Source organism: Salmo salar, unplaced genomic scaffold (assembly GCF_905237065.1).
Source record: "Salmo salar unplaced genomic scaffold, Ssal_v3.1, whole genome shotgun sequence".
Classification (NCBI taxonomy): Eukaryota; Metazoa; Chordata; class Actinopteri; order Salmoniformes; family Salmonidae; genus Salmo; species Salmo salar.
In genome coordinates this window covers 690,239-742,500 of record NW_025550944.1, presented here as the reverse complement: position 1 = coordinate 742,500, position 52,262 = coordinate 690,239, and the positions used below count along the sequence as shown (strand labels likewise).

The 52,262-nt window shown below is 44.4% G+C and overlaps 4 protein-coding genes across 5 annotated transcripts; 3 read left to right on the top strand and 1 right to left on the bottom strand.

The window, feature by feature from the left end:
• The first annotated feature begins 24,512 nt into the window (after window positions 1–24,512).
• Window positions 24,513–28,546, top strand: LOC106577331 (uncharacterized). The gene is made up of 4 exons (XM_045714156.1): window positions 24,513–24,969; window positions 25,490–25,677; window positions 27,334–27,394; window positions 27,634–28,546. The coding sequence occupies exons 1-4, from the start codon at window positions 24,779–24,781 to the stop codon at window positions 27,842–27,844; spliced, it is 651 nt and encodes a 216-aa protein (XP_045570112.1). The 5' UTR covers window positions 24,513–24,778; the 3' UTR covers window positions 27,845–28,546.
• LOC106577292 (protein FAM161A) lies at window positions 27,641–30,580 on the top strand. Of its 2 annotated transcripts, XM_045714154.1 has the most exons (3): window positions 27,641–27,929; window positions 28,130–29,052; window positions 29,104–30,580. In XM_045714154.1, the coding sequence occupies exons 1-2, from the start codon at window positions 27,894–27,896 to the stop codon at window positions 29,033–29,035; spliced, it is 942 nt and encodes a 313-aa protein (XP_045570110.1). In that variant the 5' UTR covers window positions 27,641–27,893; the 3' UTR covers window positions 29,036–29,052; window positions 29,104–30,580. The 2 variants fall into 2 exon arrangements, with proteins under 2 accessions (XP_045570110.1, XP_045570109.1); XM_045714153.1 differs by having other exon boundaries at window positions 28,130–30,580.
• LOC106577293 (probable basic-leucine zipper transcription factor R) lies at window positions 30,035–31,873 on the bottom strand. The gene is made up of 2 exons (XM_045714155.1): window positions 31,601–31,873; window positions 30,035–31,479 (listed from the first exon to the last, which is right to left on the bottom strand). Exons 1-2 carry the CDS (start codon window positions 31,791–31,793, stop codon window positions 30,731–30,733), a joined length of 942 nt encoding a protein of 313 aa, XP_045570111.1. The 5' UTR covers window positions 31,794–31,873; the 3' UTR covers window positions 30,035–30,730.
• Window positions 31,874–34,189: 2,316 nt separating this feature from the next.
• Window positions 34,190–42,259, top strand: LOC106577334 (uncharacterized). Its single transcript, XM_045714160.1, has 4 exons — window positions 34,190–34,484; window positions 35,374–36,095; window positions 39,627–40,038; window positions 41,087–42,259. Exons 2-4 carry the CDS (start codon window positions 35,793–35,795, stop codon window positions 41,128–41,130), a joined length of 759 nt encoding a protein of 252 aa, XP_045570116.1. The 5' UTR covers window positions 34,190–34,484; window positions 35,374–35,792; the 3' UTR covers window positions 41,131–42,259.
• Window positions 42,260–52,262: the final 10,003 nt, after the last annotated feature.

The window sequence follows — 52,262 nt, the reverse complement described above, 5'->3', positions numbered from 1 at the left end:
AAATGTTTTTTTACAACAAAATAAATAAATATCTGGTCGTATTGAGCCCGTTCTGGGTCCCGGTCCGGCCCGCGATCTGCTTATTGAGTAAGTCTAGAGCAGGCCTGGGCAACTCCAGTCCTCAGGGGGGGGTAACTCCAGTCCTCAGGGGGGGGTAACTCCAGTCCTCAGGGGGTAACTCCAGTCCTCAGCTGGGGGTAACTCCAGTCCTCAGGGGGGGCAACTCCAGTCCTCAGGGGGGGGCAACTCCAGTCCTCAGGGGGGGCAACTCCAGTCCTCAGGGGGGGGCAACTCCAGTCCTCAGGGGGGGGCAACTCCAGTCCTCAGGGGGGGGGCAACTCCAGTCCTCAGGGGGGGCAACTCCAGTCCTCAGGGGGGATAACTCCAGTCCTCGGGGGGGTAACTCCAGTCCTTGGGGAGGGGGCGGTAACTCCAGTCCTCAGGGGGGAGGGTAACTCCAGTCCTTGGGGGAGGGGTAACTCCAGTCCTCGGGGGAGGGGTAACTCCAGTCCTCGGGGGGGGCAACTCCAGTCCTCGGGGGGGCAACTCCAGTCCTCGGGGGGCAACTCCAGTCCTCGGGGGGTAACTCCAGTCCTCAGGGGGGGTAACTCCAGTCCTCAGGGGGGGTAACTCCAGTCCTCAGGGGGGTAACTCCAGTCCTTGGGGAGGGGGCGGTAACTCCAGTCCTCAGGGGGGAGGGTAACTCCAGTCCTTGGGGGAGGGGTAACTCCAGTCCTTGGGGGAGGGGTAACTCCAGTCCTCGGGGGGGGGGTAACTCCAGTCCTCAGGGGGGGTAACTCCAGTCCTCAGGGGGGTAACTCCAGTCCTCAGGGTGGGCAACTCCAGTCCTCGGGGGGGGCAACTCCAGTCCTCGGGGGGGCAACTCCAGTCCTCGGGGGCAACTCCAGTCCTCGGGGGGCAACTCCAGTCCTCAGGGGAGGGTAACTCCAGTCCTCAGGGGGGGTAACTCCAGTCCTCAGGGGGGGTAACTCCAGTCCTCAGGGGGGGTAACTCCAGTCCTCAGGGGTGGGTAACTCCAGTCCTCGGGGGGTAACTCCAGTCCTCGGGGGGTAACTCCAGTCCTCGGGGGTAACTCCAGTCCTCGGGGGGGGGTAACTCCAGTCCTCAGGGGGGTAACTCCAGTCCTCAGGGGGTGTAACACCAGTCCTCAGGGGCCTGATTGTCACACTTTCCCTCCATCCTAGTAAACACACCTGATTTAAACTAATTGCATTCTAAACTGATCATGATTAGTTGACGATTGGAGTCAGGTGTGTTAGCTGGGACTGGGGCAAAACTGTGACACCAATCAGGACACCTGAGGACTGGAGTTTCCCAGGCCTGCTTTAGAGCAACAAGAGAAAGGGTAAGTGAGAGAAGCCATCAGTACTGTCATCTCCACATCTGTTACAGGAACTGTGTGCAGTTCAGTTAACCAGTCTCAATTCAAAGAGCAGTAGTCAGAAACGGATGTGGTTTAAGTACAGTCAACTAATGAGTTCACATTGGATGAGTGCAAATGTGGCCGACTAGACTGTTATCCTGTTGAATCTAAACCCATGCAGGACAGTCCCAAGCCATTGTTATCCTGTTGAATCTAAACCCATGCAGGACAGTCCCAAGCCATTGTTATCCTGTTGAATCTAAACCCATGCAGGACATTCCCAAGCCATTGTTATCCTGTTGAATCTAAACCCATGCAGGACAGTCCCAAGCCATTGTTATCCTGTTGAATCTAAACCCATGCAGGACAGTCCCAAGCTATTGCACATATCAGGAGTCAGCCGTATACATGAATAACGTATAAACATATATTTTTACACAATCTAAATGTAGCCTTGAATTTCAGTCGATTTTGCTGTAATGCAGGTGTGTGTTTGCATGCCTTTGTGTGTCCATCTGTGTATCCGCATGTGATATGTGTGTGATTAAGATTACCATCTGCTGAGTGAGAGAGGGCTGGTACTGAGATCTGATGGCATGATTACACACAAGCAGACAGGCAGACGGACAGACATGTGTCTGTCTCTGTCTGTCTGCCTGTCTGCTTGCCTGTCTGCCCATCTGTCCGTCTGTCTGTCTGACTACCTTCCCGTCTTTCTCTTTGTCCGTTGATCTTTCCGTCTGTCTGCCTGTCTGTCTACCTTCCCTTCTGTTTCTTCGTCCGTCTGTCCGTCTGTCTGTCTGCCTTTGCCGTCTGTAAGGCTGCGTTTACACAGGAATCTCAATTCTATATTTTTTCCCCACTAATTGGTCTTTTGACCAATCAGATCAGCCTCTTTTGCCAATAACTGGGCAACAGATCAAAGCTGGGCTGCCTGTGTAAACGCAGCCTGAGCTTCTAAGAAGAGAGGTATTGATCTGAGAAGAGTTGCATGTCGTGTTCTATTTTGTGCTCTGTAAAACACTGCTAGAGTTCTCAGTCAATGACACTTCTCTACCAGAGAAAAACAAGCAAGCTCATTCACGTTCAGGCTGGAGGAGCTGTACATGTATTTTCCCCTTGTGACATTCAGACTGCAGACTGCCTGTTAGTTGTTTACTGTAGTCTGTGTTTGGCTAAAGGCTGTTCCTGTACTAGACTACAGTAGTCTATAGGGCACCAGGCAGGAGCGCCACAAACAAAGACAACCTTTCTGACTCCAGATTTGTGTGTTGTTGTGTGTGTGTGTGTGTGTATTTAGGCGTGTGTGTGTGTGAACTTGCGTGCGTACATGCGTGTGTGCGTCCGTGTGCGTGTGTGGCTAGTAGTGTCCCATGCTAAGGCCAACAAGTTCTCACAGTCTCACTACAGAATTAGGCGTTTTTGCACTTTTCTACAAACTTCAAATATCGAGGTTTCTCCAAACGTCAAATTTCGAAGTCGAGAGTTAAGGTTTTGGATACTGTCCAAACACACGACCATCTGACCCGGGGTCATGGAATTACTCCCATCCACCAGCCCGTCTACAATGCCCTAGCAAAACCCAAACATACTTGATGGCAATAACGCTCACTGTTGCCCCCTAGTGGCTGGTTCTGAAGGCATTTCCCCATGTTCTCAGGACATGGACAGACGTCCAATTTCGATGTCAATCTTGAGCGATCAGCCTGGCTTTGGCACACAGGCTTTATTTAGCCTATAATACAATCAGCCTCTCATTTCCACCCGGGCTTCGTCATGGAGCTTGTTTGAGGGAGTTATCAAGTCTGGCTTGTTGATGAGCTACAGGCTGGAATATCCGTATATAACAAACAAACATGTATTACTGGGCTCCCGAGTGGCGCAGCAGTCTAAGGCACTGTATCTCACTACAAACCCTGGTTCAATTCCAGACTGTATCACAACCAGCCCTGATTGGGAGTCCCATAGGGCGCCGCACAATTGGCCCAGCATCGTCCGGGTTAGGGTTTGGCCAGGGGAAGGCCGTCATTGTGAACAAGGATTTGTTCTTAACTGATTTGCCTAGTTCAATAAAAATTTAATTAAAAAATGACTTCCCCAGGAGGGGAGACACCTTGATCACCTAGGAGATTCAGCCAGGGTGAGGCTCGGCCATTACACTCCAATTCCCCAAATGTGGGAATCTAGACCGCATCATTTGTGGTGAAGGGTGGTAGGTAGCCTAGCTGTCAGTTAGAGTATGGTGCCAGTAGTGAAACGTTGCTAGTTCGAATAGCCTAGCAGACAAATGGAAAATATCTATGTGCCCTTGAGCAAGGCACTTAACCCTAATTATTATGTACTATGTATTTTTAAGCACGTGACCAACTGATGGGACGATCTGAACAGATTGTAACGTATAGAAGTAGTGGTAGATAGTGCTGGGAGAGCATGTGGTGAGTCTGTTATACCGTAGGGTCCCATTATGCAACATTTTGCACACATACAGGTGTTAACCACTTCTCCAAACTGTAGTAGGTTTAACTATACAGCCTGCCAGCTGCAACCATCCATCAATCAATCGAATGTATTTATAGAGCCCTTTTTTATAACAGCCGTTGTCACAAAGTGCTTATACAGAAACCCAGCCTAAAACCCCAGAGAGCAAGCAATGCAGTTGTAGAAGCACGGTGGCTAGGAAAAACTCCCTGGAAATCAGAAACCTAGGAAGAAACCTAGAGAGGAACCAGGCTCTGAGGGGTGACCAGTCCTCTCCTGGCTGTACTGGGTAGAGAGGAACCAGGCTCTGAGGGGTGACCAGTCCTCTCCTGGCTGTACTGGGTAGAGAGGAACCAGGCTCTGAGGGGTGACCAGTCCTCTCCTGGCTGTACTGGGTAGAGGAGGAACCAGGCTCTGAGGGGTGACCAGTCCTCTCCTGGCTGTACTGGGTAGAGAAGAACCAGGCTCTGAGGGGTGGCCAGTCCTCTCCTAGCTGTACTGGGTAGAGAGGAACCAGGCTCTGAGGGGTGACCAGTCCTCTCCTGGCTGTACTGGGTAGAGAGGAACCAGGCTGTGAGGGGTGACCAGTCCTCTCCTGGCTGTACTGGGTAGAGAGGAACCAGGCTCTGAGGGGTGACCAGTCCTCTCCTGGCTGTACTGGGTAGAGAGGAACCAGGCTCTGAGGGGTGACCAGTCCTCTCCTGGCTGTACTGGGTAGAGAGGAACCAGGCTCTGAGGGGTGACCAGTCCTCTCCTGGCTGTACTGGGTAGAGAGGAACCAGGCTCTGAGGGGTGGCCAGTCCTCTCCTGGCTGTACTGGGTAGAGAGGAACCAGGCTCTGAGGGGTGGCCAGTCCTCTTCTGACTGTGCCGGAGATTATAAGAGTATATGGCCATTAAGGCCAGATCGTTCTTCAAGATGTTAAAACGTTCATAGAAGACCAACGGGGTCAAATAATAATCCCAGTGGTTGTAGATGGTGTAAGAGGTCAGCACCTCGAGAGTTAATGTCAGTTGGCTTTACATAGAAGAGCATATCTACTTAACACCTGCCCCTCTCTCTGAATCACTCTCTGTGTGTCTGTGTGTGTGTGTGTGTGTGTGTGTGTGTTTGAAGGGGGTTTCCTCTTCTTGAGAAACAGAAACAAACCTCTTACCTAACGTTTACACACACACACACACACCTAGATTCCCAGAAGTGGAGGCCAAGCTGGAGATGACTGTTTGTTGTGTCCGACCCCGATTTACAGTTTTTTTGTCACCTTGGCTCTTTTTTCATATGTAAGTGGTGTACACTGAGTGGACAAAACAATAGGAACACCTTCCTAATATTGAGCGGCACCACCTTTTCCCTCAGAACAGCCTCAACATGGACCAGCATCCCTGTGGAACGCCTTTGATAAAACTCTAAACTGAGAAAACTGTTTTTAGTGAAATACACTGAGAACCATGAGAACCATGAGAACACTGAGAACCATGAGAACACTGAGAACAATGAGAACCATGAGAAATCAATCCACCACATAATGCTCATTGTTTAGTCATTTTACCATTTAATCCAAAAGTAAACAACACAAGATACCATTTTAAAAATTTATATTTTTGAAGTCCTGGATAGAATGAATAATAAAGCCATGTGCCATTTTTCAGGTTTACTGCAACAACAAAAAAGTTTGTATCCAATGTAAAGTTTGGCACACGTTGAGAAAAATGTCATTTCATCAATTTCAGTATCCTTATACACTACATACTGTATGTATAACAAATCATCAGATGTAAGCATTTCACTGTAAGGTCTACACCTGTTGTTTTCGGCGCAAGTGACAAGTAGAATTTGATTTGAGATATAGAGGTATTGTGGCGCGTAATGTAAAGCAGAAGCCTACAGTAAACATGTATTGGTGTAGCCTGGTACACGTCTGCTATTTCTGCAGCATGCAACATTACGCAACGTCTACTTTTCCATGTGACTTGTGACTGTAACTGCCACAGTATCGTCACCTTAAAGCACCAGCTTTCAGTGTATCACTGAAATTCAGATCATGAGTGGAATAAAGTGTAATTGACAACGTATTTTAGCAGTGCAGTGTACTCTGCATCATCATTTCAAACGGTAGCACGCACTGTAGAGTGGCTATTTCCTCTTCTGTCCTATTGAAGCACACTGGCTGATGAACGAGGATGTAGTATTTACAGCCACATCCATGTACTATCTGGTTTTACCTTCCAACCTAAATGTATGTCAATAGATGCGTTTATGACTTGGAAATATAGCATTTAAATTCAAATCAAATAGTTTTTGTCACATTTTGTCACTTACGAGCCCTTAACCAACAATGCAGTTTTAAGAAAAATACCTAAAAAAAATTAAAAATAAAATAAGCAATTAATTAGAGAGCAGCAGTAAAATAACAATAGCGAGGCTATATACATTCTGTACCGGTACAGAGTCAATGTGCAGGGGGCACCGGTTAGTCGAGGTAATTGAGGTAATATACACTGCTCAAAAAAATAAAGGGAACACTTAAACAACACAATGTAACTCCAAGTCAATCACACTTCTGTGAAATCAAACTGTCCACTTAGGAAGCAACACTGATTGACAATACATTTCACATGCTGTTGTGCAAATGGAATAGACAACAGGTGGAAATTATAGGCAATTAGCAAGACACCCCCAATAAAGGAGTGGTTCTGCAGGTGGGGACCACAGACCACTTCTCAGTTCCTATGCTTCCTGGCTGATGTTTTGGTCACTTTTGAATGCTGGCAGTGCTTTCACTCTAGTGGTAGCATGAGACGGAGTCTACAACCCACACAAGTGGCTCAGGTAGTGCAGCTCATCCAGGATGGCACATCAATGCGAGCTGTGGCAAGAAGGTTTGCTGTGTCTGTCAGCGTAGTGTCCAGAGCATGGAGGCGCTACCAGTAGACAGGCCAGTACATCAGGAGACGTGGAGGAGGCTGTAGGAGGGCAACAACCCAGCAGCAGGACCGCTACCTCCGCCTTTGCGCAAGGAGGAGCAGGAGAAGCACTGCCAGAGCCCTGCAAAATGACCTCCAGCAGGCCACAAATGTGCATGTGTCTGCTCAAACGGTCAGAAACAGACTCCATGAGGGTGGTATGAGGGCCCGACGTCCACAGGTGGGGGTTGTGCTTACAGCCCAACACCGTGGAGGACGTTTGGCATTTGCCAGAGAACACCAAGATTGGCAAATTCGCCACTGGCGCCCTGTGCTCTTCACAGATGAAAGCAGGTTCACACTGAGCACGTGACAGACGTGACAGAGTCTGGAGACGCCGTGGAGAACGTTCTGCTGCTTGCAACATCCTTCAGAATGACCGGTTTGGCGGTGGGTCAGTCATGGTGTGGAGTGGCATTTCTTTGGGGGGCCGCACAGCCCTCCATGTGCTCGCCAGAGGTAGCCTGACTGCCATTAGGTACCGAGATGAGATCCTCAGACCCTTGTGAGACCATATGCTGGTGCGGTTGGCCCTGGGTTCCTCCTAATGCAAGACAATGCTAGACCTCATGTGGCTGGAGTGTGTCAGCAGTTCCTGCAAGAGGAAGGCATTGATGCTATGGACTGGCACGCCCGTTCCCCAGACCTGAATCCAATTGAGCACATCTGGGACATCATGTCTCACTCCATCCACCAACGCCACGTTGCACCACAGACTGTCCAGGAGTTGGCGGATGCTTTAGTCCAGGTCTGGGAGGAGATCCCTCAGGAGACCATCCGCCACCTCATCAGGAGCATGCCCAGGCATTGTAGGGAGGTCATACAGGCACGTGAAGGCCGCACACACTACTGAGCCTCATTTTGACTTGTTTTAAGGACATTACATCAAAGTTGGATCAGCCTGTTGTGTGGTTTTCCACTTTAATTTTGAGTGTGACGCCAAATCCAGACCTCCATGGGTTGATAAATTGGATTTCCATTGATTATTTTTGTGTGATTTTGTTGTCAACACATTCAACTATGTAAAGAAAAAAAGGATTTAATAAGATTATTTCTTTCATTCAGATCTAGGATGTGTTGTTTAAGTGTTCCTTTTATTTTTTTGAGCAGTATATATATAGTTCAAATCAAATCAAATTTATTTATATAGCCCTTCTTACATCAGCTGATATATCAAAGTGCTGTACAGAAACCCAGCCTAAAACCCCAAACAGCAAGCAATGCAGGTGTAGAAGCACGGTTGTGGCCAAATGTTTTGAGAATGACACAAATATTAATTTTCACAAAGTTTGCTGCTTCAGTGTCTTTAGATATTTTTGTCAGATGTTACTATGGAATACTGAAGTATAATTGCAAGCATTTCATAAGTGTCAAAGGCTTTTATTGCCAAATACATGAAGTTGATGCAAAGAGTCAATATTTGCAGTGTTGACCCTTCTTTTTCAAGACCTCTGCAATCAACCCTGGCATGCTGTCAATTAACTTCTGGGCCACATCCTGACTGATGGCAGCCCATTCTTGCATAATCAATGCTTGGAGTTTGTCAGAATTTGTGGGTTTTTGTTTGTCCACCCGCCTCTTGAGGATTGACCCCAAGTTCTCAATGTGATTAAGGTCTGGGGAGTTTCCTGGCCATGGACCCAAAATATCAATGTTTTGTTCCCCGAGCCACTTAGTTATCACTTTTGCCTTATGGCACGGTGCTCCATCATGCTGGAAAAGGCATTCTTCGTCACCAAATTGTTCCTGGATGGTTGGGAGAAGTTGCTCTCGGAGGATGTGTTGGTACCATTCTTTATTCATGGCTGTGTTCTTAGGTAAAATTGTGAGTGAGCCCACTCCCTTGGCTGAGAAGCAACCCCACACATGAATGGTCTCAGGATGCTTTACTGTTGAGAGAACAGTCTTTGACTGGGGTGGCTGGTGTCTTTGACAATATTTAGGGCCTTTCTCTGACACAGCCTGGTATAGAGGTCCTGGATGGCAGGCAGCTTAGCCCCAGTGATGTACTGGGCCGTACGCACTACCCTCTGTAGTGACCTGTGGTCGGAGGCCGAGCAATTGCCGTACCAGGCAGTGATGCAACCAGTCAGGATGCTCTCGATGTTGCAGCTGTAGAACCTTTTGAGGATCTCAGGACCCATGCCAAATCTTTTTATTTTCCTGAGGGGGAATAGGCTTTGTCGTGCCCTCTTCACGACTGTCTTGGTGTGTTTGGACAATTCTAGTTTGTTGTTGATGTGGACACCAAGGAACTTGAAGCTCTCAACCTGCTCCACTACAGCCCTGTCAATAAGAATGGGGGCATGCTCGGTCCTCCTTTTCCTGTAGTCCACAATCATCTCCTTAGTCTTGGTTACGTTGAGGAATAGGTTGTTATTCTGCCACCACCCAGCCAGGTCTCTGACCTCCTCCCTATAGGCTGTCTCATCATTGTCAGTGATCAGGGAGTACACTGTTGTGTCGTCTGCAAACTTAATGATGGTGTTGGAGTCGTGCCTCACCACGCAGTCGTGGGTGAACAGGGAGTACAGGAGGGGACTGAGCACGCACCTCTGGGGAGCTCCAGTGTTGAGGATCAGTATGGCAGATGTGTTGCTACCTATCCTCACCACCTGGGTGTTGGCCCGTCCGGAAGTCCAGGATCCAGTTGCAAAGGGAGGTGTTTAGTCCCAGGATCTTTAGCTTAGGGATGAGCTTTGAGGGTACTATGGTGTTGAACGCTGAGCTGTAGTCAATGAATAGTATTCTCACGTAAGTGTTCCTTTTGTCCAGGTGGGAAAGGGCAGTGTGGAGTGCAATAGAGATTGCATCATCTGTGGATCTGTTTGAGCGGTATTCAAATTGGAGTAGGGTTTCTGGGATAATGGTGTTGATGTGAGCCATTACCAACCTTTCAAAGCACTTCATGGCCACAGATGTAAGTGCTACGTAGTCATTTAGACAGGTTGCCTTTGTGTTCTTGGGCACAGGGACTATGGTGGTCTGCTTGAAACATGTTGGTATTACAGACATGTTGAAAATGTCAGTGAAGACACCCACATCCTGGTAATTCGTCTGGCCCCGCAGCCTTGTGTATGTTGACCTGTTTAAAGGTCTTACTCACGTCTGCTACGGAGAGCGTGATCACACAGTCATCCGGAACATCTGATGATCTCATGCATGCCTCAGTGTTGCTTGCCTCGAAGCGAGCATAGAAGTGATTTAGCTCGTCTTGTACGCTCGTGTCGCTGGGCAGCTCACGGCTGTGCTTCCCTTTGTAGTCTGTAATAGTTTGCAAGCCCTGCCACATAAGACGAGCGTCGGAGCCGGTGTAGTATGGTGTTCATACTCCCTGTTCACCCATGACTGCGTGGCCATGCACGCCTCCAACTCAGTCATCAAGTTTGCAGACGACACTACAGTGTTAGGCTTGATTACCAACAATGATGAGATGGCCTAAAGGGAGGAGGTGAGGACCTCACACTCAACGTCAACAAAACAAAGGAGATGATCATGGACTTCAGGAAACAGCAGAGGGAGCACCCCCCCATCCACGTCGACGGGACAGTAGTGGAGAAGGTGGAAAGTTTTAAGTTCCTCGGAGTACACATCACGGACAAACTGAAATGGTCCACCCACACAGACAGCGTGGTGAAGAAGGCGCAACAGCGCCTCTTCAACCTCAGGAGGCTGAAGAAATTTGGCTTGTCACCAAAAACACTCACAAACTTTTACAGATGCACAATCGAGAGCATCCTATCGGGCTGTATCACCGCCTGGTTTCGGCAACTGCTTCGCCCACAACCGCAGGGCTTTCCAGAGGGTAGTGAGGTCTGCACAACGCATCACCGGGGGCAAACTACCTGCCCTCCAGGACACCTACACCACCCGATGTCACAGGAAGGCCAAAAAGATCATCAAGGACAACAACCACCCGAGCCACTGCCTGTTCACCCCGCTATCATCCAGAAGGCGAGGTCAGTACAGGTGCATCAAAGCTGGGATCGAGAGACTGAAAAACAGCTTCTATCTCAAGGCCATCAGACTGTTAAACAGCCATCACTAACATTGAGTGGCGGCTGCCAACATACTGACTCAAATCTCTAGCCACTTTAATAATAAAAATTGGATGTAATAAATGTATCACTAGTCACTTTAAACTATGCCACTTGATATGTTTACATACCCTACATTGCTCATCTCATATGTATACACTGTACTCGATACCATTGATGAAACTGTCTATCACTCTGTCATACAGTACAGACTGTGTACTGTCTATCACTCTGTCATACAGTACACACTTAAATCTTTTGTTGTTCTACGCTACCTGGCTAAAATGCTTGATTGTTAGCATAACTTCCTTCATGGGCAACGTTAGCTAGTTAACATTAGCCTTCTACATCTAGCTACATATCGAACTTCCATCCTCTCAGTCCATGGGCACAATGTATGAATTTATGGTTGGATCAGTATCGCCATTATATAATCACTGGCCAATACAGAGAATTAAGTAAAATCACAAGTCAAAATCGCTATCTCCATCCATAGCTAATTTAGGAAAGGGCCAATTTTAACTAGCTAGCCACCGGAGGACAACAACAACACAACAAGAGGCAACAATTCAAGTTGTTTCTGGCAATTTTGTATTGCTCTTGATGCGATGTGATAGGCATGAAGCCAAATCCAAATTGGCTACTCTTGACACTTTTTTTTTATCAAGGGAGGCCAAATGCTCGCTGGCTTCCCTTGCATTCAATGAGCTTTATGTATTGTGCTACAGGTGGCAACAGTGTCATACTCTTTATGACCAGACAGCATCAGATAGATGGCCTACACATACAGAGACAGAGGGGCGCTGTTTTGCTCACTAGGATGCTGTATCCGGGGAGATACATTCAGCCTCTTGTAAAGTGAAGGAAAATTATAAACACAGAGAGATGAAAGATAACTTACTTATTTTTATTTTTGAATGACACCTGGCTTCCCTTGGTATCCATGAATACACGCCACTGGGCACACTCGCTATATAACGCAATATTTTTTTGTGAGAATCCCTTTTAACTTTTTATTCGATACACAGGAATTTAACAGCATAAGTTATTTTAATGTGCACTATGTCATCACGCACAGCCTTTTATCCACATGTCAATTTAATGGAAAATGCGCATATTGTTTTTATGCAGATTTTTTTCGAATATTCGCATTGAAAATCTGTCGCTAATTAGATGGAAACCTAGCTACTGTCACCATTCATTCATCCCAGCCAAATCTCAGGAGGAACTTTTAGAAACAGACACTGACCCCTACTGATGTGTGAATACCTTTTATTTCTAATTCACACTATAGGCCAAACTGAAATGTACTGGGCTGACTTTAATATTTTCTTTCATATATGTTCCATTTAGAATACGCTTCTAACAAAAGCTTTATATAGTCATTAATAAATGTTCTACATTTTATGTATGGGTGGTCCCAAGAATTGCACCCAATATCTTGGTTTTGGAAGCACCATGCTCTACCAACTGAGTCACAGAGCTGTTTACACATGGTCCTTTTTAGCAAGGTTCCAGCCACTGTGTTGGATAACTCAACCTGGTCTCAGAGCATTACGTATTATTCTGTATGGAAATCCAGTGCGCTCCGTTTAGTATGATATGTTACGTTTTGTATGTATTCATTTGTGGACGTCCATTACCCATTTTAAATTATATGCTATGAATTGCAATTCGAACTATATGTTACGAATTTGTAAAACGTACAATATGTTACGAATTTGCTAAACGTATGATATGCTACGAATGTAAGCGAGGTGGCTAATGTAAGGGTTAAGCTGGGCTAGGGGTTAAGTTTAGGAGTTAGGTTAAAGAGTTATGGTTAGGGTTAGTTAAGTAGTTGCAAAGTAGTAAGTAGTTGAAAAGTTGCTAATTAGGTAAAATGCTAAAGTTGTCTGTGATGAGATTCGAACTCGCAACCCTTGGGTTGCTAGACATTCACAATATACACCCACCCAAACTTTTTTTTATTATACATACACCCACCCTCCCTCTGTCTTTTTTGACCATACCAAACGTAACATATCATACTAAATGGAGTGTGTCATATTTTCAGATTTATGTACAGAATAATACGAAATGCTCTGAGACCAGGCTGGCTGACTATGCAGCTTGGTTTGAGTCAGCTTGGTTCATCTCAGTAGTGTGAAAATCCCTCTTTAGTCACTGGTCGACTGTGTCATCGACTGACAGACTGCTATAACATGTGATGTGGTCGGCTGATGGGTATAATACCTATCCAGGTGTAGTAAGATCTGGCATGCGTCAGAAAGGCATCAGCAGAGGAACGTGCCCTCTCTCTCCTCTTTCTATATAACTCCAGGCTCCATACCAAAACCCACTTCCTGCTGAAACTACACTGAACAAAAATATAAACTCAACATGTAAAGTGTTGGTCCCATGTTTCATGAGTTGAAATAACAGATCCTAGAAATGTTCCATAGGCATAAAAGGCGTATTTCTCTTCAACTTTGTGTACAAATGAGTTTACATCCTTGTTAGTGAGCATTTCTTCTGTGTCAAGACTATCCATCCACATGACAGGTGTGGCATATCAAGAAGCTGATTAAACGGCATGATCATTACACAGGTGCACCTTGTGCTGGGGGACAATAAAATGCCACTCTAAAATGAGCAGTTTTGTCACACAACACACAGCCACAGATGTCTCAAGTTATGAGGGAGCATGCAATTGCCATGCTGACTGCAGGAATGTCCTCCAGAGCTGTTGCCAGAGAATTTAATGTTAATTTCTCTACCATAAGCCACCTCCAACGTTGACAGGCCTCACAACCGCAGACCATGTGTATGGGGGACAACAGCTGCATATCTGTATTCCCAGTCATTTGAAATCCATTGATTAGTGTCTAATGAATTTTTCTCAATTGACTGATTCCCTCATATGAACTGAAATTGGTGCATGATGTGTTGATATTTCTGTTCAGTTAGTTCACTGAGAGTGAAGCAGCTATAGAAGGGGAGAGTTTGGGGCACACACACAGGAGTACTAGTGATCACAGAGCTTTAGTCTAAGAGTATGATTTATCCTCCTTGTATGTACCATCACATAAAGTCATCATTCAGCCTTATCTTTCTTATGATGATTGATCTTGTTAGCAAGTCTCCTCGTGGAGTCTGCTACATTGTCTGCCAGGTAGTGGAGTGCATGGTGAATGGCACCACCATGTGGCTATTTCTGACTTTACAACCACATCCATTTTTGAATAGCAGAGGCAGATAATACAGAGGCCAGTCAGTATGAGTCTGTCTGGTGGAGCAACGTTTCCACCAGGAGTAGCAAATTAAACTGGTGTAACTCCTCCATTTCCTTCTCTCTCTCTCTCTCTCTCTCTCTCTCTCTCTCTTTTGACATATTCCATAAAGCTACGAGACTGGACCCAGATGGACAGAGATGTTGCTGTAAAGAGATTAGTTGTGACACCCATCCGCCTGGTTTACATCCATCAGACTAGTTGAATTACTGTGACTGAGCTGAGTAGCCTTGGCAGGCCCTGTTAACTGAGTAGCCTTGGCAGGCCCTGGTAACTGAGTAGCCTTGGCAGGCCCTGTTAACTGAGTAGCCTTGGCAGGCCCTGGTAGCTGAGTAGCCTTGGCAGGCCCTGGTAACTGAGTAGCCTTGGCAGGCCCTGTTAACTGAGTAGCCTTGGCAGGTCCTGGTAGCTGAGTAGCCTTGGCAGGTCCTGTTAACTGAGTAGCCTTGGCAGGTCCTGTTAGCTGAGTAGCCTTGGCAGGTCCTGGTAACTGAGTAGCCTTCGCAGGTCCTGGTAACTGAGTAGCCTTGGCAGGTCCTGTTAACTGAGTAGCCTTCGCAGGTCCTGTTAACTGAGTAGCCTTGGCAGGCCCTGGTAACTGAGTAGCCTTGGCAGGCCCTGGTAACTGAGTAGTCCCCGGTAACTGAGTAACCTTGGCATGTCCTGGTAACTGAGTAGTCCCTGGTAACTGAGTAGCCTTGGCAGGTCCTGGTAACTGAGTAGCCTTGGCAGGCCCTGGTAACTGAGTAGCCTTGGCAGGTCCTAGTAACTGAGTAGCCTTGGCAGGCCCTGGTAACTGAGTAGGTCTTGGTAGGTCCTGGTAACTGAGTAGGTCCTGGTAACTGAGTAGACCCTGGTAGGTCCTGGTAACTGAGTAGCCTTGGCAGGCCCTGGTAACTGAGTAACCTTGGAAGGTCCTGGTAACTGAGTAGCCTTGGCAGGTCCTAGTAACTGAGTAGCCTTGGCAGGCCCTGGTAACTGAGTAGTCCCCAGTAACTGAGTAGCCTTGGCAGGTCCTGGTAACTGAGTAGGTCCTGGTAGGTCCTGGTAACTGAGTAGGTCCTGGTAACTGAGTAGCCTTGGCAGGTCCTGGTAACTGAGTAGGTCCTGGTAGGTCCTGGTAACTGAGTAGGTCCTGGTAACTGAGTAGCCTTGGAAGGTCCTGGTAACTGAGTAGGTCCTGGTAGGTCCTGGTAACTGAGTAGCCTTGGCAGGCCCTGGTAACTGAGTAACCTCGGAAGGTCCTGGTAACTGAGTAGGTCCTGGTAACTGAGTAGCCTTGGCAGGTCCTGGTAACTGAGTAGCCTTGGCAGGTCCTGGTAACTGAGTAGGTCCTGGTAACTGAGTAGCCCCTGGTAGGTCCTGGTAACTGAGTAGACCCTGGTAGGTCCTGGTAACTGAGTAGGTCCTGGTAGGTCCTGGTAACTGAGTAGGTCCTGGTAACTGAGTAGCCCCTGGTAGGTCCTGGTAACTGAGTAGCCTTGGCAGGCCCTGGTAACTGAGTAACCTTGGAAGGTCCTGGTAACTGAGTAACCTTGGCAGGTCCTAGTAACTGAGTAGCCTTGGCAGGCCCTGGTAACTGAGTAGTCCCCAGTAACTGAGTAGCCTTGGCAGGTCCTGGTAACTGAGTAGGTCCTGGTAGGTCCTGGTAACTGAGTAGGTCCTGGTAACTGAGTAGACCCTGGTAGGTCCTGGTAACTGAGTAGCCTTGGCAGGCCCTGGTAACTGAGTAACCTTGGAAGGTCCTGGTAACTGAGTAGCCTTGGCAGGTCCTGGTAACTGAGTAGGTCCTGGTAACTGAGTAGGTCCTGGTAACTGAGTAGCCACTGGTAGGTCCTGGTAACTGAGTAGCCTTGGCAGGCCCTGGTAACTGAGTAACCTTGGAAGGTCCTGGTAACTGAGTAGCCTTGGCAGGTCCTGGTAACTGAGTAGGTCCTGGTAGGTCCTGGTAACTGAGTAGCCCCTGGTAGGTCCTGGTAACTGAGTAGCCTTGGCAGGCCCTGGTAACTGAGTAACCTTGGAAGGTCCTGGTAACTGAGTAGCCTTGGCAGGTCCTGGTAACTGAGTAGCCTTGGCAGGTCCTGGTAGCTGAGTAGCCTTGGCAGGTCCTGGTAGCTGAGTAGCCTTGGCAGGTCCTGGTAGCTGAGTAGCCTTGGCAGGCCCTGGTAGCTGAGTAGCCTTGGCAGGCCCTGGTACACTCTTATAAAATAGGGTTCCAAAAGTGTGCTTCGCCTGTCTGCATAGGATAACTCTTTCTGGTTCCAGGTGGAACCCTTTTGGGTTCCATGTAGAACCCTCTGTGGAAAGGGTTGTACCTGGAAACAAAAATACTTATTGAAAGGGTTCTCATATGGGGACAGCCGAAGAACACTTTTGGTGTCTAGATAGCATCTTTCCTTCTGTGTAGCTCAGTAGCCCCTGGCACTGTCATCAAATCAAAGTTTATTTGTCACGTGCGCCGAATACAACAAGTGTGGAGCTTACAGTGAAATGCTTACTTACAGGCTCTAACCAGCAGCGCAAAAAAGTTGTTAGGTGAACAATAGGGAAGTAAAGAAATAAAAACAACAGTAAAAAGACAGTGAAAAATAACAGTAGCGAGGCTACATACAGACACCGGTTAGTCAGGCTGATTGAGGTAGTATGTACATGTAGATATGGTTAAAGTGACTATGCATATATGATGAACAGAGAGTAGCAGTAGGGGTGAATCAACATACACATAACCTATCCATTCTGCAGGGTTTTGTTCCAGCCCTAAATTGGACTTATGCTTCATGACTGTCTTTACTGCCACAACAACAGAACGGAAGGTGTGTCTATATTCTGCCTAGTTGACACCTATCAGCCTGGGGTAATTAGTGTACGGGGAGTAGGCCCTGGCAGCCTTCATGTCGTCTGTGGACAATCAACACACAGGAGGAGAACTATACATCAGGTTGCCAACAGTGATGGAGGCTAGTGGAGGGTAAACTGGAGCGGCCTCAGGAAAACTCAGGTCAACTCAGACAAAGCCAAGTCAACTCAGGAAAAGTCAACTCAGGTAAAGTCAGGTCAACTCAGGTAAAGTCAGGTCAACTCAGGTAAAGTCAGGTCAACTCAGGTAAAGTCAGGTCAACTCAGGTAAAGTCAGGTCAACTCAGATAAAGTCAGGTCAACTCAGGTAAAGTCAGGTCAACTTTTTATATCACTACATCCCATGCAGGGTTTTGTTCAAGACATACCCTAAAGAATTCTACTAAATCTGCCCGCTAGGACATTGATTGGCTGAATCAGTTGTGTTTGTGTTGGGTAGCTCTGGAATTTCAATTTGGAATTCAAATTGGTCTGTGTCTGACATGACACCTTAGTCCCTATATAGTGCACTACTTTTGACCCAAAGCCATACATAGGTGGAATAGGGTGCCATTTCAGAGGCAATCTTGGACTTTTGCTTCCTGACTTACTGTTTGCCACGGCAACAGAGCAGAAGGTGTGACTGCATACTGCCTCCCTCCTAAACCAGATCCAATCAGATCAACACTTCAACTGTAATTAACTGTGTTTGTTAATCTGCAAATCTGATTGGAAACGTTGACTGTCTGGACACATACAGGCTGGATATCTCACTGGGAATCATGTCTGTAGGCCTTATAGTGCGGTTAAGTCCTGACTCGGCCATATGGAGAACAGCTGGTGAATTACATTCAATCTGTGTGTTCTGTGTCACTCCTGCCACGGTAAAATCATGATTCCTGCATGCAGGCTTTAAGACTGAGGATCATCCCGTTGTGTGTGTGTTACTTCTGTGACTCCAGTCAGTGTGCCATTCCTTTGTGAGATCAGCAGCACACTACATAGTGATGTAACCCGGTGGTACGAGACATGCTTTTGGAATAAAATAACTGACATTGAATAATATACGACGACAACAACAGCAGGACAAGTAACAGGCTTGGACAGGAGGAACACAGAGATGGCTGTGCTTTACCGTTCACCTTCACTGCAGAGCAGCGAGCTGCTGGCGCTGTACGGACGAGAAGCGGACCCTTACAGGGGAAGAGACCGGGGCCATGGCTATGAGGTGAGGAGACAACAAGTTGAAACTTGTGGGGAATACTACAAAGCAGGTTGAATGAGTTAGCCAGCTAACTATTCAGAACTACATACAGAGAAAGCCCTCTGTAATTACTGGGACATCGCAGCATGGTTTCTTCTTTTGGCTCCATACTCCAACAGTTTGGATTTGAAATCAAACAATTACCATGTTAAAGTGCAGGCTGTCAGCTTTTTTGGCATTTTCATCCATATCAGGTGAACCATTACAGCACTTTTTGTACATAGCCCCCCCCACACACACACACACATTTTAGGGGAGAAAAGTACTTGGACAAATTCACTTATATGTGTATTAAAGTAGTAAAAAGTTGGGACCAAAAAGTTTAAAGTATTTGGTCCCATATTCCTAGCACCCAACGTCTACATCAAGTTTTTGGCTCTACAAACTTGTTGGATGCATTTACTGTTTGTTTTGGTTGTGTTTCAGATTATTTTGTGCCAATATAAATGAACGGTAAATAATGTATTGCGTAATTTTGGAGTCACTTTTATTGTAAATAAGAATATAATATGTTTCTAAACACTTCTACATTGATGTGGATGCTACAATGATTACGGATCATCCTGAATGAATCGTGAATAATGATGAGAGAGAAAGTTACAGACGCACACATATCATACCCCCAAGACATGCTAGCCTCTCACCATTACAATAACAGGGGAGGTTAGCATTTTATATCATACCCCCAAGACATGCTAACCTCTCACCATCACAATAACAGGGGAGGTTAGCATTTTTGGGGGGGTATGATGTATACAGTATCAGTCAAAAGTTTGGACACACCTACTCATTCCAGGGTTTTTCTTAATTTTTACTGTTTTCTACAATGTAGAATAAAATGGAAGACATCAAAACTTTGAAATAACACATATGGAATCATGTAGTAACCAAAAAAAGTTTAAAACAAATCATAATATATTTTATATTTGAGATTCTTCAAAGTAGCCACCCTTTGCCTTGATGACAGCTTTGCACATGCTTGGCATTCTCTCAACCAGCTTCATGAGGTAGTCACCTGGAATGCATTTCAATTAACAGGTGTGCCTTCTTAAAAGTTAATTTGTGGAACTTATTTCCTTCTTATTGCATTTGACCCAATCAGTTGTGTTGTGACAAGGTATACAGAAGATAGACCTAAAAGACCAAGTCCATATTATGGCAAGAACAGCTCAAATAAGCAGAGAGAAACAACAGTCCATCATTACCTTAAGACATGAAGGTCAGTCAATACGGAAAATTTCAAGAACTTCAAGTGTAGTCGCAAAAACCATCAAGCGCTATGATGAAGCTGTCTCTCATGAGGACCAGATTTGAGATTTCTGGTTCCAACTGCCGTGTCGTTGTGAGATACTGGGTAGGGGAATGGATGATCTCCGCATGTGTGGTTCCCACCGTGAAGCATGGAGTAGGAGGTGTGATGGTGCTTTGCTGGTGATACTGTCAGTGTTTCATGAGCTGAAATAAAAGATACCAGAAATGTTCCATACGCATGACAAGCTGATTTCTCTCAAATTTTGTGCATACATTTGTTTACATCCTTGTTAGTGAGCACGTTTTCTTACAGGTGTGGCATATATAGAAGCTGATTAAACAGCATGATCATTACACAGGTGCACCTTGTGCTGGGGGCCACTTTAAAAGGCCACTTTAAAATGTGCAGTTTCGTCACACAACACAATGCCACAGATGTCTCAAGTTTTGAAGGAGCATGTAATTGGCATGCTGGCAGCAGGAATGTCCACCAGAGCTTTTGCCAGAGAACTGAATGTTCAATTGAATGTTTCTTCTTTTATTAAAACACTCACTCCCTGAACTTGCTTCCTGACTTTCAGCGCACTCGTTACAGCTGGAGAAGTGTGCTCTTCACGGTGGGGTTATGGTATGGGCAGGAATAAGCTACGGACAACTAACACAATAGCATTTTATTGATAGCAAATTGAACGCACAGAGATACTGTGATGAGATCCTGAGGCCCATTGTCATTCCATTCATCCGCAGCATCACCTCATGTTTCAGCATGATAATGCAGAGCCCCTTGTCTTAAGGAAATGTACACAATTCCTGGAAGCTGAAAATGCACCAGTTCTTCCATGGCCTACATACTCACCAGACATGCCCCCCATTGAGCATGTTTGGGATGCTCTGGATTGACGTGTACGACAGCGTGTTCCGGTTTCCCGCAAATATCCAGCAACTTCGCACAGCTATTGAAGAGGAGTGGGACGACATTCCACAGGCCACAATCGACAGCCTGATCAACTCTATGTGAAGGAGATGTGTCACGCTGCTTTAGGCAAACGATGGTCACACCAGATACTGACTGGTTTTCTGATCCACGCCCCTACCTTTTTTTTTAAGGTGTCTGTGATCAACAGATACATATCTGTATTCCCAGTCATGTGAAATCCATAGATTACGCCCTAGTGAATTTATTTAAATTGACTGATTTCCTTATATGAACTGTAACTCAGTAAAATCTGTGAAATTGTTTCATGTTACGAATATATATTTTTGTTCATTGTATATATATTTTTGAATAAATGCTTGAAATGGTCAAATTGACTCAACAACCAAAAACACATATTTAGGTTTAGCTTTCTTATTGAATCAGAAAATCTATCGTTTCTGGATGTTCATCAAAGTTAGCTATTTTTCCTAAACAAATTGTTAGCGGATGTTTATTCGTGTTAAATCTTCAATGTAATGGGTGTTAATTCATGTTAAATCTTCACTGTAGTGGGTATTAATTCATGTTAAATCTTCACTGTAATGGGTGTTAATTCATGTTAAATATTCACTGTAGTGGCTATTTATTAATGACTTAGGAGTCTAATACAGAACTAAACTCAGCAAAAAAAGAAACGTCCTCTCACTGTCAACTGCATTTATTTTCAGCAAACTTAACATGTGTAAATATTTGTATGAACATAAGATTCAACAACTGAGACATAAACTGAACCAGTTCCACAGACATGTGACTAACAGAAATGGAATAATGTGTCCCTGAACAAAGGGGGGGTCAAAATCAAAAGTAACAGACAGTATCTGGTGTGGCCACCAGCTGCATTAAGTACTGCAGTGCATCTCCTCCTCATGGACTGCACCAGATTTGCCAGTTCTTGCTGTGATATGTTACCCCACTCTTCCACCAAGGCACCTGCAAGTTCCCGGACATTTCTGGGGGGAGTGGCCCTAGCCCTCACCCTCCAATCCAACAGGTCCCAGACGTGCTCAATGGGATTGAGATCCGGGCTCTTCGCTGGCCATGGCAGAACACTGACATTCCTGTCTTGCAGGAAATCACGCACAGAACGAGCAGTATGGCTGGTGGCATTGCCATGCTGGAGGGTCATGTCAGGATGAGCCTGCAGGAAGGGTACCACATGAGGGAGGAGGATGTCTTCCCTGTAACACACAGCGTTGAGATTGCCTGCAATGACAAGCTCAGTCCGATGATGCTGTGACACACCGCCCCAGACCATGACGGACCCTCCACCTCCAAATCGATCCTGCTCCAGAGTACAGGCCTCGGTGTAACGCTCATTCCTTCGACGATAAACGCAAATCCGACCATCACCCCTGGTGAGACAAAACCGCGACTCGTCAGTGTAGAGCCCTTTTTGCCAGTCCTGTCTGGTCCAGCCACGGTGGGTTTGTGCCCATAGGCGACATTGTTGCTGGTGATGTCTGGTGAGGACCTGCCTTACAACAGGCCTACAAGCCCTCAGTCCAGCCTCTCTCAGCCTATTGTGGACAGTCTGAGCACTGATGGAGGGATTGTGTGTTCCTGGTGTAACTTGGGCAGTTGTTGCCATCCTGTACTTGTGTGACGTTCGGTGTGATGTTCGGATGTACCGATCCTGTGCAGGTGTTGTTACATGTAGTCTGCCACTGCGAGGACGATCAGCTGTCCGTCCTGTCTCCCTGTAGCGCTGTCTTAGGCATCTCACAGTACGGACATTGCAATTTATTGCCCTGGCCACATCTGCAGTCCTCATGCCTCCTAAGGCACATTCACTCAGATGAGCAGGGACCCTGGGAATATTTCTTTTGGTGTTTTTCAGAGTCAGTAGAAAGGCCTCTTTAGTGTCCTAAGTTTTCATAACTGTGACCTTAATTGCCTACCGTCTGTAAGCTGTTAGTGTCTTAACGACCGTTCCACAGGTGCATGTTCATTAATTGTTTATGGTTCATTGAACAAGCAGGGGAAACAGTGTTTAACCTGTTGAGGACAGACGTTCCGGTAGCGGAACCCCGTTCCGCCTGTGGAACCCTAGGCAACAGCCAATGGCATCGCACGGCGCGAAATACAAAACCAACTAAAATACCACAATTCAATTTTCTCAAACAATCAACTATTTTACACCATTTTAAAGATAAGACTCTCGTTAATCTAACCACACTGTCCGATTTCAAAAAGGCTTTACAGCGAAAGCAAAACATTAGATTATGTTAGGAGAGTACATATACACAAATAATCACACAGCCATTTTCCAAGCAAGCATATATGTCACATAAACCCAAACCACAGCTAAATGCAGCACTAACCTTTGATGATCTTCATCAGATGACACTCCTAGGACATTATGTTATACAATACATGCATGTTTTGTTCAATCAAGTTCATATTTATATCAAAAACCAGCTTTTTACATTAGCATGTCATGTTCAGAACTAGCATACCCACCGAAAACTTCCGGTGAATTTATTAAATTACTCATGATAAACGTTGACAAAATACATAACAATTATTTTAAGAATTATAGATACAGAACTCCTTTATGCAATCGCTATGTCCGATTTTAAAATAGCTTTTCGGCGAAAGTACATTTTGCAATATTCTGAGTACATAGCTCGGCCATCACGGCTAGCTATTTTGACATCCGCCAACTTCGGGGTCACCTAAACTCAGAATTACTATTAGAAAAATTTGATTACCTTTGCTGTTCTTCGTCAGAATGCACTCCCAGGACTTCTACTTCAACAACAAATGGATTCCAAATAATCCATAGCTATATCCAAATACCTCTGTTTTGTTTGTCACTATCCGAAGGGTAACGCGCGAGGGCATTTCGTGACAAAAAAATGCAAAATATTCCATTACCATACTTAGAAGCATGTCAAACGCTGTTTAAAATCAATTTTTATGCTATTTTTCTCGTAAAATAGCGATAATATTCCAACCGGGCAACGTTGTATTCATTCAAAGAGAGAAAGAAAGACATGGCGAGTTCTCGTGAATGCGCATCTCCAGTCACACTGTCCCCAGGCTGACCACTTACAAACTCTGCTCCTATACTTTGCCCAGAGACAGCAGACATCCCATTCCACTTTCTGGCGGCTTTAGAGAGCCAATGGAAGCCTTAGAAAGTGTCACGTTACAGCACAGATGCTGTAATGTCAATAGAGATGCAACAGAAGGACAACAAATTGTCAGACAGGGCACTTCCTGCATGGAATCTTCTCAGGTTTTGGCCTGCCATATGAGTTCTGTTATACTCACAGACACCATTCAAACAGTTTTAGAAACTTTAGTGTTGTCTATCCAAATCTACTAATTATATGCATATTCTAGTTTCTGGGCAGGAGTAGTAACCAGATTAAATTGGGTACGTTTTTTATCAGGCTGTGAAAATACTGCCCCCTATCCCAAAGAAGTTAAACCCTTTACAATGAAGATTTGTGAAGTTATTTGGATTTTTACGAATTATCTTTGAAAGACAAGGTCCTGAAAAAGGGAAGTTTTTTTTGTTGCTGAGTTTTTAGGTCTCATTGTGTGTTTATTAATGTTAAATCTTCACTGTAGTGGGTGTTTATTAATGACTAAGGAGTCTAATACAGAACTATAAGGTCTTATTGTGTGTGTACTGTACATAATATTCTGAACAAATCTTTCAGGAGTATGATGATGTGGATTCAGAGGGCAGCGAGGAGGGGAGAGATGACATGCGGAGCTCTCTCTCTCTGGAGGAAGGATACGGGGTGGAGAGAGGGGAGCGCTCAGCCCTGGGACGCGTCTACTTCTCCAACCAGGTAGCATAGAATAGACACTGCTCCATGCTCTTTGCACCCGTTTCCTTTTTACTATAAATTCATGACCATTCCTTTACTGTTTCTACTGTTCCTCTGTATATGCGTAGGCTTTGCCTGTTAACAACTGATGTTGAAACTAAATTGCTGTGATGGGACAGTAGTGCCTGGTTCACACTATCATGTCAACCCAAACTTTAATGCTCTGGCTTGGCAATTTTTATCTTTACCTGATCCTTTCTAGCACGGTTCCAGCTACTATGGTTTGGCTTGGTTTGGTTATTTTGGCTTGGTTTGGCTTGGTTTGGTTTGGTTTGGTAGTGTGAAAAGGGTCAAAAGATTGTCTGAATCAAAAGGTTGGGATTCTATCCAATCAGTGTGCGCTTTGACATAGAAGGTCATTTCAGATTGAGCCAACAAATGCAGAGTTTACCATGAATGTGGTGTCCGGGACCGTGGGGACATTGTCTTTAAAAGGTGCATAACCAGGCGAACGGATTCAATCCTGGTCCTAAATGTGGGTGTTCCTCTTCCCCCACCAGGACTACTACCAGAGGCTGGAGCAGCTGCAGAGAACCCATCTGAGGAACATGGCTGAGCTGGAGAAGATGTATATCTGTAAAAGGTCAAAGGTCAACAAGAAGGACGATGAGGAGCACAAGTGTTTGGAGAGAGAGGGCAGAGACATACAGGATCTCCAGCCCAGGTCTGATATCATGGCTTTTAGTACTGTACCTTTTGAAATGGAATTTAGTTTTTAGTTAAGTAGTTGTAGGCTATGTAACCTTGTGCTACCTTTTTACAAGACAGGGGAAAATGAAGTGTTTATTATACTGAACCAAAATATAAATGCAACATGTAATGTGTTGATTCCATGTTTCATGAGCTGAGGGCTATGCCTTCCCAGGCCCACCCATGGCTGTGCCCCTGCCCAGTCATGTGAAATCCATAGATTAGCGCCTAATGAATTTATTTCACTTGACTGATTTCCTTATATGAACTGTTATTCAGTAAAATCTTTGAAATTGTTGCATTTATATTTTTGTCCAGAGTAGTATTTGGGGGGAACAAAAACATCAGTGTTTGTTTTGTTGTGCTTTTGAAAACGGTATTTTAGTGTTTCACATCATAAGGAGGGCTTTAACCGTGATGCGCTTGATACTTTTTCCATGGTAGCAACAATGAAAGCTCATCTTAAATGGTACTCAATCTCTCCTATCTCTCAGTGTCGCGTCGGAAAGCCAGAGCTCTGGCTCTATGCCAGTGAGGCGACTGCAGAGAATCCTTTCAGACGAGGAGCTTAATAACTTCCACGAGGAGACGTCCAGTGACGTGTCTGACCAATCAGGAGACGGTGTTGGTGGAGACGGAGGAGAGGAGGATAACCATTATGAACTGCTGCTGGAAGAGAGAGGTCAGTGGGAAAAAAGAGCCATAAACAGCATGTCATAAATATGTCCCCTGCTGTAACATAATATGCTAATCTTCTCCTACCGTTGTCAATATTTTTGTAAATAATTCAGCAAAACGTTCACTAAATGGAAATACAGTAAGTTTCTGACTTTATTGTGAAATCCTGGTCACGTTTAAAAAATAAATGTATGTACTGTGTATAAACAGTGCCTTCAGAAAGCATTCAAATCCCTTGACTCATTCCATATTTTGCTGTGTTACAGCCTGAATTCAAAATTGATTAAATAAAAAAAATCTTCACCCATCTACACACAATACCCCATAATGACAAAGTGAAAACATGTTTTTATAATATTTTCTTTTTACATTTATTGGAAATTAAATACAGAAATACAGTATCTCATTTAAATAAGTATTCACACCCCTGAGTCAATACATGTTAGAATCCCCTTTGCCAGCGGTCACACCTGTAAGTCTCTAAGAACTTTGCACACCTGGATTGTATAATGTCTTCTTGGTAAGCAACTCCAGTGTAGATTTGGTGTTGTGTTTTCGGTTATTGTCCTGCTGAAAGGTGAATTCATCTCCCAGTGTCTGGTGGAAAGCAGACTGAACCAGGTTTTCCACTAGGATTTTCCTGCGCTTATCTTCCTGTGCTTATTTCATTTATTTTTTTTTATCCTGAAAAACTTCCAATCCTTAATGATTACAAGCATACCCATAACATAATGCAGTCACCACTAGGCTTGAAAATATGGAGCAAAAAATATATGTGTTGTATTTGCCCCAAACATAAGACTTGTTGCAAACAGGATGCATGTTTTGGAATATTTTTTATTCTGTACAGGCTTCCTTCTTTTCACTCTGTCAATTAGGTTAGTATTGTGGAGTAACTACAATGCTGTTGATCCATCCTCAGTTATCTCCTATTACAGCCATTCATCTCTGTAACTGTTTTAAAGTCACCATTGGCCTCATGGTGAAATCCCTGAGAGGTTTCCATCCTCTCCGGCAACTGAGTTAGGAAGGACACCTGTATCGTTGTAGTGACTGGGTGTATTGATACAACATCCAAAGTGTTATTAATAACTTCACCATGCTTAAAGGATATTCAATGTCTGGTTTTGAATTTTTACCCATCTACCAATAGGTGCCCTTCTTTGTGAGGCATTGGGAAACTTCTCTGGTCTTTGTGGTTGAATCTGTGTTTAAAATTCACTGCTCGACTGTGGGACCTTACAGATAACTGTATGTGTGGGGTACAGAGATGATTAGTAACCCCACACATCGCAGACAGTGAGTCCATGGAACTTATGTGAATTGTTAAGCACTCCTGAACTTATTTATGCATGCCATAACAAAGGGGTTGAATATTTATTGACTCAAGACATTTCTGCTTTTCATTTTAATGAATTAGTAAAAAATGTGAAAAAAACATAATTCCACTTTGACATTATGGGGTATTGTGTGTAGAACAGTGTCAAAAAAAAAAGCTGAACTCAATTTTAAATTCAGGCTGTTACACAAACAAAATGTGGAATAAGTAAAGGGGCGTGAATACTTTCTGAAGGCATTGTAGGTCTACACAAAATCACTCAATCCATCCATCAAGGTCACATTTTTAATAGTTCACTATTTTGTCTCTTTCTGATTGTAGATGACAGCCACAGCCCCAGGGCCTGGAGCAGGAAGGACAAACCCCTCAGGAACAGTCTCAGGTAAAGAGAGAGAATGTGACTTCCTCTGTGGTACTTTATACATTAAATTGTTTTTAACTGTATGAATTATTTTTTCAAAAATAATCAATGTGCTCAACTCTTATCCTCTTGCGTAAATACATGAAAGGGTGCTTGGAGCCAAAGGTCAATCACATCAAAAAATGAAACAAGGCATCAAAGCATTCACTAGAAGATATACGTTGCAATTGAAGCTTTGTTTTACTATTGTTCCCCCACAGGGACAGTCAGTCCTGCTGTCCAGAGAGTATGACCACCACCACCACCACCACCGCCCATAAGCAGCCATCCTCTACTTCACCATCTAGGAGCCAGCTCCAGATCCAGCTCCAGCTGAGAGGCTGCTGCCCCAAGAGCCAGGGCAGAAACCAGGGAGGAAACCTGAGCAAGACAGGGAGGAGAACCAGAGGAGAGAGCTATAGGGGGGGATAGAGGTCCTGATAACTCCAGGGGGACTGTGACCGTCCCCAAGCCGTTCAGGATGATGATGAGGGAGGAGGAGAAGAAGAGGAGGAAGGTGAGGAGGTTTTGTTTAGTTGTATTGTTCCCTAAAGAGTCTTGAATTAATAATGTAACATAGCATTCCATAGGGAATGTACTGCGTGTCATAAATACACTATATGTATGCCAGACGTGCTGAGCAAATGTCCCTCTGGGTGTTTGGGTTAAAAGTACTATATACAACTAATGTAATATTGATGTATTATTGTTATTAAGGTCAGGACGCGTTCGGAGGTGGAGCTGGAGAACTTGCTGCTGCGCCGGGAGCTGGACGAGCTGAGGGAGTGCGGCATGAAGTTCAGGGCCTCGCCGGCGCCCGCCCACACTCGCCTGCCGCTCTACGATGTCATCAGCTGCCGCCTCAGCCAGCGACCCGGTTACAATCCCGGTAACCACGGAGTTAACTTTAGTAATTATCGGTATGTCTCGGTCAGCGGTGGCAACCAACGGGCCTCCTCCTGCTCACCCCAGAGACCGTTCAGCTTCCTGGAGAGAGAGAGGAGGAAGAGGGAGCAGAGGATTGAAGTGGAACTGGAGAACCTGGTGGCCAAAGAGAGGAGGGCATTCAAGGCCAGGCCGGTGCCCAGGTCTGTGTACTACAGCCACAGCGCCACCCACAGGCAGCAGAGCAAAGTGCAACAGCAGCTGACGAGTCAGAAGATGAAACTGAAGAATATGACCCACCAACACAGCACGCAATCTACACCAGGCTTGCGGGCCGAGGGTCCAGGAGAGAAGAGGGGGGACACAGAGGGGGGAGAGGACCAGGGCCTAATGCTTGTGGAGAAAGAGAAGAGTTTTCGCCTAAAAAAGGAGGGACTCCCGTCCTACAACAGCAATAGCTACTGGAGGTCTCAGAGCCGGAGCAGGCGTCCGTCAATCAAGATGGGGACGGGGGGACCTAGGAAGCAGCTTGAGCTCCAGATTGACATGGCGTCGGAGAGGAGGAAGGGGAAGGAGAGAGAGAGGGAGTTGTCTTACATCGACCCACTCTGCACCCCTGGCAGCCCCTACCTCTGTTCGTCTCTCGTCAGTCAGGAGGACCTCCCTATCCCAGCCAGCAAAACAGACTACATCAGCGTGTGTAAAAGCCGTGATCAAGTCGTCGAAAGTGTTCTGTAAAGGGTTCATTCATTTTGGTCAAAGTCAAGACCTGTATCAAGTGTTCTGTAAAGGGTTCATTCATTTTGGTCAAAGTTAAGACCTGTATCATCTACCACTAAACATGTTAACTCCTGTCTCTCTGTGGAATAAGTCAAGTGGTATAAATGCCTTCAGAAAGCATTTATACCACTTGACTTATTCCACATTTTGTTGTGTAACATCCTGGATTAAATATTTTTTTCCCCACCCATCTACACACAATACCCCATAATGACAAAGTGGAAACATGTTTTTAGAAATATTTGCACATTTATTGAAAATGAAATATCTAATCTAATTTGTAAAATAAAAACTAAAAAACGAATTCCACTTTGACATGATGAGATATTGTGTGTAGGTCAGTGACAAATCTCAATTGAATCTATTTTAAATTCAGGCTGTAACACAAAATGTGGAAAAACGTAAAGGGGTGCGAATACCTTCTGAAGGCTCTGTCTCTATTAATGTAACAGAGTTGAGTTAATACATGACAGATCATTATGTGACAGTGGTTTCATACATAAACTAGATGTTTTGGAGATATGAGACTGTATTTGTGTGTTATAATAATGGTACTAATCATGTTTCGATAAACTGTCTTGAATTTCCATTTTTGAATGAAGCCCTTGTTTTGATTGTGGCAATGTCTTTTTCCACTATTCTCAGGTGTATGACAATGCATCCACGAGAAAACAAACCATTCTAAAACACACAAAAGTAGTCTGTCTGTTGTGGAAAGTAAAACGAATCAATTTAGGGTAACATTGGCACATATTGTAAGGCTATCTCCCTAATTCGACACCAAATGAAGTTGTCGAGTAATGTGACATACACCAGACATTAAATTGGGATGTATGATATATATATTGGTATCTCTATAATGGCAAAATGACTGAGTCCTGCCCAATTCTATCATAAAAGTGACCATGTAGGAAGCAGTATTTAGCTCTATCAATAAAGATTTCACAATGATGATGATGATCATTAATAGTAACTTTAATAAAGCCCAACTGGGGTTGCAAAATTCTGATAGCTTTCCCAAAACTCACAGCTATTCTGGAAATCCTGGATAAAGGATTCTGGATTTCATGCTTAATCCCTTCTGATTCTGTGAATATTTCAACCAGGATTTCTGAAAAACCTGTGAATTTTGCTAACCTTAGCCCAACACTAGGTTGGTCAGCGAGCTAAGGAAAACAGTTTAATGTAGTAGTTGTAGTAAATGGTTTTAGCCAGGTAACATTTCATTGATCATGTCCTTAGAAGCAGACCTGCAACTGGAAAGTCACTGTTTTCAATCCCAAGTCTGAATGGAACAATTCTGGTAGGCTTTTGGGTATCCTCCTGCTGTTGTGTCCTTGAGCAAGACACAGAACCACTAAACTGCTCCAGGGACGCTTCAGTAACTGTCTGTTTCTCAGGGGTTGAAAAACAAGTTTAAAAAAGGGGCCATTTTATGTTGTTTCTGTCTGTAGAAAGATTGTATTCAATATTTAAATAATAAAATGTTTGATTCTTCCATTCTCTTAATGTTGGAGTATAATTTGACTTGCAGTATTTAAGTAATATCTAATTCAATATAAGTGAGGCATTTTCTGCTATTGCTTTCAAAATCTCATGTAGTCTCTGGAATTAAATGCTGCTTTTTTTTGTGCTGAGTGCCTTTGAACATGTTTAATAATAAATTAAATATAATCTTACTTGTTCTGAAGAAGTGCTGGGACTCTGATGAACTTTACCATTTTCACTCTGAGCTGCAGAACATTCTGGATTTACTGCAGAGATGAGCTGAGAGTCCCTGGTTGGTTCTGATACTCTGCTGTCAGATTCCAGCTGCTGTTCCTCCTGATTCGTCCAGAGTTCCTCTTGTTTTGTGGGCTCTGGGTCCTCCAGACCCAGCCTGGGGCTTCTCTCCTGCTGCTCTGGGGGAACCTCCTCTTTAGAGACAGGGAGAGAGGGCTGCTGGGAGTCTGGAGAGAAGGGAGGGGGAATGGGTCTCTCCATCCCATCAACATGTTCTTCTATGTTTTCTACCTGGGCTTCAGAGAGGAGCTGAGAGTCCCTGGTTGGTTCTGATACTCTGTAGTCCTCTCCATCAGGTTCTGTTTTGATCTGTTCAGTTGTGTTGGTGGGTTGAGAGTCTCTCTCTCTGTTCTCCAAGGTTTGGTCAAGATGTGAGGGCAGAGATGGGTCCTGTTCATAGTCACTTTTCACACAGGCAGGGATCAAGAGGTCTTTGGTATCAGGTTCCAGCCCTTGAGGCTGCTCTTCCTCTTGACTGGTCCTGAGGTCCTCCTGTTCCCCTTTAATCTGTGTGGGCTCTGGGTCCTCCTGCCCCAGACTGGGGCTACTCTCCTCCTCACAGTGCTGCTGCTCAGGGGGAACGGCCTCTTCGGAGACCAGAAGAGAGAGCTGCTGGGAGTCTGGCGGGAGGGGAAAGAAAACCCATAATGATTACATTTGTATAAGTATTTGATCAATAAGTGTTGCCCACAGTAACTATATGATTCGTGCATTTTGAGGTGTCATTATATAATTGCAAACCTTCGCGCTGTAACTTGATTTCGGAGCTGAAAACCAAATCCAACAGGCTCTGTAGACGTTTGTTCTCCTCATTTGAACGGGAGATTTCTTCCTGGTACTCGCCTAAATGTTGTTCAAGTACAACGGATATCTCCATAGCTACCGCTGTTAATCGTTCGGTAAGAAACACATTCAAGAACTGTAATCGTGACATTTTATATTCACGACGTAAACAAACCAAAGCACTAGCCGTTCACGTTCTGCCTCTTCTTCTTCTATATTGTTTTATGGCATTTGGTACACAATTTAAATGGTGTACTATCACCACCTACTGGAAGTAAATATGCCTCCAACTTCAAAACCTTTCTTTCACACGGTGTGACAAATTCGTTTACATTTTATTCCCCAGTATTCGTTAACCTCAGTGGATCGTCCATACGGGGTTGATGGGTTACTGCAGGTAGCTAGCTTTCTACAACATCTAAAAAAGAGCACAGGAAGCGTACTTCTAGTAGGTGACGGAAGTGCAACATTGAAGTTTGGTTCCAAAACACCAAACAATAATAAAAAGAAGAAGCAAAATCATTGGCCACTTTAATAAATAGATCACAAGTCTCTTTAATAATGCCACTTTAATAATGTTTACCTATCTTACATCACTCATCTCATATGTATATACTGTATTTTATACCATCTATTGCATCTTGCCTATGCCGCTCGGTCATCACTCATCCATATATTTATATGTTCTTATTACACCCCTTTACTTAGATTTGTGTGTATAAGGTAGTTGTTGTGGAATTGTTAGATTACTTGTTAGATATTACTGCACTGTCGGAACTAGAAGCACAAGCATTCCTCTACACTCGCAATAACATCTGCGAACCATGTGTATGTGACCAATAACATTTGATTTGATTAAGTGTTGAGGAGGAGCAGTTGAAATTGAAGATCCCCAGTGTCTGTGACGACTGCCGTTTGATGAGACGTAGATCCGGTGGGAAAACGAAGAATGATGTGTCATGCTGAGTTTTGATGCAGAGTCGTCACCAGGAGGGCCGGTCCTTGCCGTTCTGCTGCCATTGGCGAGAACATAAAATGCCGTCTAAAATATGTATTTTGAAGACGTTGAAGTTCAGAATGAAAGGGGAAAATGTATTTTCCAGGACAGTGAAAAGGCATCTTTTCTGGACATTGAAATCAGGCTCATGTTCAAATCAGGCTCATTTTTGGCTATGAATGAAAGTTGAAAATAAGTAATTTATAGACGTCTATGTTTTGGCCAAATCAAGGCTTCTCTAGACCGGACAAAATCTGGACCAAAGAAAGATGTCTATGAATGGTTCAGATTTGTTCCAGACCGGACCAAAAACCAATGTCCGTGGAACTGAAGGCCGGTCCGGGAACAGCACCAAAAAAAGACATCCAGAAGGTGTCGACGTCGGTCCGTGCTTACTGGGGTGTAGCCTACAGTGTTGCCTAAAATGTAATGTTATGAATGCCCATCTATGTGGTAAGCCAATCATTTGTAAAACATCAAAAAGTCCGGACAGGACCAAAAAAAGATGTCCAAAATGTGTCGGTTTGTGCTTACTGGGGTGTAGCCCACCATGACGGCCTGCAATGGAATTTTATGAATGCCCTTCGATGTGGTAGGCCCACCGTTTTGTAAAACAGGCCATTGCGTTGGCTTTATTAGTCCTGTTTCCTGTGACTAATACATTTGGCTATTTAAACTCTGAATATCAGCTACCCAACTTTATCAGGAGTTTTAGGAGCCTATTGCAATGTGTTTACACAGCGAGAAATGCAGAAGTATTTTATTTTTCGCTATGATCAGCTTGTCAAAAATGTACAGATACAAACTTGAAACCACTGATCATGACAATGGGATGAAACTCCTGGACAACGGTTGTGATTGTCCATTCCATATTGTCCATTTTACATTGACCTGTCCTGTTTTTAGGATATGTTGTTTGTTAACATGACAGTGCATTTTGTATTTGATTGAGCTCTATTTGGGTTAGGCTATTTGATCGGAGAAACCTGTATGATGTGAAAAGTTGTGGGGGTGATCATGGGGCTGGAGATGGGAGATGTCTGGTGAGAGAATGGCAGATTGAGGTTGCCTTAGTTACAGTAGTACAGGAAGTGTCTATGCTGAAGCAGGGAAGAGAGTGGTAGAGGAACATGGGGGGATTCCTGTGAATCGGCAGAGATCAAGAGACCGTGATGGGAAGAAAATTTGCTTGTAAGGTTGGCTTTTTAGCATTTATAGCGGTGGTTGTCAATTGTACTGCAGAAATGAATTGAAAGTCACAGAAAATAGAGATTGTGGTGGCAGTGGTAGAGAAGTACTTGGGATTGCGAGGATGTACTGCAGAACAGCTGCAGGGGGAGAGCTAGGGTTATGTCTTCTCAACACATTGGTTTAGAGTTGGACTAGATAGGGTTCAATAGTGGAATGGGTGGCAATTTCCCTTTTTCCCAATATTGTATTATTGTATCAAAGAATGTAATGTAGGTAGGCCGTGAATGGCGTCACACACCACTACAGTAGATGGCGGTGTATGCACCTTAAAGTTGGATGCAATCCGACAACCAATCCCAAAGAAGAAGAAGAAGACGAAGAAGAACTAAAACAGGAAGTGAATAGCTAGATCGTTGGTTTATTTTCCTCGTTGACATGTGGCTCTACAGACCCTAAAATTCCCAAATTACAGATGGAGTTGAATACGTTTCTTACGCAGCGATTAATAGCGGCTGCTGTGGAGATATCGTCTGTCTTTGAAAAAAAAGATAGTCGAGTACCAGGTAGAAATCTCCCGTTCGAAGGAGGAGAACAAACGTCTACAGAGGCTGTTGGATTTGGTTTTCCACCCGGAAATCAAGTTACATCGAGCAGGTTTGTAATAATAGTTACTGTGGGAAAATAATTATTCTCATTTAGTCATTCACACACACAGTTAGACTGCAGTATATTAACCCGTCTGTCTCCACACCCGGGGGACCCAAACAAGCATGTTTCCTGTAGTAACCTTGCAAAATCACCACTTCCATAAATATAGTTTTTTTTATTTTGGTGTTTTTTTATTCTATTAAATACATTGGAATGGTTAGGGTTCAATGTGAGTGAACCCTGCTGTGAGAGTCTATAGGACTGTATACATCTTTAAAATCTAAAAGCCTTTTATTGACCTGACAGTATCTCTATTCTAGCCACAGTGAGTCTGGGTTCTGTACTAACTCTCCACTCAGTCTCATCTGTTTAACTCAGTATGGAAATTATTTCACATAGTATTTCAACCCAGGTCTGAAGATCACACAGATCACTAGCCAGAGGGAACAACAAGTATGTGTGTGTGTGTGTGTGTGTGTGTGTGTGTGTGTGTGTGTGTGTGCATGCATCTGCCTCAGCAGGGTGATAGAAACATCCTTTTTCCAGGGATACAGTATCTTCAACCTATCACCCCCATTTCTTTTTTTTTTATTCTCGTGTATTACATTTTATATGACCAGTATAACTGCATCAGAGGAGGCTGGTGGGAGGAGTTTTAGGAGGATGGGCTTATTGTAATGGCTGGAATGGAATAAATGGAACAGTATTAATCATATAGAATCCACGTTGGACTCAGTTCCGTTGATTGCTCCTATAGCACCTCACACCAGCCTCTGAACTGCATTGTTAAGGAAGAGCTTGCAGTCAGGCGTTTCGCGGTACTGTTTACACCTGCTGTATCCTGCTGTACGTGAATAAACTCTGATTTGATTTGTTTTCCTTTTCTTCCCTCCAGACTCCCAGCAGCTCTCTCTTCCGGTCTCCGAAGAGGCCGTTCCCCCTGAGCAGCAGCACTGTGAGGAGGAGAGTAGCCCCAGTCTGGGGCAGGAGGACCCAGAGCCCACACAGATTAAAGGGGAACAGGAGGACCTCAGGACCAGTCAAGAGGAAGAGCAGCCTCAAGGGCTGGAACCTGATACCAAAGACCTCTTGATCCCTGCCTGTGTGAAAAGTGACTATGAACAGGACCCATCTCTGCCCTCACATCTTGACCAAACCTTGGAGAACAGAGAGAGAGACTCTCAACCCACCAACACAACTGAACAGATCAAAACAGAACCTGATGGAGAGGACTACAGAGTATCAGAACCAACCAGGGACTCTCAGCTCCTCTCTGCAGCCCAGAGAGAAAACATAGAAGAACATGTTGATGGGATGGAGAGACCCATTCCCCCTCCCTTCTCTCCAGACTCCCAGCAGCCCTCTCTCCCTGTCTCTAAAGAGGAGGTTCCCCCAGAGCAGCAGGAGAGAAGCCCCAGGCTGGGTCTGGAGGACCCAGAGCCCACAAAACAAGAGGAACTCTGGACGAATCAGGAGGAACAGCAGCTGGAATCTGACAGCAGAGTATCAGAACCAACCAGGGACTCTCAGCTCCTCTCTGCAGTAAATCCAGAATGTTCTGCAGCTCAGAGTGAAAATGGTAAAGTTCATCAGAGTCCCAGCACTTCTTCAGAACAAGTAAGATTATATTTAATTTAATGTATTAGTAAACATGTAGAACAGCACAAAAAGGCAGCATTTAATTGTAGAGAAAACAGCCAAGTGATTACATGAGATTTTGAAAGCAATTTCCTTACAGAAAATGAATACAAAAAAAAAAATATGAACATGAATATATACATTTTAAAGTACATTTTAAATATAAAGTATATGGACAATTCCAGCGTTATGGACATTACATTTGCAAGCAAAATCCCAAGCAAAATCTCAACCAAATAGAATGTGTGTCTATAGTACTCCTTGGGTGAACCCAAAACAGCACACTTCTAAATACTGTCAAGTTGGAGAAAGTCATTAAATGTATGTCAAACAAAAATCAATGATTGCAAAGTGAAACAAACCATACAACTCTATGCACAAGGACTACTTTTGTAGATGCAAATTCTGGTATCAGAATGACGGCACCAACGGCACAAACCGTCATTCTGTTACCAAACGTTTTATCTGTACTGGTCTTCCAGTAAATGTGTTTTTGTAAAACATTCTGTGGAAATTGTTCAAGGTTGTCCTTGTGCATACAGTAGTTGTATGGTTTGTTTAACCTTGCAATCATTGTTTTTTGTTTGACATGCACTATATATACAAAGTATGTGGACACCCCTTTAAATTAGTGGCTTCGGCTATTTCAGCTAAACCCGTTGCTGACAGGTGTGTAAAATCGAGCACACTGCCATGCAATCTCCATAGACAAACATTGGCAGTAGAATGGCCTTACTGAAGAGCTTAGTGACTTTCAACGTGGCGCCGTCATAGGATGCCACATTTACAACAAGTCAGTTGGTCAAATTTGTGCCCTGCTACAGCTGCCCGGTCAACTGTAAGTGCTGTTATTGTGAAGTGGAAACGTCAAGGAGTAACAACGGCTCAGCCGCGAAGTGGTAGGCCACACAAGTTCACAGAGCAGGACCGCCAAGTGCTGAAGCGCGTAGAGCTTAAAAATCATCTGTCCTCGGTTGCAACACTCACTACCAAGTTCCAAACTGCCTCTGGAAGCAACGTCAGCACAATTAACTGTTCGTCGGAGCTTCATTTAAATGAGTCTCCACGGCCGAGCAGCTGCACACAAGCCTAAGATCACCATGTGGTGTAAAGTTCGCCACCATTGGACTCTGGAGCAGTGGAAACACGTTCTCTGGAGTGATGAATCACGCCTCACCATCTGGAAGTCCGATGGACAAATCTGGGTTTGACGGATGACCGGAGAACGCTACCTGTCCGAATGCATAGTGCCAACTGTAAAGTTTGCTGAAGGAAGAATAATGGTCTGGGGCTGTTTTTCATGGTTCAGGCTAGGCCCCTTAGTTCCAGAGAAGGGAAATCTTAATGCTACAGCATACATTGACATTCTAGACGATTCTGTGCTTCCAACTTTGTGGAAACAGTTTGGGAAAGGCCCTTTCCTGTTTCAACATGACAATACCCCCGTGCACAAAGCGAAGTCCATACAGAAATGGTTTGTCGAGATTGGCGTGGAAGAACTTGACTGGCCTGCACAGAGCCCTGACCTCAACCCCATCAAACACCTTTTGGATGAAATGGAATGCCGACTGCAAGCCAGGCCTAATCTCCCAATATCAGTGCCCGACCTCACTCATGCTCTTGTGGCTGAATGGAAGCAAGTCCCTGCGGGCAATGTTCCAACATCTAGTGGAAAGCCTTCCCAGAAGAGTGGAGGCTGTTATAGCAGAAAAGGGGGGGACCAACTCCATATTAATGCTCAGGATTTTGGAATGAGATGTTTGACGAGCAGGTGTCCACATACTTCTGGTCATGTAGTGTACATTTTAATGTGAAAAATCTGAGTCTCATTCCCACGGAATGGCCCACGTACAGTGCATTGGTAAAGAATTCATACCCCTTTTTCCACATTTTGTTACGTTACAGCCTTATTCTAAAATGGATTAAATAGTTTTTTCCCCCCTCATCAATCAATACACAATACCCCATAATGACAAAGCAAAAGCAGGTTTTTATAAATTTGCACATTCACATATACACAAGTATTCAGTCCTTTTACGCAGTACTTTGTTGAAGCACCTTTGGCAGCGTTTACAACCTCGAGTCTTCTTGGGGATGATGCTACAAGCTTGGCACACCTGTATTTGGGGAGTTTCTCCCATTCTTCTCTGCAGATCCTCTCAAGCTCTGTCGCATTGGATGGGTAGCGTCGCTGTACAGCTATTTTCAGGTCTGTCCTGAGATGTTCAATTCCGGGCTCTGGCTGGGCAACTCAAGGACATTCAGAGACTTGTCCCGAAGCCACTCCTGCGTTGTTGTCCTGTTGGAAGGTGAACCTTCGTCCCAGTCTGAGGTCCTGAGTGCTCTGGACCAAGTTTTCATCAAGGATCTCTCTGTACTTTGCTCTGTTCATCTTTCCTTCAATCTTGACTAGTCTTCCAGTCCCTGCCACCACCATGCGTCACCGTAGGGATGGTGCCAGGTTTCCTCCAGATGTGACGCTTGGCATTCAGGCTAAAGAGTTCAATCTTGGTTTCATCAGACCAGAAAATGTTGTTTCTCATGGTCTGAGAGTCTAGGTGTCTTTTGGCAAACTCCAAGTGGCTGTCATGTGCTTTTTACTGAGGAGTGGCTTCTGTCTGGCCACTCTACCATAAAGACCTGATTGGTGGAGTGCTGTAGAGATGGTTGTCCTTCTGGAAGGTTCTCCCATCTCCACAGAGGAGCTCTGTCAGAGTGACCATCGGGTTCTTTGTCACCTCCCTGACCAAGGCCCTTCTCCCCCGATTGCTCAGTTTGGCCGGGCGGACAGCTCTAGGAAGAGTCTTAGTGGTTCCAAACTTCTTCCATTTAAGAATGATGGAGGCCACTGTGTTCTTGGGAACCTTCAATGCTGCAGAAATGTTTTGGTACCATTCCCCAGATCTCTGCCTCAACGCAATCCTGTCTCTGAGCTCTACGGACAATTCCTTCGACCTCATGGCTTGGTTTTTGCTCTGACAATTTCGAGTCTCATAGCAAAGGGTCTGAATACTTATGTAAATAAGGTATGTTTCTTTTTTTTTATACATTTGCTAAAATTTCTAAACCTGTTTTTGCTTTGTCATTATGGGGTATTGTGTGTAGATTGATGAGGGGGAAAAAGTATTTTACAAATTTTAGAATAAGGCTGTAATGTTAAAAAAAGGGGGAAAATTCAAGGGGTCAGAATTTATTTATAGATTTTTTTTTTAACCTTTTTTTTTAACTAGGCAAGTCAGTTAAGAACAAATTCTTATTTTCAATAACGGCCTAGGAATAGTGGGTTAACTGCCAGAACGACAGATTTGTACCTTGTCAGCGCGGGGATTTGAACTTTCGATTACTAGCCCAACGCTCTAACCACTAGGCTACCCTGCCACCCTCTTTCCGAATGCACTGTACATTGTTTAACATGATAACTCTACGAACATATCTACGTTCCAAAATGGGATCTCTGCTGTCCGTGAGTTTTCATATTACATTAATCTTTCCTTTTTGTTTCCCCCTTAGGATTCTAGTAATGTGGAATCAAATAAAGCATCTAATTTCTGTAACTGGAGTGACGAAAACATCTCAGTTACAGACAGCAACTCTTCAGACAGTAGCTCCTGCACTAAAGAAGACTCTGAGGCACGTAAACCAGCAAAGAGAACATGCCATTCTAGTGGTGTGCTGAATGAACCATCTGATTTGTCTAACTTATGTGATGAAAACAACCCGGGGACTGAGATCAGCCCTTCAGACGGCAACAAAGACATGAACATCCAAACAGACTCTGGGTCTCATAATCCAGCTAAGAGGATATGTCAGAGGGTGCATAGTGTTGCGGTAGCAAGACGTGGGAGTGGAGAGATGGCCTCCTGTTCCCATCCCAAAGTGCCAGGATCCACTCCAGATTACACCCACTGCATGCACTGTCAAGGTCTGTACATTCAAAAGTCACTATGGAAGCATGTCAGATACTGCCCTCTGAACCCCAATGCTGAAGAACCAAAACCTGGACAAAAGATGAGGATTCAGTCAGCAATGCCGTTTAAGTTGTGTCCTCAACCCGATTACGTCAGCACAGGTCTTTGGAAGATAGTTTGTGGTATGAACTCCGCAGTTTATTGATACAAATGTTTCCTCATAAAATGTTCAGACTTACCAGCGTGTACACCTCTGTTCTTTGACTTTCATACTAGTCTCGTCATCACGGCAGTGAGAGCTGTTCCTACAGAGTTGGCTTTCAATGGTCCTTATGCAGCGCTGTATCCTGTGCATGAAGTCAGACAAATTGCTAGCATCTTTCAAGTGGAATGAGGTTGTTTTGGCTGGAGCACTGTCCACTCTCTCATTTAGTCACACCTTGTAGGTCAGGCTAGCTCTCCAAGTGGATGGTTTGTTACACCTTGTAGGTCAGGCTAGCTCTCCAAGTGGATGGTTTGTTACACCTTGTAGGTCAGGCTAGCTCTCCAAGTGGATGGTTTGTTACACCTTGTAGGTCAGGCTAGCTCTCCAAGTGGATGGTTTGTTACACCTTGTAGGTCAGGCTAGCTCTCCAAGTGGATGGTTTGTTATACCTTGTAGGTCAGGCTAGCTCTCCAAGTGGATGGTTTGTTACACCTTGTAGGTCAGGCTAGCTCTCCAAGTGGATGGTTTGTTACACCTTGTAGGTCAGGCTAGCTCTCCAAGTGGATGGTTTGTTACACCTTGTAGGTCAGGCTAGCTCTCCAAGTGGATGGTTTGTTACACCTTGTAGGTCAGGCTAGCTCTCCAAGTGGATGGTTTGTTACACCTTGTAGGTCAGGCTAGCTCTCCAAGTGGATGGTTTGTTATACCTTGTAGGTCAGGCTAGCTCTCCAAGTGGATGGTTTGTTATACCTTGTATATACCTAATAATATTGGATTTTTTATACAGGTAATTTGCCTGGAAATGGTCATGTTTATTTAACCTATTCATTTTTTCTGTCTTTCTCTGGTTGTTTCAGCTGCAAAATCGTCAACTCCTGTTGAGCCAAAAAGTGAAATCTAAAGATGTTACAGTAGTGTAAAAGAAGCGATGTGATTTGCATTGTGAAATTATTTTCCATTCTTTGCTGCCGTTTTTGCAATCTTTTAAGCAACCTTTTCTCAACAGGCGCCCAGCCAACCCGGCGCCCAGCCGACCCGGCGCACAGGCGCCCAGCCAACCTGAAGAAACACCAATGAGGTAGCAACAGTAGAGAAACACATGATGCCGTTCATGGAAAGAGTAGCCGAGTTCCTGGAAAGAGGGACTGCCTCAAATGCCTCCAGTCAGAACCTGTGGCGCTCAAAAGCAGAAACTGGTCGGGCATTAAGCTCTATGTACATAAAAGAATCAAACGGCGACAGAGTTCTGCAGCGAACTTGGGAGACCGCGGCCCTGACGGAGACTTCAAATCAGGTCCAGAGACTGTCAACGCGACAGCTTAGCCATTGCGTTTCCCAGTCATACTTCGAACCAGCCAGGGATTCGAACCAGCGACTTTGTGTGTGGTGGGGGGTTACAGGTACAATATTTAAATTCATATTCTGTTCATATATTTTATATTCATTAGCTCACACATTGTACCTGTGGGCTGCCACTAAAAACATTGAAGAAGAAATTAACTCCGCCATTTCCTGGTTGGTAAAATTCTAATAGTAAACCTAATTTCAGTTTGTACATCACAAGCAAGTCTAGTGTAGACTACAGGATCATTGTACCATCTAAACCGCTGTGAAATATATTTTCCATAACCAAAAATATTGTATTTTCAGCTGTTTTGAAGCTGGTGTACAAAACTTGAAAGTAAAATACGCAAAAACAAAACTTAAGACGGGAAGCATAGAAATAGTGCACATAGAACAGATCTACCGCTTCCTAGACTTTGCTTTCAATGAGCGTGACAGATCTATAACTGTAAGTATAATTGGAGTCCTCCATGGGGATCTTGAGAGGCAGTAGGGCTGATTTGGATAGATTCATTTAGTAATCTGAGATTACAAAATGAATTTATCTATGATCTTCAATGCATTTGGGAGCAATAGAGCTACATTGTCTAGATATAGTACAATACCGTCTGCGTATTGGTGTTTTTCCTTTGATATTGCCTGGGCCAGGGGTTCCATGCATAATAAAATAACAAAGGAGAAATGGATCACCTTGTCTGCTGCTTCTAGTGATTTTGAACAGACCAGATTATTTCCTGTTATAACTATGGCTGAGGGATTGGCATATTATTAAAATTAGAGCCATTTTTCAAGACAGACCAGAGATATTACCATTCTAGTCTATCAAAAGCTTTTTCTGCATGGAGAGATAATACAGCCCAAGGACCTGTTCATTCTGATGAAGCATCTAAGATATGGAATAGTCGACGGATCTAATCAGATGATAAATATATGTATTTTTTTAACAAACCCGCTTTGGTCCGTGTGGACCAATTTGGGTACGTAAGTCTTGAGACGGGACGACAAAATTTTAGAAGGCAGTTTTAATGTCTGTGTTTATCGAAGATAGGGGGTGATAGAGAGACACGGTGACATCCTTACTTTATTTTTATTAAAAGTGAAATTAGTGCTGTATTCACATTTCTCCAAAATGAACCTTTGTGTGAACAGCTGTGTTGATCATTTAGAGCAATAGTGGACCTAATTGAGACCAGCGACATTTTGATTCCAGGCATGTCTCTCTAACGCGAGGCTACCTGATACCCCTAAGGACATGTTTCATGACAAAATCTATTTTCAGATCAAACTACTGTATTCTCCTTTTTTTTTTTCTCAGCTCACTGACTAAGCAAATGTAAGGCTGTATTAATGTTACTATTGAATGATTATCATTGTGAAATCTTTATTGGTATTCTGCTTTGTTGTACATTTCCACTTTTATGGATTGAATGGGGCAGGATGCAGTCCTTTCTCTAATATGTTATAGAGATACCAATATCAGACTTAATACCAGAGATCATGTCACATTGCTACTTAAAGCCCCATGCAGTATTTAAAAAATATATTTAAATCATCACTGTATGATTACTAAATCACTGTTTTTATTTCAGTAAAATAACACCATATTTTTATGAAAACATATATTTCCCTGAGCCTCCTTTTGCCATTTGAAATGCTCAGTCTGGTTGTGGTGATGCAAATATATTTACATACACATTTACATACACAAGCCCTGATTGGCGGACAGGCTCGTCTAGACTAGAGCCGGGTTGTTGAAATGTTATCTGAGTGGTGGGCCATGGGCGGAGCAAATAGATATGATCTATTTAGAAATATAATATGTAAACAATAGCTTTTTATGGTCTTGAAGCTATATCTTTTTTTAAGTAATCATAGAATTAGTGGCCGTAACTTGACACCTAACAACACGTTATCGTTACCATATTACCTAGACTTTGGGGGACCCTAATGCTGCGTTTAGACGAGAGACACAAAAACCGTCGTAACAGTCGGCATAGTGGCATAGCATTTACGGTCAAACAATGACATCCAGTTTGCCGTCTACCTTGTACCATGTACACGCAGCTTAAGCGAGATTTGGTAGAGAGAAACAAATACATTTTTAAAGTACATTTCCTGCAATTCTGCATATTGTGCCATGGGTTGAAGAGAACAATTATACAATTTTGCCATGGGGCGGGAAAAACCAGTAAGTTGAGAGCCCAACTGATAGAAATCTGTAACCTTTTGTCGGGCCAAACTAAACATTATCGTGGGCCAGATTTGGCCCGCAGGCCCCAGTTTAGTCAGTCCTGCTCTAGAGCCTACCCACATACCCCTTCAAAGTAGGAGGATACATCTGCAAATGAAGAATGACTGGTCATTGGTCAGAATAAATCAGATCAGATTGTGATGTCATGATGTGGACCAAAAGTCCATCCCACCAAAACAGGCTGAAATTCCAGGATTTATTTTCAAACAGCTCTTACACAAAGGTCATTATCATCATTAGTTATTTATACCTCCTTATTGTAAAAATATATTTAAAAAATAATTAAAAAATGGAAAATCACGTTAGCTAATTAGCACAGGTGGTCACGTCTGACTTCTGTCAACAAGCGTCGTAACGTGGAGATCTGGCCGTGGGAACAGTTGTTGATTATTATGCAAACTAAACTGGTAATCAGAAAAGTAGCCTGTGAAAATCATCTGAGCATATATCTAACGCTGTGGGTTATTTAAGCAATAAGCCCTGGATACAGCCCTTAGCCGTGGTATATTGGCCATATACCACAAACCCCTGAGGTGCCTTATTGCTATTATAAACTGGTTAAATATGTTTTGTCATACCTGTGGTATACGGTCTGATATACCATGTCCTGCCGTAGCAGGGCCCCTCTGTGTGGAGGACTGTACCATGTCCTGCCGTAGCAGGGCCCCTCTGTGTGGAGGACTGTACCATGTCCTGCCGTAGCAGGGCCCCTCTGAGAGCTACACTCCCTGAAACACTGGTGTTCCACTCTCACCTTCAGCAGGCTCTCCTACGCCAGGGGAGGGAGGGAGGAACGATGGATAGGTTTTACGAGAGACAGAGGAACGTTGGGTAGGTTTTACGTGGGAAAGAGAGCGAGAGGAGGGGAACGTTTGTTAGGTTTTACACAGGAAAGAGAGAGCGGAACGTTGGGTAGGTTTTACACAGGAAAGAGGGGAACGATGGTTAGGTTTTACGCAGGAAAGAGGGGAACGTTGGTTAGGTTTTACGCAGGAAAGAGGGGAACGTTGGTTAGGTTTTACACAGGAAAGAGGGGAACGTTGGTTAGGTTTTACGCAGGAAAGAGGGGAACGTTGGTTAGGTTTTACGCAGGAAAGAGGGGAACGTTGGTTAGGTTTTACGCAGGAAAGAGGGGAACGTTGGTTAGGTTTTACGCAGGAAAGAGGGGAACGTTGGTTAGGTTTTACGCAGGAAAGAGGGGAACGTTGGTTAGGTTTTACGCAGGAAAGAGAGGAACGTTGGTTAGGTTTTACGCAGGAAAGAGGGGAACGTTGGTTAGGTTTTACGCAGGAAAGAGAGGGGAACGTTGGTTAGGTTTTACGCAGGAAAGAGAGGGGAACGTTGGTTAGGTTTTACGCAGGAAAGAGAGGGGAACGTTGGTTAGGTTTTACGCAGGAAAGAGGGGGAACGTTGGTTGGGTTTTACGCAGGAAAGAGGGGAACGTTGGTTGGGTTTTACGCAGGAAAGAGAGGGGAACGTTGGTTAGGTTTTACGCAGGAAAGAGAGGAACGTTGGTTAGGTTTTACGCAGGAAAGAGGGGAACGTTGGTTAGGTTTTACGCAGGAAAGAGGGGAACGTTGGTTAGGTTTTACGAGAGAGAGGGGAACGTTGGTTAGGTTTTACGAGAGAGAGAGAGGAACGTTGGTTAGGTTTTACGAGAGAGAGAGAGGAACGTTGGTTAGGTTTTACGCAGAGAGAGAGAGGAACGTTGGTTAGGTTTTACGCAGAAAGAGAGAGGAACGTTGGTTAGGTTTTACGAGAGAGAGAGAGGAACGTTGGTTAGGTTTTACGCAGAGAGAGAGAGAGGAACGTTGGTTAGGTTTTACGAGAGAGAGAGAGGAACGTTGGTTAGGTTTTACGAGAGAGAGAGAGAGGAACGTTGGTTAGGTTTTACGAGAGAGAGAGAGGAACGTTGGTTAGGTTTTACGAGAGAGAGAGAGGAACGTTGGTTAGGTTTTACGAGAGAGAGAGAGGAACGTTGGTTAGGTTTTACGAGAGAGAGAGAGGAACGTTGGTTAGGTTTTACGAGAGAGAGAGAGAGAGAACGTTGGTTAGGTTTTACGAGAGAGAGAGAGAGAGGAACGTTGGTTAGGTTTTACGAGAGAGAGAGAGAGGAACGTTGGTTAGGTTTTACGCAGAGAGAGAGAGAGGAACGTTGGTTAGGTTTTACGCAGAGAAAGAGAGGAACGTTGGTTAGGTTTTACGAGAGAGAGAGAGAGGAACGTTGGTTAGGTTTTACGAGAGAGAGAGAGAGAGGAACGTTGGTTAGGTTTTACGAGAGAGAGAGAGAGAGGAACGTTGGTTAGGTTTTACGAGAGAGAGAGAGAGAGGAACGTTGGTTAGGTTTTACGCAGGAGAGAGAGAGAGGAACGTTGGTTAGGTTTTACGAGGAGAGAGAGAGAGGAACGTTGGTTAGGTTTTACGAGAGAGAGAGAGAGGAACGTTGGTTAGGTTTTACGCAGAGAGAGAGAGAGGAACGTTGGTTAGGTTTTACGCAGAGAGAGAGAGAGGAACGTTGGTTAGGTTTTACGCAGAGAGAGAGAGAGGAACGTTGGTTAGGTTTTACGAGAGAGAGAGAGAGGAACGTTGGTTAGGTTTTACGAGAGAGAGAGAGAACGTTGGTTAGGTTTTACGAGAGAGAGAGAGGAACGTTGGTTAGGTTTTACGAGAGAGAGAGAGGAACGTTGGTTAGGTTTTACGAGAGAGAGAGAGGAACGTTGGTTAGGTTTTACGAGAGAGAGAGAGAGAGACGTTGGTTAGGTTTTACGAGAGAGAGAGAGGAACGTTGGTTAGGTTTTACGAGATAGAGAGAGGAACGTTGGTTAGGTTTCTACGAGAGAGAGAGAGGAACGTTGGTTAGGTTTTACGAGAGAGAGAGGAACGTTGGTTAGGTTTTACGAGAGAGAGAGGAACGTTGGTTAGGTTTTACGAGAGAGAGAGAGAGGAACGTTGGTTAGGTTTTACGAGAGAGAGAGGAACGTTGGTTAGGTTCTGCTGCTCGTTCTTCTTCTCCTTCTCTCTCAGCCTCTTCCCCTCGGTCTCCTTCTCCCTCACCGCGCTCCTCTCCCTTGGGATCCCTCCATTCTCCCGGAACAGAATTCCCACCAAGCTGCTGGCAACGTGGAGTGACTCGAGATCAGCCTCCTGTCCAGAGCTCCTCTGGTCCTCCATGGAAGGCCTGGTTCCTTGGGGGTGCGGGGGCCTGTGTTCCCCAGCCAGGGTTTCTCCAGGTGGGTTAGGAAAGCCTGGTGCTCCCCTCCACCATTCCCTGCCCGCCTCGGGCTGTCCTTCAGGGGGTACGGACAGGAAAGGATGGGGGGCAAACAAGTCTGGTTCTGGAGCTGGGTGAGCAACAGTCACAACGGTGTTAATAAATACTGGACTTGTGTTGCTGGCGGGTGTTCGGCACAAAACAGAAGAAATGGCCTGAAACAAAGTAGAGGGGCGTTACTATCTGAACTTGTCCAATAGGAAACTGTTTTTCGTTAAACGTTTTGCTACGGTGTGACCTAATGAACATGAACATGTGTTCTGGTGAGAGTAGCGTAAGGGTGAATCCTCAAAACATCAGAGGGGAGTGAGGAGATTGTTGATCGTAGAATGTGTTGTGACACGTAACCACCTCTGTCCTCCTGTCCAAGTACCCCACTGTCTAGGAATGTGTTACTAAGTGAAATAAAGAAGGAAAAGTCTGAACTTAGGGATATGGTGATCAGAGCTGAAGCTATTGGCATAAAAAACATTTTATACAGTGTTGTCACAATGGCACTCTCTCACACTAACTTAACGAGCACTTGGACCACAAGTGGCCACAATCAGAGACACAAACGCAATGTTTATTCATCATATATTCAATGTTTCCATTCACTTGTAATACACTATACAGTATCATCACCATCCTGAGGCTGTCTGCACACATACAGTGTAATTCATTTAGAACACATTATGCATATGTAATGTGATTTAGAACACGTTATGCGTATGTAATGTGATTTAGAACACGTTATGCGTATGTAATGTCATTTAGAACACGTTATGCGTATGTAATGTCATTTAGAACACGTTATGCGTATGTAATGTCATTTAGAACACGTTATGCGTATGTAATGTCATTTAGAACACGTTATGCGTATGTAATGTCATTTAGAACACGTTATGCGTATGTAATGTCATTTAGAACACGTTATGCGTATGTAATGTCATTTAGAACACGTTATGCGTATGTAATGTCATTTAGAACACGTTATGCGTATGTAATGTCATTTAGAACACGTTATGCGTATGTAATGTCATTTAGAACACGTTATGCGTATGTAATGTCATTTAGAACACGTTATGCGTATGTAATGTCATTTAGAACACGTTATGCGTATGTAATGTCATTTAGAACACGTTATGCGTATGTAATGTCATTTAGAACACGTTATGCGTATGTAATGTCATTTAGAACACGTTATGCGTATGTAATGTCATTTAGAACACGTTATGCGTATGTAATGTCATTTAGAACACGTTATGCGTATGTAATGTCATTTAGAACACGTTATGCGTATGTAATGTCATTTAGAACACGTTATGCGTATGTAATGTCATTTAGAACACGTTATGCGTATGTAATGTCATTTAGAACACGTTATGCGTATGTAATGTCATTTAGAACACGTTATGCGTATGTAATGTCATTTAGAACACGTTATGCATATGTAATGTCATTTAGAACACGTTATGCGTATGTAATGTCATTTAGAACACATTATGCATAAGTAATGTGTATTCTGTATATAATGTCCTCCCACCAGGCTGATGGAACAAGCTATTCCCATCATCTACCTGTATCTACCAGGGTTGTTCCAATTCTAATTCCAAATGTTCCTCATTGAAAAGCATTGAAGAGAATTGAAATGGTATTGACTCCAACCCTGGTAGGTACTTCACTTACCAGATGTCCAGTGTGTCAGAATAACACTTTTTCATCCCATCCAGCTGTAAACCACACTGAGGCATTTGACAAGTTTTAGTTGTTCCCCAGCCCAAATCCCACCTACACTTTCCCCGAGTGCCATCGTTTCTCTCCATGACATGGTGAGTCTGACTACAGACCACAGGCTCTGTCTGTAGCCACCTATATACACGTCTGTAGTTACGCCGCCTGTCTGTTAAACTGTTCAGATTCTCGGGGGGAGCAGTAACCATGGCGAAGAGGCCTAAGTACTGTACTCCCTAAATTAGTTTCCCTTTGTTGGACCCACCAGCAGGGAGATGTTTAACCCATGACACGGCCTCCCATCTACTCCACAGACCCACCAGCAGGGAGATGTTTAACCCATGACACGGCCTCCCATCTACTCCACAGACCCACCAGCAGGGAGATGTTTAACCCATGACACGGCCTCCCATCTACTCCACAGACCCACCAGCAGGGAGATGTTTAACCCATGACACGGCCTCCCATCTACTCCACAGACCCACCAGCAGGGAGATGTTTAACCCATGACACGGCCTCCCATCTACTCCACAGACCCACCAGCAGGGAGATGTTTAACCCATGACACGGCCTCCCATCTACTCCACAGACCCACCAGCAGGGAGATGTTTAACCCATGACACAGCCTCCCATCTACTCCACAGACCCACCAGCAGGGAGATGTTTAACCCATGACACGGCCTCCCATCTACTCCCATCACTACCTCCATGTGAGTGACCATGGCCAGAACCATCACTACCTCCATGTGAGTGACCATGGCCAGAACCATCACTACCTCCATGTGAGTGACCATGGCCAGAACCATCACTACCTCCATGTGAGTGACCATGGCCAGAACCATCACTACCTCCATGTGAGTGACCATGAACCCCCATCACTACCTCCATGTGAGTGACCATCGAACACCCCCCATCACTACCTCCATGTGAGTGACCATAAACACCCCCATCACTACCTCCATGTGAGTGACCATGAACACCCCCATCACTACCTCCATGTGAGTGACCAGAACACCCCCATCACTACCTCCATGTGAGTGACCATGGGAACCCCCATCACTACCTCCATGTGAGTGACCATGAACCCCCCCATCACTACCTCCATGTGAGTGACCATGAACAGAACACAACCCCCCATCACTACCTCCATGTGAGTGACCATGGCCAGAACCCCCCATCACTACCTCCATGTGAGTGACCATGACCAGAACATAACCCCCCCCTTGGCCTAGAGGGCCTCTGGGACACTAGAGGAACATGTGTAATCCGTAAAGCATAGCCAACATTGTCCGAGTTTGGCCGGTGTAGGCCGTCATTGTAGATAAGATTTTGTTCTTAACTGACTTGCCTAGTTAAATAAAGCTTAAATAAATAAAATATCCCCTTCTATTGTTTGCATGTTTGGATGTTTGTTGTCACTGTGCTGTTGTTGTTGTCTTTGTAAATGGAAAATAAAAAGTATAAATAAGAAAGGAAGTGCTGTGTCCGTCTCTCAATAGTGCAAAACTAATAGCCTGCTTTCCACCACAATGGAATGATCTAATGAATTAAATCAGTCAGTCCTCATTTCCTATCTCCTATCCTTCAGAGTAGCTCCTGCACGTAAGGTTTTCGTTTCAACCACTAGTAGGCGCTGTAGGCTTTAGTTTGCACAGCACTCACCAGTTCACTTCTGAAGACACAAGGTGGCGCTGTTTATAGTTTACTGAGTGAGAGGTGTGTGTATACGCAACTACTACACACTGTTTATAGTTTACTGCGTGAGAGGCGTGTGTATACACACCACTACTACACACTGTATGACAGTATTTTCCTCAAAACATTACAAGATGGAAACAGTGTGTACTAATACCATGCTACTATTAAATAACTCAAATTATTTTCTATGATTTTCAACAATTGAGGACACCTAACACATCTACTACCACGTAATTTATCACAAACAACTTCCATATACACTGGTTTGAAACCAACACCACAATAACAACCTGACAAGTGTCTCACAACACAGACCTTATCCCCCTCTGCTTTGCAGGCTAGTATCATTCTACATGCCCTCCCAAACCGTGCCAGAGTTCCAATACCTCCACTAGTCTGTATTATATCCAATAACACTGCACTGGCTGTACGAACATAAGAGCAACAACAGAAGTGAATACAGGTTTGTTGTGGAGGAACTCCTAGAACACCAGGGTCAGAACCCTATTATGATGTAATGAATAATGTATGTAAATGACCTGGCCCCGATCACAACCAGACAGAACAAGATTTGACCAGTCTAATCCTGAGTGAGCAGGTTTGGTTGCTCACTTCCAATTCTCGCACATGTGTAACAATGAATTCCTGTGAGAAGAGCTGTTGACAGGGGAAAGGAGGAAGGGAGGGGCACAAATCACAGGCAGCCCAACTCTTTTTCATTTTCAAATGATACCGCTCTCTCTCTCTGCAGTCAAAAAGTGACTTTTTTTCCTGACAGATTCATTTGAATAGTTTTATTGGGACAAGCCATGACAGGATAGTTAAATGATGCATGCTATAGAAACATAGAATAGAAAATGTAGAATATATCTCTATAATATGATATGATGCAAGCTGAAGAATGGAGTGAAAGGTGACCGTATGGAGGGACTTTTAAAAGTCCAGTGACAGTTGCACAGTTCATTGGTCAGTCAATATTTGTAAACATTACTCAGTCAAAATAGTGCACTTATAAGTTTAGAGGTGGCTATATCCCTTTTTAAAAGAAGAATAGAGGTATATCCCTCTATGTAAACGAAACAACCCTCAAACAAAGCCAGGAGAGTAAGAAAGACTCCAGATATTACACACGGGTGTAAAACAACCCTCAAACAAAACCAGGAGAGTAAGAGAGACTCCAGATATTACGCACGGGTGTAAAACAACCCTCAAACAAAACCAGGAGAGTAAGAGAGACTCCAGATATTACACACGGGTGTAAAACAACCCTCAAACAAAACCAGGAGAGTAAGAGAGACTCCAGATATTACACACGGGTGTAAAACAACCCTCAAACAAAACCAGGAGAGTAAGAGAGACTCCAGATATTACGCACGGGTGTAAAACAACCCTCAAACAAAACCAGGAGAGTAAGAGAGACTCCAGATATTACACACGGGTGTAAAACAACCCTCAAACAAAACCAGGAGAGTAAGAGAGACTCCAGATATTACACACGGGTGTAAATCAACCCTCAAACAAAACCAGGAGAGTAAGAGAGACTCCAGATATTACACACGGGTGTAAATCAACCCTCAAACAAAACCAGGAGAGTAAGAGAGACTCCAGATATTACACACGGGTGTAAATCAACCCTCAAACAAAACCAGGAGAGTAAGAGATACTCCAGATATTACGCACGGGTGTAAAACAACCCTCAAACAAAACCAGGAGAGTAAGAGAGACTCCAGATATTACACACGGGTGTAAAACAACC

What these genes read in the sequence shown, in the direction of transcription:
- LOC106577331 (XM_045714156.1), top strand. Translation starts at nt 24,779, where the DNA reads ATGTGGGTGTTCCTCTTCCCCCACCAGGACTACTACCAGAGGCTGGAG. An exon ending in ATACAGGATCTCCAGCCCAG is followed by an intron (nt 24,970 to 25,489) that starts GTCTGATATCAT and finishes CCTATCTCTCAG; the next exon opens with TGTCGCGTCGGAAAGCCAGA. An exon ending in CCCCTCAGGAACAGTCTCAG is followed by an intron (nt 27,395 to 27,633) that starts GTAAAGAGAGAG and finishes GTTCCCCCACAG; the next exon opens with GGACAGTCAGTCCTGCTGTC.
- LOC106577293 (XM_045714155.1), bottom strand. Translation starts at nt 31,793, where the DNA reads ATGTCACGATTACAGTTCTTGAATGTGTTTCTTACCGAACGATTAACA. An exon ending in AATCAAGTTACAGCGCGAAG is followed by an intron (nt 31,480 to 31,600) that starts GTTTGCAATTAT and finishes CCCTCCCGCCAG; the next exon opens with ACTCCCAGCAGCTCTCTCTT.
- LOC106577292 (XM_045714154.1), top strand. Translation starts at nt 27,894, where the DNA reads ATGATGATGAGGGAGGAGGAGAAGAAGAGGAGGAAG. An exon ending in AGGAGAAGAAGAGGAGGAAG is followed by an intron (nt 27,930 to 28,129) that starts GTGAGGAGGTTT and finishes ATTGTTATTAAG; the next exon opens with GTCAGGACGCGTTCGGAGGT.
- LOC106577334 (XM_045714160.1), top strand. Translation starts at nt 35,793, where the DNA reads ATGGAGAGACCCATTCCCCCTCCCTTCTCTCCAGACTCCCAGCAGCCC. An exon ending in CCAGCACTTCTTCAGAACAA is followed by an intron (nt 36,096 to 39,626) that starts GTAAGATTATAT and finishes TTTCCCCCTTAG; the next exon opens with GATTCTAGTAATGTGGAATC. An exon ending in CCACTGCATGCACTGTCAAG is followed by an intron (nt 40,039 to 41,086) that starts GTCTGTACATTC and finishes TGGTTGTTTCAG; the next exon opens with CTGCAAAATCGTCAACTCCT.